At 43.4% G+C, this 72,089-nt stretch overlaps 1 protein-coding gene across 1 annotated transcript; it reads left to right on the top strand.

The window, feature by feature from the left end:
* The first annotated feature begins 29,742 nt into the window (after positions 1–29,742).
* On the top strand, positions 29,743–66,364 carry LOC147882057 (uncharacterized). The gene is made up of 6 exons (XM_087401685.1): positions 29,743–29,934; positions 38,943–39,209; positions 41,458–41,769; positions 41,962–42,123; positions 53,608–53,691; positions 65,906–66,364. Exons 1-6 carry the CDS (start codon positions 29,860–29,862, stop codon positions 66,017–66,019), a joined length of 1,014 nt encoding a protein of 337 aa, XP_087257811.1. The 5' UTR covers positions 29,743–29,859; the 3' UTR covers positions 66,020–66,364.
* Positions 66,365–72,089: the final 5,725 nt, after the last annotated feature.

Here is a 72,089-nt window from a genome sequence, read left to right as displayed (position 1 = left end):
TGTTCTCCAATTGTTATAGTTGCTGCATGTAGGAATGGCTTTGTGTTTAGGGTTGCTTCAATATATGGACCCCATTCTCCACAAGATAGGATCAATTGTTGAGAATCTTGGAGGAATGAATGGTGTATGATCACCGAATAGTCGGGCAGGATTGGAACTTGACCACCAATGAGCTAGATTGGTCTCACCCAGCTCCATCAATCTCAAGTCTAGAAAAGGATGCATGGTAGCATTTGGTGATGAGTAAAGGCTTAGTGTATTGTGCAGAGCTAGATCCTGTGAATTTGAAGGACTTCTCATGGTCGAACCGCAGAAAGGGTGAAGAGTATAGGGCTCCTAAGACTAGTTTGATTCTATGCTTTGGAAGAGGGGTGGTGGCTAAGAGGTCCCATGCATGGTGAAATTGTTCTTGACATGGGTCTATCTAATCATGTGCCCGTGGTCTGGACATTTGGTACCCTGCTGGTGGCAGGGAGATCCTTGGATATCCCCTCCACCTTTAAGAAGCATCTTTTAGAATCCAAAAAATTATGCAGAGAGATTAGGGAGTTATGGGTTGAGCACGTAGCTGCCTTTTCTAAACCGTGTATGAAATGGGACCACACCATCTGCAAAGTAGTTGTTAGAGCTAGGGAGATCGATTGCACGCTACAGGAGTGTCAAAATATTGAGGGGGATCACCATATCAAATGATCCCACATTTTTGTGGGTTTGCACACAAAACACTAACAAGTACTTATCAAATGATGCCCCCTTTGCATTGCACACAAACCTCTAACATGAATCCAGCAAATGATCCAACTCTTTGGTTTGCACACAAACCACTATCATGAACCATGTCATGAATCATTGATGAATAATTAATAAAGAAGACTCAAATTGTTTAATAGGTTCAAGAGACACTATATGATTCTATATATGTATCATATATATCTTTTGTGTATCTCATATATACATATATGGTTGTTTCTATATATGATTCTACATTTGCTCTTCGTTGTAACTCTAAATTTGGGACATATATATATAGCTTATGCACACAACCAACAACCCACTCCATCATCTCTTTTTTATCTATATCCAAGACATAAATAAATGAGCTCTAACATAAGATAAATATTTTTTACCAATAAATATATGAAGTTGATTAAACAAATGTTGTCCAACCTATGACTTCCTATGAGCAACACACATACAACCAATGGCTCTCCTTTGAGCAAAACACATACAACCAATTGGTACCAAAATTTCTAGAGGTCTCAAGTTATGTGGTTTCCATGTCCTTCAAAGTCCCATGTGCATCGAACACTAGATGTGTGGTAGTGAAGGTGAAATGTCCCAAATTCACATGTGCATCATGCCTATGTGAAGGACACAAAATGTGTGGCCATGAAAATGTGTGGTACCCAAATTTGCAATGGTATACGATTGAGTGATTTTCATTTCCTTGCAAAGTTCCATGTGCATCAAAAATATGATGTTTGCATGTGCATCCTGCAAACATGTAAAGGATAAATGCATAAAGGTCACCAACACAAATATGCCCAACTTTCCAAGTGGTATCAAACTTTGCATGGTCTTAAGTGAAATGGTTTCCATGTGCATTAGACACAGTTAATGTAAATTTTAGGATTATGAGGTGTAAGTGCTATGGTGAATTGAAAGTGTTAACCTTAATTAAGTTAAAAAGATTAATATTAAGGTTAATTAAGTATTGAAAGTTAATATTAAGGTAATTAAGTGTTTAAGGTTAATATTAAGGCTAATATTAAGGTTAATTAAGTGTTTAAGTTATAGGGACATTGGTTTTACTATGTTAGTTAGTTAGTATGGAAGGGGAAGGGTTCAAGGGGTAAAGGGCAAAGGGGGGAAGGCACCAAAATGCATTTTGGGGGGAGAAATCCCCCCAAAATTTTTCCTCTGCTACCCTAGCCTCGAACGGCTCTACCTAATGGAACTCTTGACTTGCCTCCAGCTTCTCGATGCTTTCTAGTCTCTGCTCTCGTGCATTAGCTTGCTCACGTTACTTGTCCCATAGCCTAGAACTCGAGTTTCGTAGTGCCCTGCAGCCATTCGTGATAGGATATTGATACATTTCGTGAGATTTTGCAATTCGAACTCGTGCAGACAGCGCCTCGCAGCTTGGGTCGTGTACTTGAAGGTACTGGCGCTTCTGTCGACGTCGTTGTCCTGTGCATTGTCCCGCGGTTCAAGATTCATATATGAAGGTGATCTGCACTAGCTAGATGGTGACGCGCGACCTGGGTCCTGCAGCAGATCAGAGCTTCTGCTGCTGCTTGCAGTACTGCATCCGGCACCGGCTCGACGACGACGACGTACGACGTACATGTATATAGCGCGCGCAATATATTAATTCTGCTGGTAAGTCGATCGTCCCTTTTGATATTCGACTGCTGCTGTACTGCTACTGCACATCCCTAATAATTGGGCCTAGCGTATAGCTACTCGAGCTTGGCAACCTGCATCCCATACGGCCAGCAGCGCACAACTACAGGCTACAGCTACAACTACGACGTCCTCTCTGCTACAGCTAAATCTAATGCAATATACCGTACGTCCCTTTCCGTTAGGCTAATTGCGCCCTTTCCCAGGCAGCTGCTCGAGGCAATACGCGCGGTACCAGACGTTGGAGCTCCCAGCTCGTTGCGCTACTGTACATATCGTTCTAAAACTTTCTATTGCAAGATTGGGAACGTATGCTCGAGGGCCAATAGGATTGCGACGCGCGGCAACAATTTAATTTCCAAATCGAGGTGTTTCTATAACTCTATATGCATTATGCACGTGCTCTCTTTCTCTCTCTCTATTTCAACAATTCTATATGCATTATGCTCTCTCTCTCTCTCTCTCTCTCTCTCTCTCTCTCTCTCTCTCTCTTCCTATATTTGTATAAATGTAAATTCAAAAATTTAGTTTTAAAATGTATATAAATATAAAGCTCGTGTTTATTCCTACGTTTGTTAAAATGCTTTAGTTTTTAAATGTATAATATAAAGCTCATGTTTAAAATCTTTATGCTTCTACTTAATGAATGTATGTCCTTCTATATGCCTATGTTTCTATATGTCTATGTATGCATATCCCTATGTATGCCTATGCCTATGCCTATGTCTATGTACATGCATATCCATATGTATGCCTATATCTTTATGCTTCCATATCTATATGCTTCTATGAGGTAACGTATGCCTATTCTTTAAGTTTAAGTATGCTTATGTCTATGCTTCTATATGCATCTTTAGTCTATTCTTTAAGTTAATGTATGCCTATGCCTTTAGTCTATGCTTCTATATGCAATATGCCTATTCTTTAAGTTTATGGCTAGACTGTTTATGAATGCCTGCTTCTATATGCCTATATGCCTATGTAAATTCATGTGCCTTATTCCAAATGGCAACAGATGATTTCATGTGCCTTATTCCAGATGGCAACAGATGATAGCCTACGGAGAAGTAGATGCAATTATAGGTGTAGGCATTTGCCTCTTGGCTATCAAGATTTGAGCCGGAGGACGTATTATGTGCATTTGCAACAAGACTCCATTGGAAACTTACACGCATCAATTTTGAGGAATGTGAATGAGGAGAACTCTATTGACAATGATACTGTAGTGAATGAAGAACTCATTGAATCATCTAATCGACGGAGGCGGGTATGGTGTAGATGTGAAACTTATTGCCATGGTGGCCGCTTGGTCGCTCCATCAACTTATGCAAGGCATATGCAAGTTGATGAGCGATTTGAAACTATTACAGAAAATCTTGGTTTGCATGCTCCACACTTTAGATCATGTGGACCTGAAGAAGAGGAGAACAATGAGCCTATGCATCAGATGGAAGGGAATGATGAATTTACTGATATGCATGAACAGGATAGGTTGGATGATGAAGAGGATAACATGGATGCTTTAGGAGAGGATAGCCATTTATCTCTCGCTGATAAAATCATACAAAGATTGATTGAGTTGCAAGCTCTTTGGGATGGACATCAAGCTTCAGTGGAGTTTCAAGATAGTATGCTTAAAATTCTATTTGGAGATATGGGTGGTCCTAGGTCTACAACACATGAAGGCGCAAAAAGATCGAGTTTGAGTAAACTATTGGTCCAACTTCCAGAAACATGGGATGGAAGTCTAAATGGAATAACTGTTCCCACATGTTGGGAGCAATTAACTACTATGTTGACAAGGCTTGGAATGGTTGAATCAAAGAGAGAATATGTCAAGGAAAAGAGGATTCCATACATGCTCCAATACTCTATCTACCAAGCAAAGAGGACGCTTATAGTGGTAACACTGTTGAATGCCAATGCAATAGAAATGTCACTGGAAAGAGAAAATTAAAGCGCGATTGTTTAACATGTTGTGAGAAGTGTGAGAAATGTGCAGTGCCTAGAAAGGAAATGTTATGTTTTGACTACATTTCGATCAGTGAACAATTGAAACTACTTACGAAAAGTAGATCTTTATGCCACGAATTATTGGAAATGTGGCAAAATAAAGACAAATGGTTGGTATCGAACAATTCTAATGAAACTATTAGAATTGATGAGTTCTGGGATGGCAGTAAATGTACAAGTGTTAAAGAGTTTTGGGATCCAGAATCGGAGTTTGAGTTGCCATTGGTATGTGAGAAGGGGTATTGCAAACAAGCTTATACAGCATGGCCATCTTCACTTAAATCGGAAGCACTTTTGGAGGGTTGGAAAGAACATGAGAAAATTTACAAATTTGTTTGCAAGGCTTGTCAAGCTTTGATACAAGGTCCACAAAGACTCTGTAAGGTAAATTTTGTACATATATACTATGTGTGGTCTCTAATTAATTTATGTTTGAGAATTCCACGTAATGTTGTACTCTAAATGTGTCTTTGTTTACATATACAGGGAGATCCACACAATTTTGCTCTTCTATTGCATTGGGATGGGTTCCAGACATCAAGAACAACCTAGAAGAATTGTGGCGTCGTCAAGATAAAGGTTCTCAATTGTGGAAAGAAGTCCATAATTGGAGCAATACCAGTCTTGTTCATTCCATTTAGTTGCAAAAAAATTATAGGAAGCTCAAGCAAACTCTTTCATGTTTTTATGAAACCTTTGATAGATGAATTAGAAAGTTTGTTCATAGATGGAATTGATATAGATTTCAATTATCCATTGCCTTTAATTTTTGGGCGTGATAGCTCTTTTTCCCAAACCTTCAAAGCACGTGCTATGCTTATGATGGTGACTGGTGACCATCCAGCTCAATGTAAGATTGGAGCTTTTAAAGATGGTGGCCGAGCTTTTTGTCGTAGAGAAAAACCTATAGCTACTTTAGAATGTGAAGGATCGAGTCGATACCTTTATGACCAAAATAGATTCCAATTTAGATATGCTCCAGCCAAGAGGTCCACAAAAGATATGTTGAGAGACTTGCTTCTTGCAGAGCGAGCAAGCACTCAAGCGCAACGTGAAGACATTCTTAAAGAGGCTGGTCTTTCAGGTAGATCATGTCTATGGAGATTATATGATCTTTATGGGTTCGACTTCTCTCTTGATCTTGTGTACGATTGTATGCACATACTAGCATTGAATATGTTTTCAAAGTACATGAGCTCTTTAATGAGAGATATCGATAATAGAGTGAAGAAAGAAATCGATGAAGCAACTCATAGAATGACATTGGCCACACCTTATTCCATCTGATATGGTCGATGGCCAAGGTTTCCTAGCAAGTATTTTGAGAGTTACAAGGCAGAGGAAACACAAAAGTTCATACAATGGTGTCTTCCTTATGTCCTGAGTGAAGTCCAAGGTATTCCTAAGAAATTCTATGATTTGGGTCTCTTGATCATAGATATTGCTCATGCCTTTTATAACTATACTAGACGTAATGGCTGGTCTCAAGAAGACATAAACACTATGAGGGTATTGCTTGCTTCTTGGAGAGTAAGATCAGAAGAGTGGATTGGAAGAAACTCAGCTCCATTAGAGCATGTTGCAGGTTTTGGAGAATTTCTTGATGATATTTTGTGACATGGCAGCCACGATGGGTTTTGGTGCTACATATATGAGTGTATGGTCTCAACATATGCTAGCATCAAAACAAACAATAAGGACAATGAGATCTCATATGCAAAATATCATCGAAGGAGACTTTTCACATGGGTCTTTCTACATATTCAAGAAGATGCTGATAGGTTGTTTCCTCATCAAAGGATGTTGAAAGAGTTTCATGGAGTTCTTTCAGTCCCAGATGGATATTTAGTGGACAAACATGGATGTTATGACTGTCCTCAATGGCATTCATTAGGATTGATACATGTATCATCCATTGAAAAAGCGAAACATTTATGGAGTTTAGCTACATTGCATGCAAAAGACTATCCTTGCCAAAGAGTCATTGGCCAAAAGGGTATTGTAATAGCAAGAAAGAAGCCAAAAGTTAGATACGCAACAAGTGAGGAAAGAAGGTATGTAGAGCAAAATCTTCAATTCGGGATTGAGAGAGTAACATAATATAAGAAAATTATGTTTAAGGGTGAGGTTTATAAGATTGAAGATAAGGTTATCGTAAAGTCTGAAGAGGATGCAACATTAGTCTCTAGTGTGGGACACCGGAAAGCGTGCATAGCATCGTTTTTTTCCTTTCAGCATAATGGTGACATGCAACTATTCTTTGGAGCACACTACTATAGGCAACACATTGTTGTTGAAAGAGGATATGAAAGATTAGATGTTGATGGCACCACTGGCATGAGTGTCCTACAAAATGCATATTTGCCATACACCTGGAATTGTATAAGGCCAATTAATTCTTTATTCCATAAGTTTATTCCTCTACAGCATGGAGGTGGTATCATTTCATGTGAGACAAAAGATTTAGGATTGAAAACACGTTTAATCTAGCCTGGTTGCATTGGATGTATTCCTCCTTGGCTAGAGGAGAATGATATTGTTTTATTGAAGTCTTGTCTTGCAGATAAAATATGTTCACCAAATGATCTCAAGTATGCCGTTGTCAGAGATGTGGATCACTCGCTAAATCAAGTTAAAGTAGCATGGATAAAGCTAGTTCACGCAGAGGAAAAGAGATGGAAGGTCTCGATGGAAGACAACGAATGGAAGGATTGGTGGTTTTGTGTGTCTGTCAACGAGACGTGGAAAGTTATCAAGACAAAGAACATGGTAGTTCAGGGCAAAGCCAAGATAGTTCCTATCATGTGGCAATCTTAGGCATGTAGCTAGGATACATGAAGTTAACATCATTCAAGGAATTACGTATTTGTATTTGATTTCCTTCTACATCTATTTCTATTTTGTGTGTTTTTATTTCATAATAACAATAACTAAACTCTTTTATGCTGTTGTTATGCATGATCAAGATGGCTAGCAACAACATGGACATGGCAGTGCTACTAAAGAAAATGATGAGTGAAGATGCAAGTTTCCTTGGACTCTTGGATTCCATGGTTAGGTCAATTAAAGGTATGTCATTTTTTTGTTGGATTTATGTTATGCATTTGGAGAAAGAAGGGGTTGAACATATAGAGAAGGTGCTGCGTGGTTGATGAATGCATGGCATGTATTCACTGCATTTAGAGAAAGAACGGGCTGATTTTGTAAGCATGTATGTTATGCATTTGGAGAAAAAAGGTGACTGAATTTATATCATGTATGTCTTTGCCTTTGGATGTAAGGGAAGGGGTTGAATATATGGGAGAAGGGGGCTGAATATATGGGAGAAGGAGGCTGAATTTACAGCATGTATGTTTATGCTTTTGGATGTAAGGGAGGGGGCTGAATTTATGCATTTGGATTTAAGGGAGAAGGTTGAATTTACGCATTTGGCTTTAAGGGAGAAGGCTGAATTTTTGGGTGAAGAGAACTGTTTTATGAATTTATGGGCTGTATTCATTGCATTTACAGAAAGAAAGGGATGATTTGTAAGCATGTATGTTATGCACTTGGAGAATCTAGGTGGCTGAATTTATATCATGTATGTTTTTGCCTTTGGATGTAAGGGAGGGGGTTGAATTTATGGGAGCAAGAGGTTGAATTTATGGCATGTATATTTATGCATTTGGATGTAAGGGAGGGTGCTGAATTTATGGGAGAAGGGGGTTTAATTTATGGCATGTGTGTAGATCCATTTGGAGAATGCATGTGGCTGACTTTATGGCACGTATGTTATCCACTTAGAGAAAGAAGGTGGCTGAATTTCTGGCATGTATGTTTTTTATATAGGGAAAATGCCTATGGGAGATGAATCAAAGGATGTGTCCTTCAAAGAGAACAAGGAGCGTCTCTCTTTGCAAGATAAATCTCAAGTTTCTGTTCCTCCAATCTCAGGGGTAAGTTTTACACCTACATATGATGAGGTGTTTAAACCACCCAAAATGATCTGTAGGGATAAGAACAAGCTATATGGGAAAGAGCTCCTAGAAAAGTGCTTTAGAGACCAGCATTCTCTATTGTTAGAAAACTACCATCATGTACGAAGGTGGTTCGAGGGAATAGAGACTGTTATAGATCTACGGCATAAAAAGGAAGAACAACAGCATATTAAAGGCATCATCCATGAACATCATCATGAGATAGTGCCTCTAAAGTTTAGTGGAGTTGAATATAGCTGGAGAGAGGAAGATATATACAGGTGGTGGATCTCCTCAAAGCAGTCTAGCAGGAAATACTCGAAGAAGAGGACCCTTGTAAATAATGTGAGTTGGCCTTTCAATTATGTGATATTTTATAAAACTGTATATTTGCAATATAGATATGATCTAGTCAATGTATTCTATTGTGTTTGAAAGGACGAAACGAGCAAAGTTCAAAGAAATTTGGAGCTTGAAGCAACTAGTCCTTGTATTGACAAGTCTCCACATAATTCAATTTCAAAGAAGGTATGTTCAATACATTTAATGGTTCTCTAGCGTGAAGTAAAAATTTGTATTTATTTGCATAATTTGTGCCACTTCTTACTTGGATTATTTAACTCTTTAGCAGTCTATTGGAGATTCTATTTCTATTAGAGAGGAATTTCATGGACAAGGATATTCAACATCTCAGGTTGTTGACGCATTTGAAAGATATGTTTTTTCAAGAAAAATTAAGAATATCGTATACTAATTGAACTAAGTTCTCATTCCTTTGGATTTCAAAATGATCTATAAGAGTTTAAGGAGAATTTTGTATGTCTATTTGAAACTTTTTAGAGATATATGGAGCCTCAAGCAACTACTCCTTGTATTGACGTGTCTCCACGTAATCCAATTTCAGAGAAGGTATGCTTATATTAATACCTTGAATGGTTCTCTACTTTTAGTAAAAAATTATACTTTTTCGTGTAATTTATGTGACATCTTACTTGGATTATTTAATTCATTAGTAGTCTATTGGAAATTCAATTTCTATTGGAGGAGAATTTTATGGACAAGGATGTCCAACATCTGAGGTTGTTGAAGCATTTCCAATAAAAGATATGTTTTTATTTTTATAAAGAATATAAAATGTTTTCTTTAATAAAATCATATGTTCTTTTGTGTAGATAGATAAGTTCATAGCGAAGAGATTTGAAGGGTTTGAGTATTATCACTCTGATCAGGTGTGTAAGTTTCAATCATGAGTTGTCTTCTATTTTGAAAAAGTATTATTAACCATTCAGTTATTCACAATTCATCTATCTTGAATATTTTATGTCAGGATTCTTATGGAAGCGAATGCTGATATGAATGAGATGACATTTTCTAAGATGCTTCATGATGACGTCACTACAAATGAAGATAAGGTATGAATTGCCTTTATCTTTTAGATATGCTTATGATTGAAGCTATTTTCTGGCATTCAATTCTGATCAGCATCTTCTTTTTAGACAAGTTTTAATTTAATTTTGTCATATTTTTAGGATCCAATATCAAATGTGATTGATTCTACGAATGAAATGTCTAGAAAAAGTGAACGAAAGAGAAAGGTAAAAGTTTTCATTTATGCAATACCCTTTAAAAGTAAAGCAAGTACTTTGTATGCTTGTATTCTTTACATAATTATTTCCAATGGCATAAACACTAGTTGTTTATCATTCATAGGTGAGTGAAAAAATGAGAGATCACTTAGAACAGAAGACCGTGCAAAGAAGTGATAAATCCCAAGGAAAGAGATGCAAGGTATTCTTATATTTAGAATTTATTTTCTATGATTTAAAGTCTTTATACCTTGATTGTAATCTCAATTTTTTATTTGAATTAGAACTTAAAAGATATTCAAGGTACAGACATGGAGGTGTCTACGATTTCAAGTGAGTATAATAGAGTATGTGAGCCTTTTGCATTAGGCTTCATTATTTAAATCATTTGCTTCGAATTTGTTAATATATTGTCACTTGTTTTGTTATTATGCCCTCAGGTGGATGACATTTCAGAGGAAAATATGGAGACGATACTTTTAAAATACATGGGAGTCCACACAATTCATGATATGTACTTTTCCTTAAAAAGTACATATGTGAAGCTTAAAAAGATGGAGAGTAGCTTCAAACAGTACTCTACAGACATCAATAAACCAGCCAATAACATTATGATAAGGGACATTGTGCATTGGCTTATTGAAAGTCAAAAAGTTAGATTCATGGAAAAATCTGATGTGCTTAGTTTAGAAGATATAGAGATTTTGATATGACATTTAGCTTGATTCAAATAAGTCTTCAAAGATGTTATGTAGAGCTCTTTTAGCTCTCTTTGGTTGTCTTATATTTCTTATAGTAGAAGTTTTTTTCTTTTTCTTTTGAATATTGTAATAACGAATGGACTTTTTACCACCTTATTATTTGTAGAAATATTAAAGAGAACCCCATAATCTTTTTGATGGTTTTGTTGAATCTTAGTGTAGATAATGTGAGTTAATGTAATTATAGTAACAATTGCTTATTGCTCTAGGTACTTTAAAAGTTCAAATTGCTACATATGAAAATGTGAAACATGAGTGCTTCATTTCTTAAATGATATAACTTAGACAAAATCACTTATTTCGCATTCTCCCTATATAGGAAAATAGAAGATTCTCAATATTGTTTACTAGTTCATAACCAAGAAGTTTGCAAACTATGAAAAATGGGGCATTTCCTAGTTTATCTTACAAAGAAAAAGAGCATTGTCGATCAAGCATAAAACACCGTTTTCGTGTTAGTGTCATGCACAACCATCAAAAAACACGGTCCTAGGTGTCTTATTCAAACAAGTACTTATGGGATGGGGGCTCCACTTTGCACACAAGTTTTTTTCAACTATGTTGAGGTGCATGCAAAGTATTGTCACCATCGGATATGATTTGCATGGTCGATCACGCATTATACACCATTTTTTTCCCTAGTGGTATGCACATCCGCAAAAAAACACGCCCTTATGTATGTTATCTGACCAAGTACTTACCGGATGGGTGTGCCTCTTTGAGAAAATGTCAATACCACCTAGGTTGACGTGTACAAAAAGTGTTGTGCCCATCGGATATCCTTTGCATGGTCGATCGAGCATTAAATACTATTTTTGCTCTCTATATCATTTACTAGACTATAACTAGGAAGTGTGCAAACTAGGGAAAATGGAACATTTCCTAGTTAGACTATGTAGGGAATTGCTAATGAATTTCACTATCTAGGAAAATTTTCCTATATGGTGAAATTCTCTAATGATTCCCTGCATTGACTTGCATAGGGAATTTTTTGATTGATTCCCTAGATAAGGTAATTAGGAAGTGTTCCATTTTTACTAGTTTGCACTCTTACTAGTTATGTTCATTTCAAACTAGTAAATGATATAGAGAATCCTCTTTTTTTCCTATACAGAGAACGTCTCAAAGTTCCTTGTGTGCTAAGCCGTCAGCTATTCGTTCGGCTTGTGCTGAATGGCCGTGAGTCGTAGCGCTACAAGAGCGCTGACTTGGTTGGAGTCCATTGGGTCACGAGCATTGAAAGGAGTCGGAAGCTATTAGATGGCGCTATAGAAGCACACGAGTCGTCGGTGGCTTTCGTTGAAGATGGAGGAGCGGAAGCCGTGTTGGAGAGATTGCGGTGCTCGATCGTTGCAACAGTGGTTTGCTGAATGGTGGCATTCGTTTGGAGCAGGTTGCCCATGTGCCTGAGGACGTTGATGACAGATACGGGCTAAGGCTTGCAGGCTAAGGCTTGCATCATCGATATTCTGAAGACTGGCAGAAGCTTCTGGCAAAAGCTTGATATTCCACTTGAGGCTGTTGATGGTCATGTCGAAGGCTCTAGCGGATGAAGCTATGTGGACTTGGAGGAGTCGAAGCAATTGGAGCTCTCCAATTACATGAGAGACTTGGAGTCTCGCAGGATTTGAGCTTCAAACATAACTCTTTCTCTCCTCTCTTTGAAGAGAGATCTCACTGAAGCTTTACTTGTTGTTTGCAGAGATAAGAGTCCCTATCTTTCTCACAAACACTTGAAGAAGATCACTCTCTCTCACTTGGATGGAATTGTATGACGGAAATTCTCTCTATCACTCTACGGAAGTGAACGGAACACTCAATCTCTCTCGATCTCTCAATCTCTCTCACAATGATCTCGATGCCTCAATGGAAGGCAAGGGAGCTCTGATACCATGACAAAATATGAAGAGGGGAGAGGAGAAGAGTGGAGATGAGGAGAGAGGGCACAGCTAGAGAGCACACCACAAATGACTAACTATACACTAGATTTAGTTGAAAAAATAGAATATGAACAAACCCATTTAGGGTTAGGGTTAGGGGATCTAACCCTTTCCTTTATAGCACTCTATAAGGTTAGTGCTATGCACATATGATCATGTGATGGTGCTATGCACACATGATCACATGATGTTGAGCGTGAACTCTCAACAAGTCCCTCTTGAGGGCTTTACCTAGTGGTGGCAACCGTTTTCCAAGTAGTGGCCTATTTCGGCTGCCCATTCCAGAATTATGTCGATGAGGAATAGGGGAGCATCTTGGAGGTCATCCTCGACTTCTCCATTGGGAATCCTTGAGAGGTGGTCGGCTAGGACGTGGGTCTTTCCCTTATGCACTACAACTATGAAGTTGAACTCCAGAAGGATTAGCATCCACCTTGTGATGCATCCTGTCATGCAAGGCTTGATAACCAAATACATTAATGCTTAACAATCCAATAAAAAAGAAGAACTTGTTGGCTAACAAGTAATGCATGAACTTCTTAACCACGTAGACTGCCTTCCCTCTCCATTAATGTGTAATCAACCTCGGCATCGTTTAATTGCCAGCTAGCAAAGTACACCGAGAAGTCCAAGTTGTACTCCCCTAGTTGGGCTAACACACATCGGATAGCAAAGTTTGAGGCATCTATGTGAACGTGGAATATTAGATTCTAGTCTGGGGCCTGTAATACCAGTGTTGTGGCCAGAGCTAGCTTGAGGGTTTCAAAGGATTTCTGACATTCCTTGATCCACTCAAAGACTACTAACAGCTTGGCTATGTCTGCGTAGAGTAGGATGAACCTTTGATAGTAGCTCATATGGCCCATAAACTACTGCACGCCCTTGGCATTTGTGGGGGGAGGTAACTCTAGGATGAGCTTGATCTTGTTGTAATCTGTGGAGATGCCATTGAATGATGGAGGAAGTCACATATCTTTTCCCATGTAGACATGTTGCACTTTTGCGAGCCATCCTTTCTTCCCAAACTTGAACTTCAAGATGCGCCCTTTCCACTCATGCAAGATATCACCTCTCTTGCTCTTGGGAAGCTTATATGGACCTTTGTTTGATCCTTTCATCACACTATCCAGTCATTTAAGCTATAGGTGCAAGGGATCCACTCATCCAATGCATTTCTGGTGTTGTGGAAGACACAAGAGGTCACAACATTGCATGGTCTTGTAGCCTTGCTCCTCACCATTCTTGCAAAGGTTGCAACAGCAAGAATGGGACTCCTACACAGGGCAATGCAGCTCCAACAAAGGCACAAAAGAGGGAGAAGGAGAGGGACAAAGCAGCAGCAAAAGAGGCATAGGAGAGGGAGAAGGAGAAGGACAAAGCAGCTCCAACAGAGACACAAAAGAGGGAGATGGAGAAGGACAGAGCAACATCAACAAAGGCACAAGAGAGAGAGAGGGTAGAGGGAGAGAGAGAGAGAGAGGGGGGTAGGGGGGGGAGGCACACAACAAATGGAAGAGAGAAAGAGAGAGAGAGAGAGAGAGAGAGAGAGAGAGAGAGAGAGAGAGAGAGAGAGAGAGAGAGGAGCTATAGCAAGCAGGCCAGAGTAGGAGGGAGTAGAGAAAGAGGGGGAAGAGGGCAAATGCAAGGGAGGCAATTCAAAAATGGAGGGAATGGTAGGTTGGACCAGATGAGTGGGGGACAGAGGCCCTAGAAAGAGGGAGGGGAGAAGAAAAATCTGCCACAAGGGGCCTACCATCTCATTGAAGGTAGATTTGGGCTCATGTGGGGGAGGTGCACCTAGTAGGAGGGTCAAACATGGGTTAGGCAGGGGGGATGGTTTGGGTGGTCCCTAGTGTAAGGGGAGCAACCAATAGGGGCTCTGTGCAGGCCTGCCCACCCTCCACCTCAACATACCATTGCCCCACACCTTCTAGCACTCTCATTGGTACACCTCAAATCCCTCTCTAATCCCTTGAAATTAGGAAACACTAATTGGAGACCCTTTTGAGACCCCATGTCTCCCGTAATGGTATGCTCTATCTCATAGATGAATCCTGCATCTATGAGTTTTTGGATCTCCTCTCTCACTATGAGCACATATTTATATGATAGGGATGTTGACGCCCTGGCGTGACATCATCTAGCATGGGTATCATGTGTTGCATGACTTCAACTGGCACACCCTTCATATCTGTGTATTTCCAGGCCATGCAATCCTTGTACTCTCGAAGGAGGGCAGTTAAAGAATTCTCCTCATTGGGGGCAAGGTCATCTACTATGAATACTGGTTGTGGGTCCTCCCATTTCGGCATTAGGTTGACCTCCTTAACCTTGGTTGGGCTATCGTATCCTTGGAAGCACCCTTCTTCCTGAGTCTTGGCCTACTGGTATAAGATCTTGCGATCCTCGATTGTGTAGGCCTTGTAATGGGAAGGTACCTATCATAGATCCTCCTTCTCTTTGGCTCCTGCTCCACTCCCCTTGCAATGGTATTCCTCTTGGCCCTAATGAGAGCCTTCGGGCTTTTGGGAGTTGGGAGCTTCGAACCTAAGGAGGGTTTCATCATGGCACTTATGGAGGGAGGTAACCTTGCTCAACCGTGATCCCCAATTGGAGGAGAACTGACGATGAGCAGTCATGGCACCGATTTGACCGTTACTATCCCCTTGCTCACCTCACGGGTTTCGAGCATGTTAAACATCTTGAGGGGAACCACCGTGCTCAACCGTTTGTGCTCGGGGGTTGTTATTTGGAACCCTATTCTTTTTGGGATGTTGATGGTTGCTAGAATATGCATCCAATCTAAGAGAGCTTTGGCTTTGGGAGAGGGGCATACCTAAATTCATCTGCCTCCTTCTCGTCCTCTTCTTTCCCACTAGTTTGGAATGGTTTCAAGGATGTGGTCCTATAGATTGTGTCGGATTCCACGGCAAATAGTTATCCTGACAGTGGGTGGACCTTGTATGTACACAAGGCCACTCATACGATTTGCTCCTCATGCTATAAATAGATGTTATTGGAGAATCATGTATGAGTCTGGACATTCACAAGAAGGGTCTGCCTCGGATGGCTTCATATCCAGACTGCTGGGGTAAAATCCATGACTACAAATCTAATGGGGTGCATGAAGCCGAATACCTTAATGTTAATACCCATGAGGATGCCCAAGGGTTCAATAGTTCTGCCATTGGCTAGCTTCACTACCAATTGATTTTGCTCGAGGGAAGGTTTTCCCCACCTCTCCCATCATTCCTTGGTTAAGACACTCACACCCACTCTCCCATCTAGGATGGTGTGAACCTTTTGGTTCTGGTAGGTTATGGGTATAGATGCATTAGCGTCATCACCTTTGAAGTATTGGCCTGACTTATTGATGGGGACCTTGAGTAGGTTTTGGCTTTCCTCCTGCGGTTGGTTGACTTCGAGGCTTGTAGGTCGACTTCGGGGCTTGTAGGTCTTGGGGGTAGGAATTGCCCATTCATCCAGTTTGAGAGGTCTCGTCAAAGGGTAGGATCCCCTCTTAACAAGGATGCGATTGGCATCTTAACCTCTATGGAGAGGAAGGCTACTACCCTGACACTCTCGCATGGATCCTAAGAGGTCTCCCTACCTATTGATCGAAGATCCTCGTGACCATAGATGTCTCCTTCCTCGCATATGTTCTATAGTACTGGGTCCTCTTAGAACATTTGCTGCATCAAGTCTAGAGCCTCTGTTTATCGGAGCTGGATTGTTCCTCTTCTTCCGCCCTCTCTGGCACCCTAAGTGCCTTTGCCCCTCTATTAGTGGTCAGGTGGTCTAGGTGGATAGTATCTGACCCTCTGTTACCTTGAGCCTATGCTCAAATTTCTCCTGGCATTCCCGTACCAAGTTCTAAGTATCTATTAAGTGTTGTTTTTCCAAGGCTAGGTCTGGATATGTTCCCTTATATGGAGGTGGAGATGTGAGGCCTTAGGCCCGCACTGGCTTTTTTGCATCCGGGTATAGAGGCATACTCAGGTCATCTTGGGAGAAGGTTGGTCCGGAGGTAGAGGAGGTGGCGAGGGTGGCTATCTCGTCATCTGAACCGTCTAAGATGAGCACTTGGTTCATTCCTTTGCCCACTCGGGTGGCCTTCTTGGACCTAGTTTGTGGGGGTTGGGGCACCTTAGGGTTTTGCGGCATGGGAACTTTGTCCTTCCTTGCCTATGGCTCTGGCTTGCATTCTCATGATGAACTTCAAGGGTATTGCCGCTACTTGACTCTATTCAATACTCAGCAAGTTTATGCTAGTACTCTTGGGCGGGGTGGCCGAGTTGCTGGTCTCCTCAGGGGGGAAAACCTTGAATAAATGCTCTACTCCACAATCAACACACAATGGCATAGGGCATGTTGTGGGTAGAATCGCCAGGGTAAGATCACTATAGGGATAATCCTTTAGAAAATGGAGCCCTTGGCATTTGAAGCATGACACAGGAGGGTTCATTGAGCCCTTATATGTGCACTCACTTGCCTTGTGCAGACCTTGGCAAGTATAGCATTGGATTTTGGGCATTTGCATTACGGAGTTCATGCCTCTTGCCATTGCGGCCACGGGAGCTTTCTGGAACATTGGGACATGTTGATCCTCATGTAGAAGCTAGTGACTTATGATGCCACTTCCCTCCTTGCAAGGGTAATAGTCAAGGTGACGGTGGTCCTGTTCCAACTCCTCCCAATCATTGGGTAGTGCCTCCACCAACACTTGATTAACTAGAGCTATATGAGGTGGGGGAGGTTGTGGACCCAGTGTGGGTGGCGGGAGCTTGTTGTGCCTTATATTGCCTTGAATTGGCTAAAGGGGCACCTTTTGCATTCATATGGTTGGGTGGGGCTATTAGGGCTAATGGGGGTCTTGCTTGGTTGATAGATTCGGTTGGGGAAGGACCCTCGAGAATTGGCATTGGGAGGTGTCGTGGTTTCCCCATCTATAGCAGTGTGCACAGTAGAGCGCTTGCCTTGCCCTAAGGCGGGGGCACTCATTGGAGGGGTGATTGACATTGCATACCCCACACCACATGTTGTCTCTCCTAGGAAACAAATGGGTTGGAGGTCCCTAACTTCCACTGTTGGCCTAGCTAATCAGTAAGTTGGAGGCCAACTCGCTCATATCCAAGCCCTTAGGCTCGTTGTTATCCTTCTTGGTAGGCTCTATGCTGGAAGACCTTACCAATTGTGATACCTCTGATGGAGTTGTAGTTTTGTCCTAGACAACCTTATCCATCATATTATCACTTATATGGATAGCTAACTTGCCATAGAGTTTGAAGGAAGCGGGATTCATAACCATTAGCAGCTTTGGGTCTGCCAATCCGATGAGGAAGCATGGTAGCAATCATTTGTCACCCACCCTCTCATATGGTTCGCAACGGGAATTGAGGTGTTTGATCCTAGCAATGTAATCTCAGAAGGATTCCTTGTCATTCTGTTTCACCTCATATAACTAACTAATCGGGCTCCACTTATGACCATTGGGGGAGAACCCTACAATGAATGCTTTCCATAGTGCCTCCTAGTCAATTTTCTCTTTCGGGTTGAGGGCCCTATACCATTGGTCGGCCTTGCCATCCAAATAGAGGCCAAACACATTAATGATTTCTAGATCTCTGATGTCAAGCCATTTTTTCTGCATTGCCTTCTTTACACAAAGGCAATACACTACACACAATCTTGTCTCATCTAGCTGTTCAAGATCGATTAAGCACTTAGCCAAAGCATGTTTGGTGAGCCTTTCCTTGACTATGATGCAAAGGTTGGGCACTCCATACTCCACTCATACTCCATCAACATAAGTGCCTCCACCCCGAAGGCTAAGCTGAAGGGGGTGCAATTCATTGCCTCTTCATAAGACATTTGGTAGGCCGATAGTGCGACAATGAGCTTGTGCTCCTAGTTGGTATGATTGGCTTTAACTGTACAACTTATAATCGTGCAACACGCTTTGTTCGAGCTTTTGACTTTGCCATTTGCTCTGGGATAATACGGTGTAGATTTCATATGTATGATCATGAATTCGCTAGTCAGGATTGCTATTGTTTCATTGAGGAAATGAGTTCCTTGATTGCTGACTAGTTCCAAGGGACACCCAAACCGTGTGATTACTTGTTCATATAAAAACTTAGCTATGGACCGCGCATCATCAGCTTTCCTTGCAGCTCATCCCTCCACCCATTTGGTGAAATAATCTGGAGTCAGGATGATGTATCTGGACCCCGTTCCTTTAGCTTGCTGGGCTTATAGCACCAATAAAATCTATGCCCCATTTCTCAATATGTTGATTAGTTAATATTCCCATTAGGGGTATCATATCTTATTTATATGGAATTTTCACTCTTTGGCAGGGATTATATCACTTGATAAACTCGATTGCATCTCCGAAGAGGGTTGGCCACAAGAGACCTACCTCTAACACCTTACATGTCGTAATGTCAACAACAAAGTGACCTGCTTGCAGCTATTTCGAAATGTGCTTCCTTGAGCACGTCCACATACTTGTGTATGCACATGCACCTGCACATAATGCCATGTTTGCCCATGTGATAGAGTTGGCCTACAATTACTTGGTATGGCATTGTGTCTTTAATGAGTTTGTAGCTTTGTCCTTCTTGAGGACTTTATACATAGGCAACCCATTTGCCAGGTATTGGCCTATTTCAGCTGCCCATTCTGGAATTATGTCAATGAGAAATAAGGGAGCATATGGGAAGTCATCCTTGACTCCTGTTGGGGATTCTCCATTGGGAATCCTCAAGAGGTGGTTAGTTAGGATGTGGGTCTTCCTTTACGCACCGTGACTATGAAGTCAAACTCCAGGAGGATTCGCGTCCACCTTGTTATGCATCTCAGCGTGCAGGGCTTGTTAATCAGATATAGTAGTGCCTAATGATCAACAAAAAAGACAAACTTGTTGGCTAGCAAGTAATGCCTAAACTTCTTAATTGCATAAACCATGGCTAGACCTTCCCTCTCTATTATAGTGTAATTAAACTTAGCATCGTTTAATTGCCAACTGGCAACCAAGTTGTACTTCCCTAGTTGGGCTAACATGCATCCGATGGCAAAGTTTGAGACATTTATGTGGATGTGGAATATTATATTCTAGTCTAGGTCCCACAATACCAATACTATATCTAGAGATAGCTTGAGGGCCGGATGGCAAAGGTTGAGGCATCTATGTGGACGTTGAATATTAGATTCTAGTCCGGGTCCCACAATATCGGTGCTATAGCCAGAGCTAGCTTGAGGGCTTTGAAGGATCATTTAATTGCCGGTTGGCAACCAAGTTGTACTCCTCTAGTTGGGCTAACACACATCCGATGGCAAAGTTTGAGCATCTATGTAGACATGGAATATTAGATTCTAGTCTAGGTCCTGCAATACCGGTGTTGTAGCCAGAGTTAGCTTGAGGGATTCAAAGGATCTCTGACACTCTTCGGTCCACTCAAAAACTACTAACAACTTGTACAATGGCCAGGCTATGTTTGTGTAAAATAGGATGAATCTTTGATAGTAACCTGCATGGCTTGTAAACCGCAACACTCCCTTGGCATTCGTGGGGGGGGTAGTTGTAGAATGAGCTTGATCTTATTGTAATCCATGGAGATCCCATTCTTGGACACTATGTAACCGAGAATCACTTTGTGCTTGACCCAAAATTGACACTTGAGAGGATTTAGGGATATTTGCTACAACCTACACCTCTCAAGGGTAAGCTTCAGACATTTCAGATGATCATTTCATGCACAAGTCGTTTAAGAAGACTTCCTTAGATACTCCTTGAAGGCGGTAATCATCAACCATTGAAATGTGGTGGGCATGTTGGTGAGTCCAAATATCATCACCTTGGCCACATACACACCCCATTTGGCTGCAAAGGCTCGTCTAGTCTTTCTAGAACATGTGTAGCCTTGTGGTGGCATTGACCTTTTTCAAGTCCACACATACTCGATTTTTTCCATTCTTCTTTAGGACTATCACAATGGGTGACACCCAGTCTATGTGCTCTATCTCATAGATGAATCCTGCATCTATGAGTTTTTGGATCTCCTTCCTCACTATGAGCGCATATTTGGGATTCATAGGATAGGGACACAATTGCACTAGCCTGATGTCATCTATCATGGTGGGTATAGTGTGCTGCACGACTTTAGCGGGGACACCCTTTATGTCTATATACTTTTAGGCCATGCAGTCCTTGTATTCTCAAAGGAGGGCAATTAAGGCATGCTCCTCGTTGGGGGTGAGGTCATCTACTATGTATATCGGTTGTGGCTCTACCCCTTTCGATGCCAGGTTCACGTCCTTAACTTTGGCTGGGCCATCATATCCTTGGAAGCAACCTTCTTCCTGGATTCTCTTGGCCTGCTGGTATAAGATTTTGCTATCTTCTATCGTGTAGGCCTTATAATGAGAAGGAACCTGCTGTCCCAGGTCCTCCTTCTCTTCATCCTCCTCCTCCTCCACTTTTTGGGTGGCTTCTCCCTTGCCTTTGGTGGAAGCCTTTGGGCTTTTGGAACCTTGAAGCTTTGGGCTTGAAGGGGATCTTCCATGGCACTCATGGAGCCAATTGGAGAGGTAACTCTACTCAATCGAGATCCCCAATTGGAGGAAAACTCATGGTGAGCAATAGTGTCCCCCACATATGTCAGCCAAAGGAGATCCAATTTGAGCCTCACTTCCCCCTTGCTCAACTCATGGGGTTTGAGCATGTTAAACATTCGGGGGGCACCAACGTATTCAACTCTTCACACTTAGGGGTTGTTATTTGGAACCCTATTCTTTCTAGGACGTCAATATTTGCCAAAATGTGCATCCAATTTTGGGAGAAATCTAGCTCGAGGAGAGAGGCATACCAAAACTCATCTGCCTCCTCCTCGTCACATTCTCTCTCACAAGTTTGGAACAGTTTTAGAGATGTGATCCTATTCGTCGTGCCAGATTCTGCGACAAATAGGTGTCCTAACAATGGTCAGGCCTTGTATGTGCACAAGTCCACTCGCATGATTTGCTCCTCATGGCATAAATAGATGTTGTCCGTGTGCCAAAATCATGTACAAGTCTGGACATTTGCAGGAAGGGCCTACCTAGGATGGCTTCATATTCAAGCTATTGGATGAGGCCCATAACCACAAATCAAATGGGGTACGTGAAGCCAAACACCTTAATGTTAATACCTGTGAGAAATCCCAAGGGTGCAGTAGGTCGTTTGTTGGCTAGCTTCACTACTAGATGGGTTTGAGGGAGGGTTTTCCCCACGTTTCCCAACATTCTTTGGTGTAGACACTCACACCTGCTCGCCCATCTAGGATGGTGTCAACCTTTTGGTTCTGGTAGGTTATGGGGATAGCTACATTAGTGTCATCACCTTCAAAATATTACCCTAATTTATGGATGGGAACCTTAGGTAGGTTCCAGCCCTCCTCCTATGGTTGGTTGTCTTTGGGGTTGGTAGGACCTTGCACCAAGATTTGCACATTCATCTAGCTTCAAAGGTCTCGCTCGAGGGTAGGATTCCCCCTTAACAAGGATGCAATTGGCATCTTGACCTTTGTGATGTGAGGCCTTGGGCCTGCTTTTGGCTTGCTTACATGCGGATATGGGGGCATACTAGGATTATCCACAGAAGGGGCTGGTCCTAATGTAGAGGAGGTGAGGTGGTTGTCTCCTCATCTAAACCATCTTAGATAAGCACTTGATTCATTCCTTTGCCCACCCTAGTGACCTTCTTGTGGTCTCTGGGGGTTGGTGTGCCTCGGAAAATTGAGATGTGGGAGTCCTATCCTTCCTTGCCGGATGCTTCATTTCTTTGCCTAGGGCCTTTGCTTGCATCCTTGTGATGACCTTCAAGGGCACCGCTGTTACTTGACCTTGTTCAATGCTTAGTAAATTGAAGATAGTGCTCTTGAGTAGGGTGGTCAAAGTCGCTGGCCTCCTTAGAATAAATGATGCATGCCGCATCTAGCACACAAGGGCGTGGGACCTATTATGGGCAAGACCACAGAGGTGAGATCCCTGTATGGACAGTCTTTAGAAAAGCGTGACCAATGGCATTTAAAGCATGATACAAGAGGGTTTGATGCACCCTTGTATGGGCATTTGCATTATGGAGGTGAGATCCTTGTATGGACAGTCTTTTAAAAAGTGTGGCCCTTGGCATTTAAAGCAAGATACAGGAGAGTTTGATGCACCCTTATATGGGCATTCACTTGCTTATGTGGACCTTGACATGTATAGCATTAGATCGGGAGCCTTCATGCCAAGGAATTCATGTCTCTTGCCCTTAAGGCCATGGGCATTGTTTGATATACTGGGACATGGTCATCCTCATGTAAAAGGTAGTGACTTATGATGCCACTTCCTTCCTCATAAGGATGATAGTCAGGATTTTTGTGATCATGCTCAGGCTCTTCCCAATCATTATGTAGTCCTTTCACCAATATTTGGTTGACTAGAGTTATATGAGGTGGGGGCAGTTGTGGACCTAGTATGGGGTGTGCACAATAGAGGGCTTTCCTTGCTTTGAGGTGGGGGCACTCATTTGAGGGGTGATTGTTGTTGCATACCCCACACCAAACATTGTCTTCTTGGGAATAAGTGGGGTTTACTTGGTGTTTCCTTGGAGGTTCCTGCCTTCCACTGCTGGCCCAGCTGATTCAATAGACTAGAGGCCAAATCACCCATATCTAAACCCTTATACTCTTTATCCTCCTTCTTGGTAGGCTCCGTATTAGAAGACCTTACCGATTGTGATACCTCGAATGGAGTTGTAGTTTTGTCATTGACGTCCTTATCCATCATATTATCAGTTATATAGATGGCAACCTTGCTGCAGAGTTTGAAAGAAGTGGGGTTCATAACCATTAAATGGTCATGTAAATTTAGGGTCCGACAATCCGATGAGGAAGCGTGGCAATAGTCGCTCATCGCTCATCCTCTCATGTGGTTTGCAGTGGGAATTGAGGTGTTTGATCCTAGTGATGTAGTCTCAAAGAGATTCATTCTCATTCTATTCCACCTAATACAACTGATTAATTAGGCTCCACTTGTGACCATTGGGGGCAAACCCTAAAATCAAGGCTTTTCGCAACACCTCCCAGTTGACTTTCTCCTTAGGGCCCTATACCATTGGCCTACCTTGCCATCTAGGCTAAGGCCAAATGCGTTAACCATTTCTAGATCTCCGAGAGCACTAAATGCTTCACATATTTAGTCAAATCGCTCCACGTGGGAGGTCGGATCTCCTTCCCCAAGAAATTTAGTTATTAGCTTGGAGATGGCTATGGGTCGACTCCTAGAGGGATTGGTGTTCCCTATTAGAAATACGGGTATAGCCAAGGATGGAGCACTCCCCCTTTCTAGTGCATCCACCAAGATGCGCATCACCTCATCCGATGGGAAGCTTGAGGAGGCGGCATTGTTGTGGGCCTAATAGGACATAGACATACTTTGCCCTGGTAGTGGGGTTCATTGGTTTGTCAGTGCCAACATTAGGGCTGTAAGGCCTACTCCCCCAAACAACGGGGTTGTAACTATGGGAGTAAATGGTCGGACTCCATGAGGGAGTAGGTTACTTGCCAGGGCACATAGTCAGTGGCTTGTGACCTAAGGACGGCGAATCTTGGGGGTACCTGGAAGGTTAAAGGTTCATAAGGGTTTCCCCCTTGGAAGTCTCATGAGGTTCCAAGGCCAAGGTTTTGTCTTGCAAAGTCCCTCATTCATAAGTCTTCGTCTTCCCTGTGCTCAAGGTAAGGGTGCCCAGTGAAGATTGGGGATCTTGAGTCCACAAAAAGGGCCTCAGTCATCACTGGATGTGGCTCAAGGATTGGTTGTCGTTGGCCTCCCTTTTTCGTGGAGGATTACCAAAAAGAGAGCGAACCAAAAAAAGCGAGCGATAAAAAACAATAAAAGAGTTATAAATCCCCCATTTTAGTGGCAAAAAATAATAACTTATTCAAAAGTCCATATGTTTCCTCAATGCTAGAAGGTTAAACATACATATAACTTTAAAGCCACTAACATTAATTTCACATCATCCATGAGACAATTTGTATGCTTAATTTCCAAGTCATTGTTTGTATCAAAGATAAACCCTACTGCAATCAAGTTCTCTCTTTCCATTAGAGTAATTGAGATCATCAATGCAACCTTCCACACAAGTGGGGTGTTTCCAAGGATTCCTTGCATGGATTAGTCTAGATTCCATGCATATGTAAATGCTTAGCTTTTTAAACTTTGTTCACTCTTGGAAAAAAACCCATGTTTCTTTGTTACTACAAAAATATCCTTCCCTGATGATTTATTCTTACCTCCCACTAATCTTACCGATGCAACAAATTGACCACAAATTCATATTTTGGTGCATGAAATTTTACTAGATGGTTCACAAAGACATGATAATCATCTAAAGTATGCCTTGCCATTTGATTTGATATGTAACATGACCCCATTTGAACTTGTAAATCAAAAGATACAGGGATGTGAAAATGTCACCTTTTGGTCCAAAACAAGGAGCGCCTTAATGCGCTCCCTGTTTGGCCCAAAAGAGGACGTTTTCACATCCCTCTATTTTTGCAAGATGTCAACATTTGATTGTTTTGGCCCAAAAGATGAGTTTTTAACATCCTTGCATCTTTTGATTGTCAAATATAAATGGCATAATGTTACATATAAAATCAAATGACAAGGCATGATTTAGATGAATATCATGCCTTTTTGCACCATCTTAAAAATTTGTGTGCATCAAAATATGAATTTTGTGACACATAACCACTCTTTTGAATACTTTGTACTTCAAGCACTTATTTTATTAAAAAATTTGATTGTTTCTTTGCTTGCTTGATTTTCCAACCACTTCAATTGGTACTCGCTTTTTTGGGCTCGCTTGTTCTATTGAGTGCCTCTTTTTTGTGGGCATACTGGCAAAGGTTTCGGTTGAATCCGTTCGGTCTAACCATCCGAACATGTTGGATATAGCCACCCTTAATCTAGAGGCTATGGAAGGAGCAGGAAAATGAGGTGGAGCTATGATGTTTTAGGGGGATTCGGAGGCCCCCGGGCTAATGGGTTCTTGCATTTCCTTGTTCAAGTGTCTAAACTAGAGGGATCACTACCTCGAGGCCTAACACTGAGTGAGAGGTGGGAATTGAACTCCCTATTGGAGCGGAACCAAAAACTGGGACGAAAGGTGGGCTGCATGTAGTTCAAATGCTGTCCTCGAGCCCACGCTCCTTGGACAAAATTCTCTCGAACCTCAAGTGCATGTATGAGATCCTTGCAAAGGTACACCCTTCTTCAAATTTAGTTTTGTATTTTCTGTCAGAGATTTTTTCCCCAGAGCTATCCCGCTGTTCGAAGGGTTAGCTGTATGCCACCGGGTTAGAGGGTTAGCCTTAAGGCGACGGTCGGCAGGATAGAAGATGACATGTGTCGGTCGGTTGGGTTGGAGTTGGTATGCCACCGAGTTGACAAGTTAATGTTAAAGCAACGAGCGGTAACATAACTCAAGTTGGCGAGATGGAAAGATGGCAACAGTTTTAGGGTTAACCACTGGTGGGATAGCTTGCCTCGCAGAATAGCATTGGTCAAAGGGATCATGGTAAAGGCATCGGGTTGATGCTTATCAGGCTAGTGGGATAGCAAACCTTGGCACATCATAATTAAGGTGGCGGGTTAGGTGACTAACATGTGTCAGGTCGGTGAGATAGAAACTAAGGTGACGGGTCATCGAGATAGGAATTGTCTAGAAACACGTAGTGTCGCTCACTCTCTTCTAATGATTCTCGATAACTTATCCAAGCAATAAAGAAGTTATAGCAATGCATCACAATCGTAGTTATAGTAATGCGCCGCAATACTAAGAGAATTCAAGTATTAATATCAATTTAAAACATGTATGTTAACCTGAGATTAACAAGCAACCTAGGCTAGGTTCAAGCTCAAGTTGTGACTTGGGATAGGGAAGCTCAAGTCAAGACCTTATAGAGAATCAAACGATGGATTAGGCTAACACCAACACTTAAGCAGTGCAAAGAATTAGAAGATGGATTAGGCTGACTGCAATACTCAAGCAGTGCAGCTCCAAGAGTCACAGAGGGATGCAAGGAATCAGTAGGATGGTGTGTTGAGAGATTATTCAAAGTTAAGTCTTGGTGAGTCGTAGAGACTAGGGTGAGCTACTACCTAATAGAGTTCCTCCAATTTGAGGAGCACAAAGAGAGTCTGTCATAGGTGTGCATCCACAGGCTATTTTGATTCACAGTTTGGACTACCAATTAATCATAATTACTTATTATTCATGGATATTGTATTCTTGTTCCTCATTTTGCATAAGTGAGTATTACCTGTCTGCATACAATTTACCTATACAGAACATCACCATGTTTGTTAGAATTAGAAGTATGGCATCTATTTCAAATCACCTCATTCAAAGTCGAAAACCTTGCAAAGAAACATGGGGGTTACAAGAGAGGTCATCTTATATAAATTGTGCACACACCTACATCAAGCTAGGCATAGGAATAGTTAGTCAACTCGGGGTAACTAGAAAAATACCATCCATATTTGGCAATCTTGCTGGGGAACGGTCCGTGCTAGAAGTGTCGGGTAGGAAATTGAGTGGATTGAGAATAGGATTCCATAGGACTGAGTGAAGAGACTCTCAAAATAGTAGCTTATGCTAACCTAAGTGGAGCTACATCAGGTACTCAGATTAGGGTGCTGCAAAATTATGCCATGATGATGTATTTATAGCCATTGTCCAAAATTTAAAATGATCTTTAAGCCATGTAAAGGGAGCTCATACTGGAGATCAGTTGGATGCAAAGGGGTCAATATGTCAAATGATTACAACTACTTAGGTACAACAATAGAGTTAACATATAACAATTCAAAAATTTCTAAGTCCATAGGCATCCACTCTCGCAACTTGAAAAAGCATAGAGTGGACATACTTGATGAACAAAATTTTTAGTCTTTTGGAGGAAATGCAGACATAATTGCTTGAGTCCTACGGTTGTGCACTGTGTAGCCAATTTCTAAAATCAGAGACTTGTGTCTTTCTAAAAAAGAAGGACATATACCGAAAGAGGATCGAAGTACACAAATATGAAAAGCATCCCCTACATTTGTTGGAGGTGGCTGAGGTATTTCATTCTTTTTCATTTCTTGGCTGAGGTATCATGTACTAATATTACTACCAAATAGTACTATATCTTATTGGATTCCATTGTACTATGATATGTACATACTATGCACTGTACATAGTGCTTACTCAACAGTACTATTGCTCTAAGAACAAGTGCACATGCTCCAAATGAGCATGGATGGCTACACACAAATTTGGGGCACGTGCAAAAATTGGATGGGAGCTTCGATGCACCATTAGTGTGCCAAAATGCAACCTCCATTTTGGAGGTTGAAGAGGAACACTAGAACTAAGGGCCTTAGCACATGGATGGCACTAGCATGGGTTTAGGATGGGAATAGCCACTTTTTCTCCCATCTTGGGCCCTGGCCTCAAGCCAGATTGGGATCCCCATTTTCAAGGTTTGGAAAGTATGACCTCCTAACTAATCCTTATGATGAATGTCGTTCTTTAAAAAAAGAATATGGAGTTTTATTGTACGAAGGTTGATGGAGTGTTTCATAGGGGGTTGGAAGATCTTGGAGCATCTGTTGGGGTTCTTATTAGTGGATGTCGAAGCAAGATTTCTGGTGTAGGTTCTGCTATTACGAGTGATCATGGAGGTGTTTCCTTTGGCATCCCTACTTCTGTTTCTGGTGGTGGTGGAGGGAGTATTTTTGCAATTCAGTTGGTGTTTCCTTGAGTACTGCTTCTCCTGGTTTGGCTCCTGCAGTAAGCGGTTGGTGTTTTTGTGAGCGGTTCTTGTACCAGCTCGATTGCTACTATTTCAGTACTTGGTGGTGCTTCTGGTGAAGGTTCTACTGCTATTGGCGGCTCTCTTTCGGGTTTTGTTGTTGGTGCTCTTGGTGGCGGCATTTCTATTGGCGGTGGTGCTTTTTTGGTTGGTTCTACTCAAGGATTTTGTGATATGATGGGAGGAGTTTATGAAGATGCTCTTGTGAGGTTGAGTGATGTGAAGTGGATGGAAGAGCATTACAGTGTTGTTCGTGGCAGTGGCGGCGTTGGTTTTGATCTCCGGTGGTGTTTTCAAAGATTGCGTGTTTAATTTTAAGGTAGATCTTTTGTGGTGAAGAAGGATTGATTGGGTTGTATCTTCATGAAGAATTGATCGGGTTGCCATTTTAAAATTTTCAAAAATCTCCAATGATTTTACGATCCACTTGCTATTCTTCCCTCTCCACATGCTATTTTTCCCTCTAAAAATCCTCCACATTTTTAGGCCCCCCCCCTACCCCTCTCTCTCTCTCTCTCTCTCTCTCTCTCTCTCTCTTTCAATTCATCATCTCCGTCCTCTTTTCTGCACTGCACATCTTCCTTGCTATTTTGAATCTAGGGCAGGCCTTTGAATGATTTATAATCATTCACCTTGTTCCTTTTTCAACTCTTATAGCACATGAAGAGCATAGATATAATTTCGAATATGGATGCTAACACTTTTTCCCATCTCCTCACATGTGATAAGACCTCTTGACTATTGTGGAGAAGAGCTGTTGAACAATCAAGCTGTTGTTTGTGATATTCAGAGACTCTTCACTGTTTGCAAAGATTAATCCATCGCGGTGAAGCTGATGAGATGCGTGTAATCTCGAGGCAGCTGGACAAATCGGTGAAATTGGTTTAATCTCGATTCCCAATTGACTCAGTCTCCTGCGGATCGCAAGCACCAGCGCAACAGATCGCAGAAAATTCTGGTGATAAGCTTAGAAAACATGTGATAAGCTTAGAAAACTACCTCACATGTGATAAGCTTAGAAAACACGAGCGCTCTTGACTAGTCAATGTATGTAGAGGTCAAAAAAACACGTGGAATGTGAGTATTGACACAAATGAGAGAGTATTGCAAGAAAACACGAGCGCTCTTGACTAGTCAATGTATGTAGAGGTCAAAAAAACACGTGGAATGTGAGTATTGACACAAATGAGAGAGTATTGCAAGAGTATTGACACAACTGAGAGAGTATTGCAAGATTCCAACAATTCCATCAACAAGTGAGCATCACTTTAATTGAATTCCAACACTTCCATCGAGCTCCAACAATGGGTCCTTCCAAAATCTTGTTTCCCGTCTGTGATCTCTCTTCCTCGTCCGGCAAAGTCATCAATTACGCCGTGGTATGCTACGCTTCTTGCAGTTTTGAACATTTTTCATTCAAATCATTCAGCCTTTATGCAATGTGACAAAGACGAATCGTGCATCGTCTTTGGAGTCCGCGTTTTAGCTCCGTAGTTTGAAAGAGCGCCTGCGCGAATGTAGAGAAGTAATGAATCAGGCTGAATGACATAAATCATCGAAGAAGCTCGATTTGAATTTAGTACCACAGCCCACTTTTCTCTCCCGAACCCGACGATCATTATGCGATTCATAGTAGTAGAAGTGGTTGGTGTACGTTTAGATGTCATTGGAGGTTCTTAGACGTGGGAGACTCGGAGAGATTACGCCAGCAGCAAAGGTCTTAGCGACGGCGGCGTTGAAGGAGAGAAATCCTTCCTTGAATTTAGATATGGTATTGGTAGTGTTTCCATGGGTATTCTTATTTCCTCGAGTTTGGCTCGCGTCACTTTGCACGTCCCACAGGATGTGCATTTATCATTTCAGCGTGCATGATGTATGTACATACATGCGTTTGGCATTGAAGTTAACATTTCGTTCCTTTTGCGAAAAGTAATATATTCTCTTTCTTCTGAGGCAAGGAAAATGCAAATTATACTCCTTTCAAATATTGGTCCTGATTTTGACTCTTGTCTTGATTTTTGTTGCAAAGCACGTGAACAAACTCATGTATCACATTGTTAGCACTGCCCTTGATGCCGTGTAATGGAAACGTTTTGAGTTTATCTAAGGTCTTTCTTAAGGATTGGAGTCGGTTATTTTTGGTTGCTTTTTGTGTTGGTTTCCTATAGGCTCAAAAACTATAATAGATTCATAAGACATGTATATGTACTACGTATACAATTGAGAGCTTATATATATCACATATGATATGACTCATCACCTAAATTGAGAATTGGGGCGTGGATGAGCACGAGGGGCTGAACATGGATGAGCATTAATTATGAGATCATAGCCTTGAGCAACGGAGAGACCTTGCAATGGTGGAGATGCCATGGAGGGGGATGGTAGAGATAGAGAAACTACGAGCATAAGCATATCAATGTAGGGGTATTGTGCATATTTAAAAAGATTGAAAATTTTGACTATGCAAGGTATGCAATGCTTTGACATGTGTTCTTATAACTTGTAAATACAACTTACCAACATTAATATTCTAAATTCCACCAACCTAGCCCCCCACTCCCCCCGAAACAAAACTGAACATCAAAATTATTATTATTATTATTTGCAGCTCACACTCTCGTGACCCAAGAAGCCCCTCATGTGCCAAAAGAACTAGAACCCTGTCAAATTAATAAGCTAGCAAGAATGGGCATTAATAAATAGTGTTGGGTTCCTGGGATTGGTGTGACTACAGAGGAGCCCTCATCCCTCGTTGTTGGTCAAGAACAAATGGAACTATTCCTGGAAATGCCTTTCATGCCATTCATAATAATATGTACGAAGTTAAAAGCCCTAAGACAACAAGTGCAATGGCGGATTAAAAAGGACGCTCATTTGATTTGGGGTTTGATCAGTACCTTTGGTGTGACATTCCCCACAAGTACAACTGTACAAAAGTCCCCATACAATGGCATTCTCTCTTTTATGTTTCAGCACCATGTTCCTCCCAAGCTGCCCATGGTACTTGTTCCCTCATATATCTTTCTTTGATGAGCTCTTACTCGTCAATAAGCAATTCAGGGACAAATTTCCTTCCCTGAATTACGATGTAATGAAACATTTTGGTCCTATAGCAAACTCCAGAGGACCTACATTTGTGCTTGTGGAGAGGTCTAATGGCTAAATATGTTAGGTTTGCCATGTCGTATGTAAACAATGATGCCACCTTGACAGCTTCCCTGAATGGCTATGCCTCATTCAATATGGTCAGCCATGCCGCCAACAATTGATCTTTCTACAAAGCTGAAATTCATTAATGGCTTAAAAGTAATCTAGTTGTGACAGAATTCAGGAGTCCATGCAAAGAGGAAGCAATCAATACCAAGGCTAGTTCACACACATGAAGGGAGGATGAAGATTAACCAAGGAAGATCTCAATAGATGGTGCCCAATCAGACTGAATGAAGCTCTACCTATAACAAGATAGTCACGCTCTCCTCTAGTGGATGCCACTGGCCAGTAGCCTCCAATGCTCCTTAAGATGGGAAAGGAGATGGACAAATTGATGCCTAACAAAGGGTCACTATGCTTGAAGTCTCACTCAAATGATGGTTTATAAAAATTGTGGAGAGTAGAGTGAAATCCCGCCATTTAGGCTGACCAACCCTAGGCATCAATGGATGACTGCCATGTATCCGACCTAACATGTAATCTGGGTGATTTGCCACATCACCCAACTGAAGCCATGTTAGTAGTTGACTGCTACATCATCACGTGCTGCTGAAACTATTAGACATCGACATCTCTTTAAGTACGTGAAGAACAATCGTAGCAAAAACCTCAAGGATACAATTTGGTATGTAAAGATTTACGATGACACTAAGGCCAAAGGAAGTTCTTCATACAAACCGCAAAAGAATTTTAGACAGAAAAGATGATCCCATCCCACTAAGACTGATATAGACTCAAGTCCCAAGTTCTTCACAGACTCACAGTGAAGTGACTGGAAAGCGCATTAAGAAAACGGAGCAAACCGAGATTCCCATTGGCATACATACTCACATGGATAATCTAGACTTTATGCTAATGAATCTAGATCAAATTGGGGAGAATGGTTCCATAAACAAAATGTACAAACTGATTAGTAGGGTCTCATTAAAGAGGGTGTACCACCATGTATTACAAGGTGATTTTGATATTCCATCTTGTACTCTTGTAAACTCGTTGGAAGTTGCAAATTGTGAGTATGAAGTGTATCAAATCTGATTGGGTATATAAATTTTCATCTGAAGTTAATAGTATGTCTGAGCCTTCTAAATTAGATGCATGGGAAACACGAGCACTTACAAAAATAAAAACAACTTCCTTTTGAGTTAGTGCATGGTTTACTACCAGATAGGTCGCCGGTAGATCATAAGATATAATTACTTCCAGGGGTTCAACCTGCAAACATGACACCTTATAGGATGAGTCAAATGGAAGATGACGTATCTCAACTGCTATCGGAATACCTACAAACGGGGCAAATAAGAAGTAAATCCCCATGGGGTTCATTGGTGCTACAAAAGCTCAAGAACGATGAAAGTCGAAGGATGTGCATAAATGATAAGAAATCGAATAAGGTTTGAATCAAGGATTGGTATACAAGGAGTTTCCTATTTACAAAGATTGATCTTAGTACTAGTTATCACTAGATATGAATAGCTGAGGAAGGCATCTTTAAGATGGATTCTGAATGGATATGGCCATTATGAGTTCCTTGTACTTTCTTTTGGACTCACGAATGCTCCTATGACATTTCAATAGATGATAAATGATATTTTTGAGATTGTCTAGGAAAATTTGTGGTTATTTTCTTAGATGATATTATGCTATAGACTAGTACTCTTGACGAGCATATCAGGCATCCCCATCTTGTATTTGAGATACTAAAACGTGAGAAATTGTATGCAAAGGAAGAGTGAGTGCTCTTGTATCTTGGATACAAGATTTCCTGAGAGGGCATGAGCATTGATCATGAGAGGATCCAAATGGTTTTGGATCGGCCTGTTCCTCAAACAGTAAGGCAACTTCAAGCATTCTAGGATCCAATGTCTTTGTAAAGAAGTGAGTGACTATTTGAAGCTAACCGTTCATTTAAACGAACCTCCTTAAAGGATGTGGACCTTAGTTTTATACCCTAGGATGAAAACCTTGATGAGGCTTTTCAGATTCTCAAGATTGAGGTGAGAGAGTCACCTATATTGGCTTTGTTGAATCCTAGATGACCATTCGTGGTCGAGGCTGATGCTAGTATTTTGTGGCACCTGCAGCTTTATCCAAGAGGATCGACTTGTAGCTTTTTACTCATGGAGAGGAATTATATGCAGTTATTCATGCATTGAAAACTTGGAGACAGTATCTTTATGGATCCAAGTTTGTTGTATTGAGAGACCATGAGTCTATCAAAACATCTGTAATAGGCCTGAGTTGAGAGACCATGAGATTATCAAAACATCTATAATAGGCTTGAGTTGAGAAGAAGGCAGGCACAGTGGGCTAAATTAATGCAAGATTTTGACATGGAGATCAGGTACTGGAAGGGTACCTTAAATGGGATTGCCTATGCTTTGAGTCGCAGTGGTGAGGTACACTCTTGAGCTTTAACTAGCCTCTATGATTCCCTGATAGGGCTATGTAGAACCGGCAGTCATTTTGGTCGATATTGGTAGCAAGTCCATACAAGGAGCTCCATACAAGTTCTACATTCGGAATGGGTTATTGTTTTGCATTCTTCATGACGCCGAGATTAGGAGGAGGATCCTATATGAATGTTATGGCACTCTGACTGAAGGTCATCGAATAATTCAGCTTAACTTATGATTGAATAAATTACAAATTTTACTAGCCTAAGATAAAGGCCCAGATAATCTGAACAGCTGCTCGAAAAACTTGTGAGCCAGTTTAGTAGCCTTCACAGTTGTCTTGGTAGGTAAAAATATTGCCATCTTTGTCTACCTTTACCACTACCCAATAAGTTCCCTCAATCAGTTCGGCGTAACCCCAACTTGAAGTCCATGGAAATACTCTCCCATTTACTTCCAAGGATATCTAGAGGATGCAACAACCTTCTACCCTTTAGGCGTTCTGCTTTATTTACCTGACACTACTGGCATTTTACCACATAGTCGCCCATCTGAGGCACCATCATTGTAGCATCTCGGCATCAGGTTGCCTCATGCCAAGGTCCTAGCCGGCAAAGCTTCACTCAGTCATGCCCTTGACATGATACAGGACACATGACAGGATATGACAGAGCTCCTCCGGACACATGGAGTGTCTTTCTTGCAGTTCATATTTTCATTAATACATCTTTCTTAGAGGTCTGATAGCTTCCAAGGTCTGTTTCAATTTGTCTTCACTTTGGCTATATCCACAACTGAGTCATTCACTTGAACAATGAGATGCCAAGTGTCCTTCTAGAATTCCTGGACCATGAGCTCCAGATGAGCTCTGCACATCTGCAGTGTCCCTGCATCCATCTAACTTTGATCCTTGAGGTCCTCTCAAAGACACCTCAAAGACACCTCCCTCATGCAAGTGATATCAGTGTACAAAAGGTGTGCACAGTGTGCTACCATCTAGCCTCAGCCTGCGTTCTCTCCTAGAGCTTCATTGGGCCGCATAGTGATGCCCCGCAAAGACACCTTGTTGCCAGTGGTTGCTCCGTGATCCTTGACGTGCTTGCTGCTTCCATTTGCAGCCAATGATGAGGCACAAGTCTCTCTTGATGCCTGTCCTTCCTAGTGCTGCATAGGCATCCTGGTATTAGAACCTTCTGTGGGTGTTTAGGACGTTCCTACTGTTGGGCAAGGCGCCTAGAACCCTGGAGAGTGAATAAGGAATATCCCCCCAGGGGCCCTTTATATAGGGCTTGGAATCCCCTGAAACATGCCTGACCAGTCTGCAGATTGGCCCAGCCCAGTCTTGCAGACATGTGTCCATCCAAACACTGCGACCTGCTTCCAAGGGGCAGCACTCCATGCTGCGCCTGTCTGCTGCACATTTCCAGCCTGCCCTTACCTGTCTAACTGCTTTAGATTACACCTGTTTTTGCTGCACAGGTCTGCAGATCTGTTTGCAGCCTCTTGGCCATGACAGCCCATTTTGGCTGCCCTTGCAAGGTGTCCTTTGCTCTAGGCTTGTGCTGCCTTAGTCGCTGTCTTCTGACAGATTTTCTTGTAGTCCATGCTGCCTACATGGCACCTTGCATGCTACCCATGTGGCAGCCCTTCCTTGCATCCCAAACATGTAGCTCGCATACCCTGATGGTACACCTCCCCGCGTCCTCCTTAGTGGGGGCTCACAGGTGGGGAGGTGACCCAAATAAATCCAATGACATCAGCTTTGTTCCCAGAACAATTTGAGCAAAAATTGTTCTCCTTCACCTCCAAAGGTCTCTGGTCCCTCTGGCTCTTCAGACCATCTCATCAGTACCCCACGACCTCCAACAGCCCCCGTGGGCTGTCCTGATCTGTCCTGCCCCATCGCGATCTGCATCAAGGGTGCCCGCACCCTTGCGACCTGGGACCAGACCCGCTATAAGCCCTCTCCCCCTCCTTGAATTTCAGCCCAAAAACTCACAGCATCATTTGAGAAAGCGGTAGAGTTTACAGCATCCTTGCCATCAGGACCCCCTCTCAGCCCAACCCGCTATCCCATCACCGCACATACACAGTTTGCCTCTTTCCTGTCACCCCTACCCCTCACTCAGCCATCCTTCCCCCTCTCAGTAGGTCCTTCCACTCCCACACTCCAGGTGTCCCCTCACCATGCCTCACTTCAGCCCCCCTTCACACCACACCCATACACACTCCACAGCCACACGATCCCGTCAGATTCCTGGGACCATGTTCCCTTGGAGATACATTGCCTCTGTACACGAGAGGCAGAGCAGGAACGTCTCATCCACAGCCTGAGCCAGGAGATAGCACAACTCTGGAGGCAGATGGCAACCGCAATGACAACTCCACACAGTGGACCAGCAGAGGACGCTGTTGAGGCACAGATAGCCGCTAAGAAGTCAGCCATTGCAAAGACCTCTAGGTGGGTGAATGTAGCGGAACCTGGAAGGCCACCGTTTCAGCCACCATTTTGGAGCAGCTTTCCACGAGGACAAGATGGTGATTCTGTAGAGTTGCATTGCGATCTCCAAGAACTAGTGTTTCGTGTTTTTATGCAACACATCGAGAGTTGTCATGGCCATCCCTCAGCGAGTGGCCATTTGTGTAGGCGTAGGGCAGCCACGAGGGCTGTGAGACCCCCAGGAGGAAGGCACAGAACAACACGATGCAGACCAGGGTAGCAGGAAGTGAGTAGAATGCGTGGACAGCCATGCCATATCAGCACCCGCATCACAAAGGACACGTGGCCAGCCACCCAAGATACCACATTAGCATCCACACAACAAAGTCCACTGAGACTGCCATGTAAGCAATCTACTTCTAGCAGTGTAGGCTGTAGCAGGGCCAACAATTGGCATTCATCCCGATAGACCAATCGAACCTTCTCCTCTAGTTGGCTTAGAGCTAGGGGTTTTAAATGAAGCAACCACATAGGCTTACTTTATGCATGTGCATAGCCATAGGATGGATATACACTCAAAGGGTTTTACAGCCTATCCACCAGGGCAATAAGGATCAGCAGAGATTGTCATGTTCGAGAAACATGTCAGGCAAGTGGATATTGAAGCCCTAAGAGACCAACCAGCATTGATGGATATTAACCATGAGGATGATGTGGAGAAGAATGAAGTCAAGGAGGGAAAGTCCGTGCAACTGTAAGAGCAACTACCATGGTCATCTCATGCAAAGGACTGAGTTCCTTGATGGTGCATGAAGACTCCGATACATTGGTTGATGATACAGGCGGATGAGTGCAAATTGCGATTCAAGAAACCAAGTCAACTTGGTTGGTCATGCCTTGATTGACATTCAAGAATCAAAAGCTTTGGAAGACGCAAAGGGAAACTCACAATGGGGGATATCCATGAGGATTGAGATGCATTTAATACTTCGCAACATCACTTTGGACTTAGTGTCTAGGCTGGCACGATGCAGAGTCATTGGAATTACTTGTTTTTTCAAAGTCAAAATGATGCGGGGACATCGGGCTCCGCCGTCAGCCACTCTGGTCGCTATTTGGCAGGATATCAACTATACGCTGCGCGCCACCTGGGAGTATAGGGCATCGGCAACCGCTGAAAGGCGGGAGCGGTTCTGCAAGGCATGGCCTGCAGGAGTTTTCTACATCATCACGCCGCGAGGGATTTGCTGGTTGTATTAGTCCCCCCACCCTCCCCCCCCGGTTGTTAACCCCTGTTCTTGAGACACCATAGGCAGTGAGCTGGATTCTCGGGAGGCAGGCTGGCTTGTCAGGCAGAGGGGTTTCTTTTCTGGTTGGCGCCTTTGGGACAGCCGACTTGTATTGTTTCAGTGTTTCCAAGCATTAATAGAAAGTTTCTTTTTTTGTATTAAAAAGATTTGTCACTTAAAGTCGTGCTCTCTAATCCTTTTTAAGGATTCAGTTTTTTTAAAAATTTGAACCATCATTTGAAGTAAATACCCTCCACTCAAGCATCCAGAACAACGTAGTGTGGTAGGTTATCAGATATGCAGAGGAGGATTTCTGGGACAGTTCCCTCCCTGTAGTACCATGCAGTGTAGCAACTATTGTGTTATGGTTTAAACGAGGGCAAATAAGGGATAATGGGCAAAAGGTGCTGTTGATATAAGGAAAAATACTCAAATTTTGTTTTAGTGAAGTAACATAAAGTAGACAGTTCCCTCCCTGTAGTACCATGCAGTGTAACAACTATTAGATAAGCAGAGTAGGATTTCTGGAATAGTTCACTCCCTGTAGTACCATGCAGTGTAACAACTATTAGATATGCAGAGTAGGATTTCTGGGACAGTTCACTCCCTATAGTACCATGCAGTGTAACAACTATTCTAATACGTTTTAAACGAGGGAAAATAACAGATAATGGAGAAAAGGTGCTGTTGATATAAGGAAAAATACTCAAATTTAGTGAAGGAATAAGGGACAGTTCCTTCCATGTAGTACCATGCAGTGTAACAACTATTCTGTTATGGTTTAAATGAGGGCAAATAAGGGATAATGTATAAAAGGTGCTTTGATATGAGGAAAAATACTCAATTTTTGTTTTAGTGAAGTAACATAAAATAGAAAGAAATCTCAGTAGCTACTGTTTGCTTCGTGATGCTTCCATTTATAGATGCTGTGAAGAGGGAGGAGGAAATTGTGGGGCTGGCAATTGCAAACTTAAGTTGGTCCATACGTTACTTAAATAGAGAGTAATTGTTTCTTCCCCATATTTGTCAAGCTTCCTAATTTCTTATTGCAGGTGGATGCTTTCACAGGGACACCTTTCAAAGGCAATCCTGCCGCTATATGCTTGCTTCCTGCTTGGCAGGAAAGTCATTGGATGCAGCAGGTGGCATCAGAATTCAATCTTTCTCAAACAGCATTCCTAGTAAGAAGGTCTGCAGCGTCAAGTGAATCATATGATGGTGGAAGTGAAGGGACACAGTGTGAGCAGAGGACGAAATGCATATTACCTGATGACACAGACCATGATTTTGATATCAGATGGTTCACTCCCAATTCAGAGGTATATTTCCATTCTTATTGCTCTACTGTAGACATGGTACAACTGCCATCTAAATTTTTTGTCTTCAAGGTCCTCCCCACTGCAAGCTGTTTTCTTTCCTCATTATGGCTATGTTGGGATTATCTAATATCTCCACAAATTTGATAGGATTTACCGGAGTATAAATGAAAGCTATTTGGGTGTGCACATCAACGTTCATCTCAGACAGCAACTTCACCTTGTTTCCATGCCTCCCCATTGCTCTCATTTGGCATTGTCTTCACAACAGTCTTGGCATTCTCTTTCAGCACCTTATCATCACATTGGCAAGCACTACACACCTCCTCAAAGTTGGCAGGATAAGTTGCACTGCTCGTTGTGAGATCTGGGCATTTGTCGGGATTCAGACTCGTCTGCTTTTGTCCTACCACACAACCACACGTGACATTTGCAAGCCATTAGTGTGGCTCATCTATTTGGAACTCAGTTCATCCACCCAAGGAACCCGTGCAAACTCATTCTAGGAGTAGAACAGAAAAACATGTGATGTAGATTACTCCAAAGATGAACAAAACCTTTCCAAAGCTACTGAAATCTTTCGAAACCCAGATGGCAGCTTATACTTGGGTACTGAATAGATCATAAGTGTAGCTTTGCTTACTAAGTTATTTTTATTTTTATTTTTCTCATTTACCAATAATTTTGTCTAAAGTCACAGACTCCCTTCTTTCCTTAGGTCTTTTACTTGTTTTATGAAAAATTTAATTTGTAATTGGATATATTCTAGTCTTATGAACTTTGAAGGTATATAAATGGACACAACCTAATACAAAAGCATGCTCAATGTGTCACCATCTAGTAGTCACTGTACTGCCTAAATGTGAACATTTGGGATCTTATAAAGCTGTCCTCTAGTCTGCGTGCTCACCAAGAGCTTCAGTGGGCTGGCTGTTGTAATACCTTTCTGGGCACTCCTTGAATACTGAGCCCTGGCCTCCCTGCTGCTCTAGATGCAGCCAATATTGAGGCACAAGATGGATACTGGATCCCCAAAAGTAGGGCCCTTTTATAGAGCAAATGCCCTCAAGATCTGGCTGACTCAAATTATAGTTCAGGCAACCAGATCTACAGACTGGGCTGGCTCAGTCAGCAATTGCCGATTGGAGTGCCATGTGGCAGGCCCCTACTGGTCCACCACCTGTTGTACTAGTGTCTGTTGCACAGAGCTGGCCTTGTCTCAGTGGCCTACAAATAGGGCCTGTACGAGTGACCCTACCTGCTACAGACTGCCAACAATTCCTGCTCATTTACCGTCTTGTTGCAGGCACGCACATGGGCCCTCAGCAGACTCGAACATAATACAAATGCTGATCCACATGCTTTTGCAGGTGCTTGCTTTTTTGCCCTCTTTCAGGGTCTGTGTAGCAGTCCCATATGCTGCTCAAATGGCAGCCTCTCTCTCTCTCTCTCTCTCTCTCTCTCTCTCTCTCTCTGTTCAACCCCCGTTGCTTCCTCTTTCTCAGCCCACGTGGCTTCCCTCAAATCCCGTAACCTAGGGCAGGTCATCCTGCCCCATGTCCTCATCATTTGGGGGCTCCTAGGTGGGGAGGTGACTACTATATTCCAACATCCCCTCTCACCGACCCACTGTGGGCCTATTCCCACTCATTGATGTAGATGCTCCATCAGCTTACATGGATAAGTTCTCAAGAACAAGGTGGAGACGTCCTTCATCTTAGTCCTTGAACCTGCAACCCCTTTTCCTGTAATCTACCTCCACCAAGGTAAACTATCTTGGAACACAGGTACAATTCAGGTAGCACCAACTGTACATGGTATCACTCTCCTCATCACAAACACGCCAGCGTCCTCGAGCAATCCTTTCACCACCCTCGCGGTCATCATCGGTCCCTCTCAAAATCCAAGGACAGCCTAATTGCTGTACTTTGGCACCATCCGTAACCACGTAACACACTCGAGCAATGAATCAGTAGAGACCTTGTGATATGGGTGCTATTGGGATTATTTGATCCAGGGCGAACACATAGTAAGTGGAATTCTTACTTGGGAGGGCATTTCAGCTATGCTCTTAAGGACCAAAACATATCTCGAAGATGAGCTCACATTCCCTTCTGGGGAAACACTAATGGAATGGCATGATTGAGGTCAAGGAATCTAGGAAAGCATGCAAGTGTAATATAACGTAATGGCAAAGTGATGATAGTATGTAAGATTGTGACAAGGAAGTATGCTTTATTATTTTGGACAGGTTGATCTCTGTGGGCATGCGACTTTGGCATCTGCCTACCTGCTTTTTGCGTCCAGGGTTGTGGATGGAAAATTGATTCACTTTCATACTCAAAGAAGAGGAGTCTTGATTGCATGCAGAGTTGAAACATTTGCAAATGAAGGTGACGGTAATGTTACAGATGGGTTATACCCTCCTGATAAGTTTTTGGTGGAATTAAATTTTCCTATCTTACCATCCACTGAGTGCAACTCTGAGCTGGCAATTTTATCAAACACCTTCAAAGATGTTACCCCTGTGTCTTTTAGGAAGACTATTGCTAATGATCTCCTGGTAGGAATCTTTTCTCTTGTAATATTTTTAAGCTACGATCAAGGCATTAGCTCGTTTAGGCTCTATTATCTCTCATGGACCTTTTGGTCTTGCGTAGACATTAATAAACTTTCTTTCTTTCTCTTGCTGAAATTTGTGAATAAAATAGCGGTACTGATATGTACATATGAGCTGACCTAAATTTTCTTTAAGGTGGAGCTTTCCTCAGGAAAGGAAGTAGAGGCTCTCACACCTTGTTTTGATGAAATGAGAAAGAGCTCGGCTAGAGGGATCATAGTGACAGGACCAGCACCCAATCATGTGGGCTATGATTTTAACTCTCGGTTCTTTGCCCCAAAAGTTGGTATAGATGAGGTAAGGTTATGTTTGAAGGGCGTTTTTTGGATTTTGTTTTGCATGTACTTTCCTTATGAATATTTTTTGTTGACTTTGAGATTTTTAGTATCATAGTTGATTAGGGCATGAATAATTCTAATGTAATGAGACATAAATATCTTTCGCTAAAACCACACTTTTGAATGCCACGCAGATGGTGTGCACACATGCGTTGACAGTAACTCTTGTAACAATTGGATAAAACTCTTGAAGAGATGTAGAATATCTAAGAAATTGAGTTATGGCAATAGGACAATTTCTGGAAGTGGTGCACTTTTAAGAAATTTGAAACAAGAAAATCAGAATAATTGTGTTGGCTAATAGCTTGTTTTCCTTCTGTTTATGTACTGTATATGATCTTAGTGACATCTTGGTAGTCTGGTAGTCCTGTGCAGTAATTTTGGTAGGCTAGTTGCCATCTTTACAAAACTCCTGCAATTTCTGTTTTTAACCTGATGAGGAATGCACTCTTTCTATTTATTTTGCTTTAGTGCTTACCAGAAAACATACCTGTCAAATAGGCATTGAGAGGTTCCTTTCTGTGACATGTAATTAGTTTAAATAAGCATGTGCTGGCAAAACAGTTATACTTGTCAAAGTTAGAACTGGGTGTAGTAAGCTTAGTTTGCAAGCTAGATGTAGTGCATGGTTTGCTACAGAGATAATGCAGAACTGGTAGTTCACACTGATTACAATTATGTGCAATAGTTTGAGACTAATAGAGCTTATGACACGGACAATCTGATTCATGTGTAACCGTAGCAATAGCTAATCACTTCAGCATGATGCTATAGCACTTTTTTTTTTCAGAGATGCTATAGCACTTTTAGGTAGCTACACAATACAATTTTCATCTCTTGTCTTTGGCTGATGCTACACAGCTCATAGGTTGACATATGAGTTTATTCTATGAAGAACGGTCTGTCAATTTGATCCTCTCTAGTTAAAATTTAATGCTTGTTTGTGCCATGCAGTCTTTATTGATTTTGCGGACCTCAATAGAGTGTACTCTGAGGACTCTCTATCGCACATGTGGTCTCTGCGTCCCTATCTCGGTGGTACCATGTGGGCTGCTGATCCAGACTGCTCTCATGTCGGCTAGCTCCTCCTCCACTCCACTGTGTCCTGGGGCTGACTCACATGTATAGAAGTTAGTGACGCGTCGCTGTGCCCCCTGTGGCCCCATCCACTCATCCATCATGCGTGAAAACTGATCTCCCATAATAGCATCAAACACCATTGGGGACCACTTCTCCAACCCTATGGAGGTGAACTGGAATCTCCAAATTGGGTGTGTCTGGGAGCCCACTACGCTGATCGAACCCCCTTTCTAGGGTTGCAAGACCACAAGCGTTACCTCCGGGGGTAGAGGGTAAGAGTCTTGAATCTCCAGATAATTCCAGGGTCCGAATCTCCAAAAGTCCCGCGGTAAGGGTCGCCCAAGCTGGAAATTGGGAGCTGCTAGCCGGAAGGACGAGCTCCTTCCCTCTGGCTCCCCTCCCGAATGGAGAAAGGGGATAGGATGCTGTGGTGAGAAAGTGGAAGGGGACGTCGTCTTACCCTTGCCTGCTGGTAGGGGTGTCGAGGTACGGGAGGGGAGGGAGGCTGAAGAACCTGCTAAGGAGGTGGAGAGGGGGGCAGAGGGGGAAAGGGAGGGGGGGAGGCGGAGGGAGGGGGGGGGGGAGGAGGAGGCAAGGGGAATCCAGGAGAGAGGGGGGGGAGTGGAGAGGGAGAGGGATCTGGAGGGGGAAGGGGGCGGGGGGGAGGAGGGGCGACCACCGGTACCCTCTGTTGATTAGGCTCGTCGGGGCTCTGGATCTGATCTGCCTCAGCTACTGTCGGGCTAACGTCCGCAGCTTCCGCCATCGCAACATCAGGAGCTCCTGGGGCTCGCTGCTGATCCAAGGGTGAATGTAGACGTTGAACCTCCATCACTGGAGGATCACCTAGCTGGGAGTGGCCCCTGTCGCTTTGGGGAGGGGGGGGGTCTCCACGTATGGGTCGACCCTCTGTCTGAGCTGTCGGGTCACGGGCTCTGGGTCCCGGTCATGTCCAGGCCTCATCTCGTTGGGGTCCATGTGATCTAGCTGAAAGAACTCCGTGATAGAGCTCTGAGAGGGATCAACCGAGGAAGAAGTCTACTCCTGTCTCTGTGCTCAGAGTATCCTCTCGGGGTGTCTAAGTGCCTCATGAATGAAACCTGCCAAACACCGCTGGTCTGGGTAGGAGAGGAAATGGGCTAAAATCCCATAACTATCTCTGAAGAGGCAGTGGAAACGTCCTCGGATCTCATAGTACACAGGATACCTGAAGATGAAATGCTCCTCTGTCTCAACCTCCTGTATGTCACATAGTGTGCATATGCGCCGCTCCCTAGGTAGTCGCTTTGCTCTGCCGCTCTCGATGCGAAGTCTGTGTGAAGAGACCCGAAACTGCCCAAGAGACATCCTCATTGAGTGGGGTAGGTGAATCTATGTGTATCCTGGTGGGTCAATGAAACCCTCCGTTGTGATATGTAAGAAGTGATCTCTGTAGAAGCTAAGCTTCACTGGGAGTTCACTCGGTTCCAACCAGGTCCGAAAAGTGTGTAGCTGTAGTAGATCCTCACGGATAACCTGGTTGACCTCGTGTGATAAGAGGGGAGAGAACGAAGCATCCATGCTATACTGGAAGGAAGGTAGTCTATCCATGTGGAGCCCCAGTCGCTCAAACCATCTCTCTGTATATGCATACCAGCACCTCTGATCTCCTCCTGCTGCAAGTGCCATAGAAGAGGATAGAGCTATCCATGGTAGCCTGCTACGCCCTGAGGTATAATCCCCATATTCCTTACCTCGATACAGATATGTGATTACATGAAATGCAGCATCTAGTTGTAAAGGGGGTGACCCAAACTCAGCCTGAATGATCTGGTGAGGAACGGATGACTTATCATGAATCATCTGTGATAGCAGGAGAACCTGTAGCCGCTCCACACAGGCCCACTCTGTATCCGACAAGTCTGGCCCCCAACAAGGGCTGCCGTACATCCCCGCTGGGTGAGCCAAGGAGTCAAAAAGCAACCCCTTGGTGCGTGGATCTTGAAAGTGTGAGCGGAAGCACTGCCTCTCTACCCTGGCCAATGAGGCATACCCTCTACTCAAGCATGCCCGCATCGCGGGTCTCATAGTGAAGCTCGGTCCGGAGAAGATAATCCCAAGATAAGTGTATGATGAAACTATCTCAAGAGATGACCCCGCAAATGTGAACTGCTCCTGACGCATGATGGCTTGAGATGTATTGAAGATCATGACCTTGGTTTTACCTAGGTTGACCTTCGAATCATGAGACTCACAAAAGGACTGTAGTGCGTCTAGGTGTCTCTGAAGCCCCTCTAATGAGGAAGACAAGAGAGCCACGTCATCTGCATAGAGCAAAATTTGGATTAGCGTGCCCGCAAGAGAGCAACCTACACCCCCCTGTGTCTGCATCACTGTCTCAAGCTCGTCAATGTAGAGGCCAAACAAGGTAGGCGACAAAGGACACCCTTATTTGATCCCGATGCTACTCATGATCTCGTCCGTCTACTCGGATCCTGCCCGAACTCTGCCGGAAACTGTCTCGTAAAGTGCCATGACAGCCCAAATGATCTCCTGGTCATAACCCAAGTCCTGTAGGCGTCGTATGAGGTGGGCTCTCGGGACCGTGTCAAATGCCTTGTGAAAATCCACAAAGCAACAATAAACCCTCTGCTTCCGTGACCTCGCCTCAATGATACATCTGAGCGTCAGAATGTGGTCCATGGTTCCATGATCACGTCGGAATCGGGCCTGTCATGCTGCTCTGAGTCCTCGACACTCTGCAAGTCTGCTAACCTCGTAGTCAAGTACTGATGCATAAATCTTGGACATGACATGTCCAATCATAATGGTCTTGTAGTTCTCCGAGCTCATGGGATCCCCTGCCTTGTGGATGGGTGAGATAGTGTTAATGGTCCAAGTGTGTGGACATCCCAAACAAACCGCTTCATTAAAAAGCTTTGCTAAGATCGGGGCTGGGAGGTTAATCCCATATGCAATGAACTCAGTGCATAGTCCCTCATGATCCTTCGCTCGGCCATTATGAAGTTTCATTACAGCATCCTTTACCCCTCCTCTAGTGAAGAGGGTGCAGGATGTGGGATGAGGATGTGTGAGAGACTAGGGACTGGCTGATTTGGGATGTCATAAAGTGTGCATGCATAATCAAACCAGATCTGGGTGTCCGTGAGTGGCGGAGGGGACCGTCCTTCTAGAAATCTCCGCCGAAGTCCTTAGAGTTGTTACTAAACAAAATGTTCAGTAGCTCCTCCTCGTTTCGATGAACGAAGTCTAGTTTCTTCCTCCGTACCAGTCTACGGTATTCACGCAGCGTATCTGGTGCGCTCGGAAGACTGTTTTTGGTTTCGAATCTGAGTTGACGACGTAAGGCCTTACACTCATCATCATACCAACTATTACAGGGTACGGTTCCAGGGGGTGGTGGACGGGTGGAGCGGGTGGTGTGGGGAAAAGTGTGAATGGCAGCCTCGTGTAGTGAGCGGGTGACAAGGGCAGCACAAGCCTCTAAAAGGAGTATGAAGTCAATATAAGCGACAAGTATGTACAGACGGCCAGAGTAAGAAGGTGAGTGATCCCGATGAAAGCGTATATCGTGGTAGGTGGAGTAAGCACTGAGTGGGGTGGAAGGTGCTATGCGAAGGGAGGTGGAGATGCGAAAGAAAAGGTATGTATGATCAGCCCCTGGGGGGAGAGGTGCTACAGTGAAGTCAGTAATGCGAGATGTGAAGACAGGGGATCCCATGATGTAATCAACAACACTGGCGCCCCCCCCATGTGGAAAGCATGTGAAACCACATGAAGAGGGCCATATGTCAAGACCATTATAGATAATGAGATCATGTATCCTGCCTAGGTCTAATAGGGCCTGCCCATAGGATGAGAATGGACCTCACCTATCAGCCGAAACCCGTAGCATACCTGCCTCCTTAAGGTCAACATCTGCCAGTAGAGTGGAATCATCTCTGAACTCAAGAAGTGGTACCTGACGGGCCCTTGTCCTCGCGTTGAAGTCCCCCACTAGAAGGACTTCTTCGCGGCTAGAAAAGTCAACGATGGACTGATAAAGGGCAGCAAATGGGGATGTCTCATCATCACCTCGAATATCTCTGGCAAAGTGGGAGGTCTCCGGGGGGAAGTAGCAAACTGCGACAAACAGATCTTGGCTGTCCATGTGTTGTATCCGGATCCAAAGAAATCTGGAATGTGTATCTCTCTGCTCTACTAAAATGATCCCCCGAAGTGTGGATCTAAAAAGAGGAGAAGAAGAGACGGAGAGGAGGAGGAGATGTGGCAAGGGGGGACGGAGAAGGCGGGGGGGAAGGGGGCGGAGAAGGGAGGCAGGAAAGGAGCGGGAACAAGCGGGGTGGAGAAAGCAGCAAGGTAGAGGCACAGAGAGGGCGGGAAGGAGGCAGAGGGGGAGGCGGGGGAGGAGGAGATGGAGGCGGGGGTGGAGACGGAGATGGAGACAGGGAGGGAGGTGAATGCGGGAGGAGGCGGAATGGCGGTGAAGTGGAGGCAGGGAGGGAGAAGGAGGTGGAGGTGGGATGCTGGTGGGGGAGAAGGCGGAGGCGAGGGATGGCAAAAGGGCAGAGAGGTGGAGAGGAGTAGGGGTAGAGGAAGAGGCGGAAGGGCGGAGGGAAAAGGCGGGCAGGACAGACAGCGAGAGCAGCCAGGAGCGGGAGCAACAGTTCCTCCCAGCACCCAAGAGGCAGTGGTGTCGTAGATTGAAATCTGTACATAAGCATAAAAGGTTTGAAACCTGTACTTGAATGCTTTGCACTATTATAAGCAAATTCAATCATGGGTAAGTATTCTTCCCATGAAGACTGCCTCTTGGAAACATGTGCATGAAGCATATCTTCCAAAACTTGGTTTACTACTTTTGCCTGGCCATCATACTGTGCATTTTCAAAGGAACCAAACTAAGAGTGGTATCTAACTTTTCAAACACAATGGAATGGTTGATTGAGTAGGTAAGAATCAAGCCATCTTTGTCATTGATCTTTTGCCGCCTATATCTTAGGTGGTACAATCCTTGAGTCTTGGTCAACCATGGACCTCTACCATCCTGGACCTTTTGCCAATAAGGACTGAAATGACTATTAGTCACGCAAAGCCAAGGATTGAAATAGATCAAAGGATATCTCTATAAATGGCATAGCATTTACCATCTTAATTCGATTGAGAGCATCTGCTGTGCTATTTAAGGAACCCTTCCGAAACTGGATTTCAAAATCAAAACCTTGCATGAACTCTACCCATCTAGCCTTTCTTCCCCTCAAATCCGTCCCATACACACATACTTGATTGACTGATGATCAGTCAATGTGGAACTATACAGATAGTGTCTCCAAACCTTAAGAACATACACCACTACATAAAGTTCCTTTTCCAATGTCGGACAACAATATTAGGTGTCATCTAGCTCTTTTACTCTCAAAAGCAACTAGTCTACCCTCTTGGAATAATGCATCCCCAATCGCATAATCACTCACATGGGCCTCCAATACATAAGGCTGGGTAGGATCGGGTAGCGCTAGAAGAGGAGCTTCCTTGACACAAACTTTCAATGTGTCAAAAGCCTTGTTCAACTCTTCATTCCAAGTGATAGGCTGGCTCGATCGACATCCACAACCTTTCAATATGTTGGTCAATGGTACCTTGATTTAGAATAATCATGTACGATTTCCTTAAAAAACATAGTAAACCCTAGGATAGAACGAAGTTGTTTCACAGTCTAAGGTATTGGCCAATCCAAACCTTTTGAATAAGATCTAGATCAATGCTAACACCTTCCCTAGAAATCCTGTGTGCTAAGTAAATAATCTCTTTCATTACGAAGTCACATTTACTCATCCTGGCATACAATTGATTCTGTCTAAGTAAAACTAAGACAATCCAAAGATCGCTAAGGTGATCCTCTAATGTAAACCAAGATATCATCCAAGAACACAATGACAAACTTGCCCAAATAATCTCGGAACAAGTCATTCATCATTTGTTGGAAGGTCACGGGAGCATTGGTTAAACCAAAAGGTAATATGAGAAACTCGTAATGACCATAAGGCTGTCCTTTCTTGATAACGAGTACGCAAACCAATCTTAATGAAATACTTGGCTCCTACCAATTTGTTGGTTAAGTCATCAGATCTAGGGTGAGAATACTTATTCTAAATTGTCACTTTATTCAATCATTTATAACCAACACACATTCTCCATGTATTATCTTTTTTCTTTCTTAATAAGACATGGGCACGGTAAGGTGATTTACTTGGGCGCATATAACCCATCTTCAAATAGTCCTGCAGCTGTCTAGGTAACTCAGCCTCCTCTAATTGGCTTATCTTATCAAGCGGAATACCTATAACTGAAGACGAGGGACTTAAGTCTATGCAATGGTCTACCGCCCTTTCTAATGGTAAATCTTCCGGTAGCTGGGCTGGAAATAGATCATTAAATTCAGTCAACAACTTTAATTCCGTTTGTTCAAACACTTTTCATTCATTCTTGTTGTGAACCGAAACAACAAATGAAGAAGGTGGAATCCAGACACACTTGAACACGTCATATGGAGTTGTTTTCAATATATTTGGTAGTTGCATCGCTAATACAAAGGGTCCTTGGGAGGGATGAACATCATCACACTAGAAAGATACACATGTACCTCTATGTAAAAAAAAGGGAGTATGATCTTTCCAACCAATCTGGATAGTGTGGGTTTTAAACCACTCTATCCCCAAGAGTAAGTCTACACGATCTAAGTGCATAACATAGCACATCAAAACATCATCATAGGCGGGAATGTTGATTAGAAGGTTCTCAACTTTGCGATCCCAAAACTGCTTTTCGGCTAGAAGATGCACCGCGTGGGTGTAATCACTAGGTGCGTGGGCAGCCCCAACTTCTGCACAAGTTTGTAGTTCACAAAATTGTGGGAGTTGCCCGGATCAAAGAGAATGTGTACTTGTTGATCCCTCAATTCTCATAGCCTCAGAAAAGATCATGGGGCCAAACAATTTATGATTAAAAGTGCAATTACAAAGAATAGGGCAAGTAATGAGATTTACTCAAATACTTGTCAAAGAAGTCAGATTAGCAGCTTTAGACTTCCCACCCTGACCCGGTTTCGGTTTTGGTCCTGGTCCCTGCGGAGAACCCTTCTTTTTCGGATAGTCCGACTTGCTATGACCCCGTTCCTCACAGAGAAAATAGCGTCCCTCTTCCTTGAGACGTACAATGCGTAGAAATCGGTCTCGATTGCCCTTTGTTGAATTCAACTTCTTCTTGAAAGGGCTATCCTCAAACTTGTCCTCCCCAGTGCCAGAAGAGGGCTAGAAGAACTTGCATCTGTATCTGAAGTGGTTGGCCGCTTTGATGAGGTCATAGTATCATCATAGATGCGCACATATCCTATGCCCTCTTGCAAAGTGCTCTTATTATTCTTGACCTGAAGCTTATAGGAATCAGGTAATCCGTCGACAAAGAATCCCAACATATGAACAAAGTGACGGGATCCATCTTGGTTGCAACCTGTAGGTCTTGAATTTCTGTAGATAATTCTAAAAAAGTAAGCTTTTGCAGAAAAGTTGTTAAAGGAGCTCTAGAAGTCCCACAGGAATAGAAAAATCACTCGCTTTTTCTAGCTTTTTATTCATGGTGGGATTGCAGTGAACCTATGGAGATCCAGATTCAGGGCTGATCGTACTTGCCTTTGTTGTCATGCTGATGTGGAGACTATTCAGCATCGTTTATGGGATTGTAGACAGGCAGGGGTTATATGGAAGGGGGTTGCCAGGATTTTTAGTTCTTTTGCACATTCTCCGTTCTTCATGGCTTGGGGCTCAGTTGCTTGGCTTTCCCTTTCGGGGCCTCAAGTCTTCCTTGAGAGGCATGACTCATCATGGGCTATAGCTATCAGACGAACACTTGATTGACCCATGTTCCCTAGACGATGTTCTTGCCTTATCCTTTAGGGTTGTGCATACCTCGGTGGACTTTTCTTGGGAGATACTAGCGAGTATATCAGCGTGGCATATATGGAGAGCCAAGTGCACACAGGCATTGGATGGATCCCAGGTTTACCCCTCATACTATGGCCAGTATATGGACATACACTATACAGACATTGATGGCCTTCTGGACCAGCATTCAGGGGTCTTCTCGAGCAGCTTCTGCCAGGAGGGCTGCTTAGGGAATGGAGGGACCCCCCCCTTCTTCTCCGATTCTTCCACAGGGTTGAGATGGCATTTTCAGCCTCAACCTTGAGGAGTTTTTTTTCATGCATGCCATGATGTATTACTACGAGACTTGCTCTGGTGGGGTCCTCAAAAGCCACTTTTTTTTCCTAAAGCTTTCCCAAAAAGCTACTGCTTTCCTTTCCAAAAAACACTAGTTTTCTTCCAAAGCCAATTGCTTTTTGGAAAACTCAGCTTTTTGGAGGCAGTCCCCTAAAGCTGTGAAAAGTTTTTGCTTTTTTCAAGGACTCTCAGCCAGATTTGGCCCAAAAAGCAGGGATTATTCTGCAATTCAGTCTGCTCCCCCAATTCGCATCCGTAACTCAGTTTACACTCACTTCCCAGGGTGAATCGAAGCACTACCACTCCATGTGTGGCAAATGAACCTCAAGTCGCCTTCCAAAAGCTGGAATTCACACGCCTACAACAATTCACCTTCCCTCTAGCAGCCTTGGATCAGATTTCCTAAATGATTTCAAGCTCCTGTACTCCTTTCCTACGTTTCTTTGCAGATTTCAACTCAAAAATGAAATTTCCACCTTTCTACTGAAAAAACGAAATTTCCACCTTCCCTGTTCGTGGTGATCTTGCATTGAATCCACCTTCTCTACTCAAAAATAAAAATTCCCCTCGATTCTAATAGACAAATTTAGTGTGCTTATGGAAGGATGAGTTTGGGAATGTTCCTGGATTCATCTAGGTATATGCTTGTGGAAGGGTGAGCAAGATGCGAATTTCCTGCATACCTGGAGGAGACCCTGGCCCACGATTCCTTCTCTACAGAAACTCGACTTTCCGGAGTGGCTCTGATACCAACTGACATGATCCCAAGGCTCTTGAAAACCTGGAGCTGCAAAACAAGCACAGAGTCTACGAGGAAAAGACTCGAGAAACTGGGATGTCCCCTTCGAGCTACGAGCTGAGCTATTGGCACATCTCCCAACCAGATTCCAACTAGCCTGGCATCCCATACCACCAGATGGCGGCCATGGGCCTTGGATCAGCTGTTGGGTATTGGGCTATGCTAGGAAGCAGGTGCGCATCTGCAACATGATCCAGGATCTAGACAGGAGGCAAGGAAGAGTTGTGCTTGCTCTAACTTGCGCCATTGAAAAGTGAACCCCTGGGATCCTTATATAGGCTCGAGCCCAGTGCACTAAAAATAGCAAAAACCCTAATTCGAACCCTAATCTATGTGTGCCTTTCCAAGTCAACCTGAGAATCGCCTGCCTAGCCCCAAGCCTCCCTAGGCTTCTTGAGCTAGTCTTGTTCACCTAAAACACCTGTCAGATATGGTCCATGCACATGACACCGGAACTCTCACCTGTATGGGTTTCCCTCTGTGGATCGTGTGCGTGCAGACACACACATTCATGAAAGACTGAGCAAGAGGATGGGTTAGAGGAGGTACAAAATATTGTTCCTCCAAGGTTCAAATATGTTGTTACAACCAGGGGCATTCTGTAACCAGGCATTCCGTAACCAGGGGCATTCACATTGCATAGCTGCCCTAAAACAGCCCCAAATCCCGTTTTGCACTGATGTATGTAACATACACCCAGCTAGAATATTGTTACCACCAATTTTAGAACCAACGATAACAGAACACAATTGGAAATTCGTAACAAGAGAGCGTGGAAGTGTTCAATACATTAGTTATCATCCCATGTATTACAATGTTGTCAATATGTACACCAATAGTCTTTCTAGAAGACAAATTTGGTAGGTCCAGTTTGTATGAGCTTGAGTAAAATAGTATGAAAATCAAGGAGGGATGCCAGAAATTAGTCAGTTAGATTCTTTAAAAATAATTCTAAGATATTGTTGCCCTTTTTTGTCTTTCTGCAATGAAATATAAAGCACGTTTCAAACCCATGTTCATGTAAGCTTTATGGAAGCAATTGTTTAGTCCACTCACATTCAAGGCCTTAATCAATTTTGCTTGGATGGCTGCTTTTGCTAATATTCATGCAGTATAAAACAATAATACTGTTATGTAGGTATTTTTCCATTTTCCGGCTTTCTTTATTTTACAACACATACTATTATTACTCTCATATCTTTTAATTTTCATTGAGGTAAATCCCTCCCCCTCTCCTGAAAAATGATTGGGAGATTATTCTTTCAACTAAATCGTTTTGTGTTGGCAGGATCCAGTTTGTGGACAGGCACATTGCGCACTGGCTGCTTTCTGGGGGAAGAAGCTTAAGAAGGAGAGTTTGACAGCTTATCAAGTGAGTCATATTTTCATTTGTTTCTGCATTCAAATATTTATCTGGAGGTATATAACTCTTTATAGAGGTCTGCATGCATGTTTGAGTAAACATGAAACCCAGAGGTTGTGCGATAAGTGGCTTGCACTTGCTGAATTTTGCTACAACAGCACCCATACACCGCCTCAAAAGGGCTCATGCCAAATTCAAAAGGGCTTTTGAGGCAATGTATGGGTGCAAAGTCGGAATGCCTTCCTCAATCGCAAACGTGGCTGTGACAAAGCAGCAAGCACGATATGACTTCGAGAGGATGGAAGCTCTTCTAAAATTGGTTAAAGAGATTATTCAAGATGCCCAAGCCAAGCAAACAAATTGTGGATGAACGTAGGAGATACTTGGTTTTTGAGGAAGGAAATTATGTGCATTTACGTCTCCACAAGAATGGTTATGCTTCATTGAAGGGTAATACCAACACAAAGCTTGCTCATCGGTATTATGGCCCTTACAAGATCATCCTCAAGATAGGGGAGGTAACATATCAATTTGGAGCTACCGAGCACCTCCAAGATCCACAATGTGTTCATGTGTCTTTGCTGAAACCACACGTGGGCCGGCTTGTGCACATACTTCCAGAGCTACCACATATGAATGAGGAGGGTCATATCCTTTATGTCCCCGAGCGCATTGTGCGGTTCAGAGATCGCGTACTCCGCAACAAGGCATACATGAGTATCTCCTCAGATGGAAAGTACCTCATCTTTATTAGAATTGACTTCGGACAAAGAATGGTGAAGTTAGTTAACCAGGAATAAGTTTTATTGTTTTACTTTTGCCCTAGATTGGTAAAAAGAGAACTGTGAGGATGCCCACAAGGGACTAGAAATAGTCCAAGAACTAGGAATGCATGCATTTCGCTAACCTGTAATGGGCAGGTAGCCAATTTCAATACTATATTTTTTCCACTAGAGTCTCCTAAGAAAATAAAGAGTAATCTTTATTAGAATTGACTTCGGACAAAGAATGGTGAAGTTTGTTAACCAAGAATAAGTTTTATTGTTTTACTTTTGCCCTACATTGGTAAAAAGAGAACTGTGAGGATGCCCACAAGGGACTAGAAATAGTCCAAGAACTAGGAATGCATGCATTTCGCTAACCTGTAATGGGCAGGTAGCCAATTTCAATACTATATTTTTTCCACTAGAGTCTCTTATTGCCTGTTCACCATTTGGGAGTTCTTCCAAGAAAATAAAGAGTAATCTTTATTAGAATTGACTTCGGTCAAAGAATGGTGAAGTTGGTTAACCAGGAATAAGTTTTATTGTTTCACTTTTGCTCTGCATTGGTAAAAAGAGAACTGTGGGGACGTCCACAAGGAACTAGAAATAGTCCAAGAATTAGGAATGCATGCATTTCGCTAACCTCTAATGGATTAAAGGCCTCTGGCCTCCCAGATGTATTCAAAATTGTACTCAGTTCTATGCTCTTTCAAGAGCCAATTGTACAAAGATTATTCTATTGCAATAAAGACCTTTGGGGGGGTCCAGTCCTTATTTCTCGGCCCTAGTGTTGTGTTTTGCTCCTCACCCTTCTCTCCCAGCACTCTATCTAATTGGCGAATTCAACTTCCACAGCTCCAACACGTACCATATGGCAAGTAATTCCATTGAGCGCAATCTAACTTTTTGTTTTTAAAAGCTATTGGTCGACCCTTTTGTAATGTACACCTTGAACAACAAAATTATTGACATTTGTTTCAACCACGAATGGTTCATTTCCAGTACCTTTAAGACAGGAGGTGCAGCTATAGCTACTTTTAACTTTTCAAAACTCTTCCTTCATCTCATATGAAGATGCTTCCCTTCCCCTTAAGCTGAACCATCATCGGAACAACTATCTTACTAGATTGTTGGATGAATCTCATCTAAAATCTAGACAAACCTACGATATCGGCCGCTTCCTTTTTAGGATCCATGCAAATCTATAGGATATAATATGTCCCAAGTAGTGTAGTTCTTTTACATAGAATTCACACTTGGATTCTTTAGCAAAAAGAGAGTTGTTTCTAAGCGATTGGAACACTTTTCTTAAATGTTATAAATGTTTTTTTAAAAAAACTATAGATAAGGATATACTACATCAAATTTTTCTAAATATGTGTTACCACCCAAAACCTGCATACCAAAATTGAAATCTGACTTGGAATCACGGGTGCTGGCACAGTTATGTTCCACCCAGCCAATTCCCTACTGTAGCAAGCTCAAAAGATACGTAAGACGAAGTTTTCGCATGCTACACACAGAGCCCACATATCCCTAAATGGATCTAGTCCGCCACATGTCATCATTTGAGGGCATCATCTAAATGCATCATTTTACCTCTCTCTTGGGATATCATTTAATTCACTCGTCCCTTGGCACATTTAATGCATTTAGGCCCCTTAGAATTAGATCCACCAAGTCTTGTGTCATGTCACCCTCACCAAGGACCTTGACATTGAGTCTTTTAACCATTTTCATTCACCACAATAAATATGTTAGAATGCTTTCTATCATTGTAGGCAAACTCTAACAATGGCAACCACTTGTTCCATGTATGCTGCTTCAATGACACATATGCTCTTAGCATATCTTCTAAACTTTAGTTGACTCTCTCTGTCTGACCATTCGTCTCGGGATGATCCCCACTACTCATTCCTAACTCAGTCCGTAATGCATCAAATACCGCGGTCCAAGGAACTTTCTAGTCAGAATAAAGTGAGCCATCTTGGTTAGACGGTCAACCACCACAAGGATAGAATCATATCCACCTTGTGTCATAGGCCGATCAACAATAAAATCCATGGAAATGCTCTCCCATTTGCTTGATGGTATTTCCAATGGCTGCAACAAGCCAGGTGGCTTCACTTGCTCTACTTTGCTTACCTGACACGAGAAACGCCGTGTCACATATTCATGAATATGTTCTTTTATTTTTTGCCAAAAGAAATCTTGCTTCACGAGATCATACGTTTTCTTGACTCTTGGATGTCCCGCGCATGGGCTATCATGGCATTGTTAAATGACTCTCTGCCTGAGATCATTCTGATTAGGTACTACTACCTTGCTATTTCTTTTCTCCATACCATCTCTTATGGTATATCTTGCATAAGTTTGGCCTTTTTTGGATGCCAAGTCACCCTTTTCCTCGGGTTTAAATACATGAGCCTTAGGCCAAAGGCTCTGGACGAACTCGTCGATCTTTTGAGTTTCTCTAATCTCAGTCATTAGAGCACTCTCTAATACCGTGAAACTCATATTATGCATAATGCGTGACAACGCATCAGCAACTTTATTATCCTTCCCTCTTTGGTACTGAATTTCCATATTAAACTCCTACATGAGTTCTGCCCACCTAGCTTGGCGGCCACTCAAGTCAGGTTGTTTATAAAATTACTTCAGAGTATGGTGATCGATGTCCACATAAAACTCTGAACCATACAAATAGTGTCTCCATGCTTTCAAAACATGAATTACAACGTACAACTCCTTATCATGAGTTGGCCAATTATGCTGAGAGGGAGAAAACTTCTTGCTTTCAAAGGCTACTGGCCTTCCCTCTTGAAGAAGAATTGCTCCTACTGCTATGCCGCTTGCATTGATTTCTAGGAAAAACGGTTTCTGGGGATCAACCGCAACACTGGCCCTGTGCCCACCGCTTTCTTTACGGTATGGAAACTTTCCAGTTGATTCTCTCCCCATACGAACTGTACCTTTTTTGAGGTCAACTCAGTCAAAGGCGCTACTATCTCGGAATATCCTATGATATGCCGTGGATAGAACTGAACAAACCCCAAGAATGATCACAACGCGGTCACATTTTGAGAAACTGGCAATGCAAGAATCACTGCCACTTTTTTTGGATCCATTTTCACCCCATCAAGTGTAATAATGAACTCTAAATATTCAAGCTTTCCTACACATAAATGAGTTTTCTTATTATTATATAGGATAGCTTTTCTCACTGCAGTGAACACCTCTGTTAGATGTTCATCATGCTCAGCAATACTCTTGATGTACACCAAGATATCGTCAATAAAATGTACTATGAACTTCCTAATAAACAAGCGTAGCGTATCGTTCATAAGCATGACGAATGTCGTTGGAGCATTAGTAAGCCCAAATGGCATTACTACAAACTCGTAATGACCAAACCTACTTCAGAAAGCAGTCTTATGCACGTCCTCGGCTCTTATTCGGATCTGACGGTAGCCACTCTTAAGATCGATCTTGCTAAACACTTTGGCTCCATGTAACGCATCGAGTAGATCGTCAATCCGAGCCATCGGATACCTGTACTTAATAGTAATTGCATGTCTGCCTTATCTAGCCCCAATAAATCTATGCTGTCATATTATCGTTCCAATTCCCATTCTGTGACCCATAACGCTCTGATACCAAATGTTACGACCCAAAACCTGCGTACCAAAACTGAAATCTGATTGGAATCACGGGTGCTAGCACAGTTATGTTCCACTCAGCCAATTCCCTACTGTAGCAAGCTCAAAAGATACGTAAGAAGAAGTTCCTGCATGCTACACATAGAGCCCACATATCCCTAGATGGATCTAGTCCGCCTCATGTCATCATTTGAGAGCATCACCTAAATGCATCATTTTATCCCTCTCTTGGGATATCATTTAATTCACTTGCCCCTTGGCATATTTAATGCATTTAGGTTCTTTAGCCTTAGATCCACCTAGTCTTGTGCCATGTCACCCTCACCAAGGACCTTGACATTGATTCCTTTAACCATTTTCATTCAGCACAATAAATATATGAGATAGGCCGACGGACCTTGATCGTGCGTACTCTGGGCTCTCTCCGTGTCGCACGTGGAGGTGTCCCTTGTCTGACCGCATCATGGTGGACAACCCTACTATTGATCCATGATGCTCTCATCTCATCGAGCTCGTCTCCCTCAGCTACACTGGCAGCTGACTCCGCTACATAGAAGTCCGTGATCTGTCGATGGTAACCTGTGGCATCAATGTCTCTGTCGGCGCATCTCAAGCAAGTAGGCCTAACACAGACCTGATCGTGAAAGTGTATCAACCGTGTGAGTGGACCAAAGCCATGTCCCTTTTGAAAGAGGCAGTGATATCGTCCTCGAATCTCATAGTAGACTGGGCAGACACATAGAAAATGCTCCTCCGTCTCGATCTCTGCCATCTGGCACAGTGTGCAAGTCCTCTACTCTTTGGGTATGCCCGCAGCTCTCCCTGCCTCAATTTGCAGCTGATGTGATGAGACTCATAACTGACCAGTGGCAATCCTCGGTGCATGTGACTCTCATGTCCTCAAGATACTGGGGTCTGATGACAAGACCATGCTCTGAGATCCTGAGGAAGTGATCATGGTAGAACTGGATCTTGGTGGAGAGCTTCTCTCCCCCTCAAGCCCTAGATGTATGGAGTTGGAGGAGGTTCAACTATATGATACGGTTGATCTCATCTCGTGGGATCATCTCGAGTGGTACATCCAGACTATACTAAACGGAGGGAAGTTTGTCCATCTGAATGCCGTGACTACCAAACCATGTGGATATCCATGCGTACCATGCCGTATCAACATGCGTACCATGCCGTATCAACACCGCTCTCTGCTAGTCGCCTAGAGGACTAAAGGGCAAACCTCGATAGTCTCCCCTGGGGTAAGGCCCAAACTCTGTGGAGGATTGTCACTGTCTAAAAGATGGCATCAACCTGGAGAGGGGTCATGGCGAACTCTGCCAGTTCAATCTGATGGGGGATTGAGGGTTTACTCCGAATCATTCTAGATCCCATGATCACCTATAGTCTCTCAAATCTCTTCCACTCCGTTGTTGAAATGTCACTCCTCTTGAAAGGTGCTGCGTACATGGTAGTCGGTCTCACCAGCGTATTAAAGAGCCAGCCCTTCATCGAGGATCCTGGAAGTGTGCTTGGAAGCATCGCCTCTGTAGTCGGGCCAGAGCACCCCATCCTCATGTGAGCCGTGCCGTACCCGCATAGATCATCGTGAAACCTAGTCTAATAAACACTATCCCCAAATATGTGTAGGACTGCACTATCTCCAGAGGCTCACTACAGTGTGTGAAACTATGGTGACGGGACACTGCTCACGAGGTGTTGAAGATTATAGCCTTGGTCTTCCCAAAGTTAACTGTCAAGGCCTCTAGATGTTCTGCAATCCCCCTGCTGAGGATGATATGAGGACTATGTCATCGGCATACAATAATATCTGCACCATCAAGTTAGCCAGGAGCGAACCCTCTCCGCCTAGTCAATCGACAAAAGAAGTGATCTTGTCAATATAGAGCCCGAAGAGAGTTGGTGATAGCGGACAACCTTGCTTAACTTCGATGGTGCTCTCAATCCAGTCTGATAAGCCTCCTGGGGCACGTATCCTCCCTCTGACAGACTCATGACCCCGCAAATAATAATATCTGGGAGTTGTAACTCCTATTACCTCCTGATCAGGTGAGAGCGTGGGACAGTGTCAAATGCCTTACGAAAATGTACGAAGCAAGTGTAGACATGCTGACGCCTCAACTTCGCCTCCTCAATAATAGCCCTTAGGGTGAAAATGTGATCTAGGGTGGAGTGTTGTCTCCGAAATCCTGCCTGTCCAAGTGCCCGTTGTCCGTGACCCTCTGTGTGACTGCTAATCTCCCTCTCTAGGACCGACTCATATCTTCGCCAAAGTGTGGCCAATCATAAGAGTACGATAGTTCCCAGTGTCCATGGGATCACCTATCTTGTGTATCGGTACTATGGTAGTGGTGCTCCAGGTAGGTGGGAAGCCATGGCATACGACATGATTGAACAGTTGTGCTAATATCGAGGTCAGGATCTCTTGCCCATGCGCAAAATGCTTAGTGCATAATCCCTCTCATGATCTGGTGATCGTCGGTTATGAAGCCAAAGGATAGCTCGTACATTCTGCGAAGTAAACAAATGACATGTAATGGGTTTGGGCATAGAGGACATATCAGGTGGTGCTTGACCTAGGACATCATATAGAGAGCAAGCATATGTGTGCTAGACTGCGGTATCTGTGATGGGAATGGGTGATTTCCCTTCTTATAAGAGTCCCCATCCCGTAATAGGATCTCCTCCGCGAAAGGAATTGATCACCTCATCCATCCTATGCATGAGGAAAGCCCGCTTCTTACGTTGTGTCACTCGACGTCAGATCCAGTGTGTCCCTGTCCCAGTGCTATCTCACGTGTAAGGTGGGCTCTCATCTCTCTGCACTCATCATCAAACCATGGATTTTGGAGCATCTTCCCATCTGAAACACGTGCAGATCGTGTCATGGGAAAGGATCTGGTGACAACATCCTGTATCACCGATATAGGAGTCTCTGATGCCTGTGCGAGGTCCATCCCATCACTAAGTAGTACTGGAAGCTCAGAAGTCAGGTGGCTCACGTACACCGGGTCAAGAGCACGATCAAAATGGATCTAAACATGAGTGGGTGGTGGGGGGGTCCTCCTAATGGCTAGCATGGCGATCGATATACAGAAAGTGAGATACGAGTGGTCGGCTCCGAGTGGAGGCAGTGGCACAATAAAATCATGTATCCGTGGGACTAGTGCCAGTGGACCGAGCAGGTAGTCTACCGTACTACCCCCTCCATGTGGGAAACAGGTGAGTCCGCCAGATGATGGTCATCTTCGGAGACCGTTGTATATGATCAGATCATGTATAGCACTCAGCTCGAGTGGTACTATGAGGGAATCCTCGTTGAAATCTAGCAGGCCCACTTGCTTGTTCCCAGTACGTGCATTGACGCCATCCTCAATTTGTTTTGCATACTCGTCCCATCGTTCAGACACCGTCATGTGCTGTCTCCCTCTCCTGCTGCATCTCATACTTCTTTTTCTATCCTCTCTCGAATGTTCACCCTATCATCTCTATAAACTGCCCATTTCCCCTCTTGTCCTGCAGCCATCACCTGTACCATTCCTTCTGTGTTCCTATTGTAGGAGTGTGAGATCTTCATCTAGAAAGATCTTGGTCCCCTTCAGTGCTGTCCGTGTACTCATAAGGGTGGATCTATCTATGTCTGTTCGCAGCTTTACAACCAAAGGCCTCGTTGGTGCATATGTTTTACCCACTCTCTAGGCTGATTCACAGGTGAGGTTTACTCCCATCTTGTCAAAGATAATTTTGGCATTTGACATGGGACTATCACCTAATGTTAGGCCTCTGACCAGCACATTCAAACTCTTGCTATCCCGTCATTTCTCTTCCTCAATTGTTTCAAAAATGAGCTCCCTTTTCTTTGATGTTGTGTCTTTCTTTAGTACATCTTTCCATGCAAGCATATCAGCTTTCCCTTTCGTGATTTGTTATGTGAACTCAGTGTAAGAAAATAATACGTCTGTGCTCAACAGATAACAAGATCCTGTACGCAAGAGAGAAAACAAGATAGTATGGAGATTAAAAAATTTGATTACTGTAGAACTGATACAATAGATGGCGCTGCCTCCCAACCGTGCGCTCCTGTGAAAGAAGCTTCGATGGCATGCTGGAAACAGTAGAAGACGGAGGCTGGATGCTAAGGAATCAAGGTTGCTGTAGCCAATGATAAAATGGGCTTCACGGGCTTGCTCTTATATAGCCACCAGTCGTAGTCGGTTAGGCTCAATTGGGTGACCGACCCAGTCCGCCCAAAACAGTCGACTGGGGATCGGTCCCGAAATAGGCCACTGACCATACGAAAGAACCGGTGCGCAAATCAGAGCAACTAACCTACGGTATCCATTCGGCCCAGAGCCATCCGGGATCATCTGAGGCTCCAAATGAGCCCCACAACCCGAGAGTGGGCTGTCCCGAAAAATGCTCCGTCTACCCTCAGTGCGGTTAGTCAAGGGATGCCTTCCCGCACTCGCATGTAGCCTAGTTGGCGGTGTGCCAACTCTATCTGAAGCCGTCTAGCCATCAGGCCACACATGGCCCCCATGTGGTGTCCAAACTAGGACCTACCGGATAACCGAGCTACTCAAATGCCTTCTCCTCATATGGGGGGCTTACAAGTAGAGTTAGCTGGTTCCCGCGTAGTTGCCCGAGAGTGGAGCATTGATATCTAACACTCAGCATGTTTTCCTTGTACCGTTGTTTGCAAAGCTTTTTGAGTTGTTCATTCTCTGATTTCAGCATATCAATGATCTTGTATCCTTCCTCTGACAACCCCTTCGCATTCTTGAGTTGCTGCATTTGCTCTTTAATGGTGTTTAGATCCTCGTTAAAAGGTAGCTGAAACTCCTCTTCTTCCCAATGAGCACTTGCCTTCAGTTTGTCATTCTCACTTTGGAGGGCATCAACATGGGCTACCAATGTCTCAAATTTTTAGGTCAAATTACTGTTTTTTTCATCTAGGGCACGAGTCATGTCATGCATCATTTTACCTTTCTCACATGTCCATTTGTTTTGCATCTCCTCTTGCCATTTCTTCATTTCATCTTGCATTTGGGCTCGAAGGTTTGAGAGCTCATCTTCTCTAGTCTCTCTCAGCTTCTTGCGTAGGCCTTCAATTTCTGTGTCTTGCATCTTACATATTTCCTTGAGTTTTGATATGCAAGCCTTGGCGCTCGGGTCTTCTATTTTCTCCGCCTTCGTCCAGATGAGGCTATACTTCCATCCTTATCACCCCTTGTTTTCTGGTCGGGTGAGCTCTCCTTTGTCCCCATAGTGGCAGCCTTTCTTGATCTGATAGTCATCAAAAAGTCTCCTTGGTGTAGATTGCGAGGGCTGAGGGGGGGGCTGGCTACCAAGCTCAGCCTTGGTGTTTTTCGCAGCCCAAGGCTGCTTCACAAGCAGCAAGCAGCTGCTTATGGGCCTCCGTGGCGGGCAATTGCGTAGCAATGGCGCAGCAGCAAGGGCGGGCAATGGCGCAGCAGCAATGGCGGGGCAGAGGTGCAGCAATGGAGCAAGCAGCAGCAGCACGGGGGAAGGGAGCCGCAGCAATGGAGGCATAGACAGGGCAGAGGCGCAAGCGGGCAGGCTGGCTGGGCGAACAGGCCCAAACCAGGTAAGCCTAGCATAGTGGGGAGCTGAGGCATGGCGGGGAGTTGGAGCAAGGCGGGGAGCTGGAGCGTGGTGTGGCGGAGCAGCCTTGCGAGGTAAGGCGTGGTGAGGAGGAGCAGCGAGGCAAGGAGGAGCAGCAAGGTGGGGAGGAGCAGCGAGGCGGGGAGAGAGAGAGAGAAAGAAAGAAAGAAAGAAAGTTTATTAAAGTCTTCGGGAGACCATGAAGGTCTATGAGACTAAAGATAACTGATACAATGAGCATAACGGTGGCGGTCTCAAAATGGGCCAGCCAACCGTTTCTACAAAAAAGAGGTTATGAAGGATGGTGTGTCTAGTCCTGATACAAAAAATATGTGTCTACCTCCAGATGATACAAAAAAGAAGGGGGGGGCACTAAAAAAGGGGCAGAGGGGGGAGATACAATATATATATGTGCAGGTGGTGATTGTCAGAGACCAATCATAGAGAAATGTTGAAGGCAATGGAATGAATGAAAGCTTCTTTGTATTACTTAGGAAAAAACTCTACGAAGAGGCAATACAACCTGGTCACTAGCCGAACTCAACACACCTACTAGTTAGAATAGCAATTGGAGGACCCTATCTATATCTAATCCATTCTCTTATATACAACTCCCTCTGACAAGGCATGGCATGTACCACTTGGTCCGTATTTACATTCGGCCGCACCTACCGTCAACGAGGTAGGTGCTTGTCCTACACCCTAGGCTAAGGCAACCTAACATCACTAATGACAGAAAGAAGAGAATGCAACTAATGAAACGAGAATAGGCTCAAATGAAGATCTCCCTTCTCCACAATACAAATCTCCTTCAAATACAAGTATGGCCCCTTCCCCAAGACCTCTCCACAACCCATCATATGTGGGATAACTCCTTCTAGGCCACATGGCACTCTCCTACTTAAACCCCATTTAGGCATTTCCTACTCCATTCTCCATAAGGCCTACAACAGTTTCCCCTGGCACTAAATCATTTACTGTTCCTCGTGAATGCACAACAATAGATGAGGGAACATGCCTCTGTCTCTATGGCATAAATACATGAAGTGCTGGGACAAGCCCCCAAGCTAGCATCATCAGAAAATAAATATAACCAATTGAATCTTTTCCATGCTGCAAGTTTCAAATGATCGTGCATACACCTGCATCCATGATGCACTAGCCATCAATGAACCAATACTATCTCATACTGCTGCATGACCTCTGGAAGCTAAAGAGCTTGGGTTTCTGCCACAGGCATTGGAACCAGGCTTATATGGTCGTGCAGGCTTTAAAGAAGGTCCCTTTCCACAAAAAGGAATTCTTAGTATAAGTTGATAGAAGGATTAATTCAAAAGTATAAGCAGCGAGCAGTGTGGTAAAGGAGCTACTACCATGCAAAGTCTCAGACCCCTTTCAATAGCTACGTTCTTTAATGTAGCCAGTAGGACTTAGCAGGCGGGAGGCATGTATCTAAGGAAGTGAGCAATCATGCAAAGTAAGCAGCAGCATGGAAGGCAAGCATCAGTGATTCACTGTAACTTAATGAAACTAAATTTGTCGGGATGGGAACAATGAACTTCCTGAGCAGAGCTTCTCAAACAATGGTGCTGTAATGCGGCCAGTATCAACAGTACTATTGAGTTAAGTCATTGGCATGGGCGCAAGTTCAAAGTTTGAAACTGCTGGACGCATGACAAGAAAAGGAGACATGGAGTTTTATGAAATCTTTTCCAAAGAAAGAAGCATGATTTGAATATTTAACACAAAACACAATAGACAAAGTGACTGTTTTCACTCGCTTACGAGATAAAAATCATTGCACAAGAAATAATTTTCCATTCACATTCATTATAATGTATGGCTGATTTCAAGCGTGCTGTACTAAAGATAGGATCTTCATCTATGCATCACAAGATATAAAAATGCATCACATGCTTACAAGATATTAAAATGATTACACAAGAAATAATTTTCCATTCACATTGGTTATAATGTATATCTGATTTCAAACGTGCTGTACTAAAGATAGGATCTTCAGTGTCGGTCACAATTTTGCGTGCAGTGCCCATGAATAAAAGGCTTGATATTCCTGATTTGCAAAAAAGTAAGAAACTGTCCTTGGAACTATCTAAAACTTTGTAATGAAAGATTATTTATACATATTTCTCTTTCATGAGCCAGGCATCCAGGCGAGGTGGAACAGTACATCTCAGAGTGGACTTTGAAGAAGGTCGTGTATATTTGCAAGGGGAGGCAGTCCTTGTGATGTCTGGTGTTTTGCTGAACAATTTGTGAGAGCTTTATGCACACTTAAAATATCCGATAAACTGCTACTTTGCTCTCCACCACACCATCCTGCTCTTTGTGCAGGTCTTCATGGTCTGGCATGTCAATGGAGATAATGTGAGGATGCCCTTTCTTGGAAAATGATTCTGACATCTGGTCTAATTGTAGTGTCTTGAGGTATACGAGCATACCATTTCCTGCATATGTGCTGTGGGATATGTTCTTGGGGACCCTCATGTTTGAATAAAAGGGTGCTCAGATCAAAGTGGTTTTTGAAGTTTCGATTTGAATTAGACCAAAGTAATGCATGGTGATACATCAAAGGTATTAATAGAGCATAGAAATTGCTACTTTTTGTCTCCAATTATTGTATCACCATGTGGTTCTAAAAGCTTCAGCTATTGTGTTAATCAGAATAGTGTTCTAAAGTCTCAAGACAGAAGGACATAGCAGCTAGGATGGAGTTGATGGTTTTCAACATTTTAGGGGACTATTGTGTATGATGTAAACTGCATGGTCTGCTATTTATTGCTGGATGAGTTTGGAGACCACACACGTGCACATGTGCGCTCTAGCATCTAGATGCATTAAACCTAACACCAGTTGCTTTTCTTGTGAGAAGCTCATTTTTTTTGGTAGTTGAATCCATTGTAACATGCTTCAGGCTTATGACTACTTTTTCCAATGCATGCTTGTGTCGTAACTGCTATTGGTAGAGGAAGGCTTCCCTACATGTTCGCATAACTGAACAAGAGACCATCGAACATGAAAGAGATCACACATGATTGCACTGTGTCCTGCTCTCCCAAGAGTATTTTTTGGCATTGCATAATTGATGCCTCTCAATGGCTATATCGTGTGGGCTGAGAACGCCTGCATGAATCCTTGCTCAAAGCTAAGCACTATGCTACCCATCAACACCCATGAGGAGGACTACTCTTGACTGGATGCTGCTCAATGGTGATTCTTGCTTGCCTTTTTAGGTGATGAAGAGATGGATGTGGTACTGTAATTAAGCGTGCTCTTTATTAATATGCCCTCAAGGTAGGCTACACAGTGTCCACAATGGAATAAGATGGCTGGTGGCTTACCTCTCCATAGTGGTGCAATTCAAACCTTCAGCAACAGTTTATTGCACGAAGTATTTCACCAGGTGAAATTGGATGAACTTCAAATTAGAAATAGATATTGATTGTGACACCGTCATAGGAGAGCATAACAAGTACAAGAACATTGCAACACTAAAGCGATGGGAGCTGTCATATTTTCTTGCTAAATGAGATTATATATAAGGGTAAACAATAAATCACAATTCAGGGATGGCTTCGGTGACCTCATTAGTGCACTAACAAAGGGGGATAACTTTGCATTCCTCATTGCCTCACAGGAGACAAGGAAGATGGTCCACATTTTGTGTCGTAGTTGACCAAACCAAAACGTAAGGCTAAGGAAACATTTCAGGACCATTAGGAATAGGAACCAACTTGAAAGAAATGGGATGTAGTAGCTGCAGGTATCTAATACCAAAAACATCAAAGAAAGGTTGCACTTGTTTAACTAGTGTTGACACTCATAACCGCATCATGGAATGCCTGAGTCATTGAGAAGAATTAAGCTAATTCTTAGTAATGTCCTAGCCTATAAAATTGAGCTTTTGGGCCATCTAGAATAATCTAGCTAGCTTCTGAAATTAAATAACAACTAATTTACGCGAAACATATCAGCAATATTCTCTTTATGAGAATTTGTAGAACCAGGCCACTACTGTATTATTGAGCATTGCATAGAAAAATTTAGCAACATAGTTGCTAATCCCTGTGTCTCTTTCATAGTAAGGTCCTAGCCTATAAAATTGAGCTTTTGGGCCAACTAGAATAATATAGCTAGCTTCTGAAACTAAATAACAACTAATTTATGCATATATATTTTACACCCTGAAACATATCAGCAATAATCTCTTTATGAGAATTTGTAAAACCAAGCCACTGCTGTATTATTGAGCATTGCATATAAAAATTTAGCAACATAGTTGCTAATCCATGTGTCTCTTTCAAAATGAACCAAAAGCTTTCAAAATGTAGAACCTACTATAGGCATCCCATCCTTGGAACAGGATCTAATCACCCATCCTAGCTTCCCTTGCATAAAGAATCCCATTTTTAGGATGATGGACAGATGTCTCATCGACCTCCAAGCTAGCTAATTGAAAATCAACTATCAAACTAATACATATAAGTAGTTTAAATGAATTATATAATATGATTTTTTAAATTTCATTCATTCTTTTTTTCCCCAAAGAAAGATTATTAATGCATGAGAGAAAATCAACCATACAAATCAACTATTTGTGTGGCGTTGATCGTGGAAGAAAGTACAAGGAAAGAGCCTAGTATTTTGCTTATTGCTTAGTATCCTCTAAGTTTCATCCACAATCCACAAGTCTCCCTACCAGGTCCTTTGTGTTGCAAAGTAGCTCCATAGACAATGTGGTGTTGCCTTGAGCTACACAATGATGGCACCTCCCATCTACTCCAACCATAGGCCAATGGGCAATTCCTCGTGGGCCACTATCTTCTATGGATAGACACTGGTCCACAGGCTGGACCAAAATTTGATAATGACCTCTTGTGACACTTGCTATCCAATACCGCTCTCTCAAAGGGCTCGAGTCTGTTGCATCTAGTTGTAGATGTCGGCCGATGCATGTAGTATATGAGAAGAAGGGCACCTCTGTAATTCTCTCCGAGTGGCTTGCTCTAGAATGTGAAAACCACTCACTGGATTCCCACTATACCTCTTATAGGGTACATTCCTCCCCACAACTAAAGCTGCCACCGGGAGTAGTCTTATACAAAGGTGGTTGGTAGTTGGTCGATGGTCCATCCCCTACCAAAAGTTAGCCCACAACCCTGATCCACTTGCCCATTCAAGCATATCCAGGGCCCCATCCAATGCTGGGTCTCCCTCTACCTCTCACTAAAGTAAACTCCTTGCCCCACTTGTAGTGTAAGGGGGGGAGGGGGCACGGGGATCAAGGGCTTGATGCATGAAAGGGATCCTCAAAGGCACCCCTTTCCTAGAGAACTATCCATACCAACTTGGGGGATCTGATGACGAGTTCAAGCCCGACATCCCCAAGCCTTTAGCCAAGAGACTTCAGCCAGTCTGCTGTCTCTAGCAAAACAAACCTCCCAAATTGTACTGATTGGGAGACCTTGCTAAGCAAGTCTTAAGAAACATAAATTCTATCTAGTCTAGCCTGTCTTCTATTTAGCCCAGTTTGACTGTTGCACCAAGTGAACACACCTTCTTTACCAGTGTCAACCAAATATAGCTGCTCTTTGGCATTCTCCCATGGATCCCGTTCTGAGCCTTTGACAATTGAGCCTTTTTGGAGCCATCTGTCCTTGCATGTTTCAACCATGTTAAAATTCCCCAACAGGAAACCACTTTCACTTATGAGTCAAGTGAATCCCAAGCATTCTTCCTATCTCTGTAACTATTTGGGGCATAGAGAGAAGTAACAGTGAAGCGCTGCCTTTCATCAGACGTGTAATGGAGACCCATATGTTATGCCTGTCTACAAGGTCCTACAAGACACAACCCCCAAAATAAGAGAGGACCCCTAGGGTTGTTCCCCCTTAACCAACATACCAAATTCTTCTTTTATCGATTTTTTTAAGTCTATTATCAAGGAGACCACCTGTGCCTTTGACCTCCTGAAGGGCTAAAAAATGAGGGAAGAGCGGGTTGGGTCTCAGCCAATAAGCAAGCTCCTCACTTCTTCCGGGGTCAATTACTCCCCTAACATTAAAGGTAAGGAAAGAGACCGTTTTACTTACCATTCTTTTTGGTTCCCTTTTAGCCCTGGGATTCGGGCTATCAATCTGGGGACTGGCTATTTTGGACTGTCTTCTCTTATTTTGGACAACAGTCAAAGCTTTACCTTGTTGAGAGGTTTCCTTCTTCTCTTGAGTGGACTTGGGTAACTCCTCTTCAGAGTCAAACCAACCATGTTTTCAGTGACCATCTCGTCATTTCTGTTAATGTCCTCTTCAAAATCTTCGGACCATCCAGGGTCAAAGTCATCTTCTTGCATTTTGTCTTGATTTTCTTTGATCCACTCTTCTGTCTCATCCTCAGCTAGGCTTCAAGAGAGTTCTTCGTGAAGGGCTGGGCACTTCCTGTTTTGGAAGAGGATTAGGACTAGAGGGAGATCCCACTTTTTTTAAGCCACTCCATAGACTCAAGAAGGAGTGCATAGCAATGACATGCGTACCTGAATCAGCAGGCGACGCTGCTAGACCAGGTTGAGCGTTCTCTTCCGGAAGTGTGCATGGTCCTTTCTGATGGCTTCCTCCCACTCCAGTTGCTGAGGGGTGAGTCTGTGAGGTATGTGAGCCTTTTGTTTCTTCCGGGACTTTAGTTGCTTCGTCAGTCTCCCCCTCATCTGCTGCTCTCTGAAGCGCTTCTCTTGTTCTTGGTGAACGTTCTCTTCCGGTGTGTTGCTCGCTACTTTTGTCGGCGGCATTGTTGCTGGATCGCCTAGGCTGCCTTCTCCACTATGGGGAGGGATATTCTTGTTTCTTCGGCTTCTCTTCTTGCGCAAGTGAAGCCGGCGTTCTCTTCTGTGAAGGGAGTGCGAAGCAGGAAGGAAAAAGAACCCTCCTTCTAGCAGTCTGAGCTGCTGCCACGTACGAAGCCTTGGCGCCACCTCTCCCGCCTCTGCCTGCTTGCCAGCCTCTAGCCTCTGTCGGTGGAGGGATTTTGGTCTTCTCTGTCGTATTCCACGTGCGTCCCTTTCACCTCTCGCACCACTACCACCTCCACGTCCTCCTCTTCTTGCATGGGGACGGACTATATCCGCCTCTACTGATGGAGGGGGAGCGACCAGCGCTGGCGAAGAAGAGTTTTTTGCCATGTTCGATCACGAAAGTAACTTCAGATGTTTGCAAACCGCCATTAAAAAGAGCTAGTAAATTCCCACAGCTTGGCAGCTGTCGTTTAAGTCTTAGATCCCGTACAAGTTTCATATGTAGCTCGCCATCACCGTCCTCCATTTCCTCCTTTCCATTGTTACGATTTTGTTAATCGCTTTTTAATTCCTTGTCAGCTGCACATATTGCAGCATCAGAGGAGTCAAACTCTAAGGAAGAGTTCGTTGATAATGCCTTTGGGCATCCTTATATATGACATCGGGAAGAGATAGATGATGATGGATGTAGGATCCACAAATGTGAAAGGTGTCAAAAGGTCTCATACAGAGTAATAGCACCAACGAAGGGGTGCGCGCAATTGTAAATGTGATGGGTAGTAACCATCGCACATGTTGAAGAGGTCATGTTTGTATATAAAGTCTTGATGTCGTAGGAGTTAAGAGTTAAGGTCGTTCTTCCTACCAAGGCAACATGGGTCTGCGTAGAGTGCAGCCTTTAAGCTAGTTGTATGTGATTGTTGATTTTGGCTAAGTAATAGAAGAAAGTGATTTCCCATAATGAAGGGAACAAGGGGGATGAGGACAGGAGACTAGGCGGGAGAACTCGGTCCAAATTTACATACGCGAGGAGATGGGGAAGGGGAATGGTGACAAGGGGAAAACACAAAAGCAACTCAATCTCGAGGACTTCAACAAACACAGCAATCGGAGCGGTTTGATAGTGGACAGCACCGCGGCCCAGAAGAAAGGGGCCCACCCAAAGCCCATGCCATTCACCACATCCTCGACCGCTATGGTTACCACCACTATTTCACCACCATCATCCGTCTCATCATCTACGCCACCTCTCTCCTCCCCCTCTCCTGCATCATCATCACAGATCTCCTCTCCAGTAGCCTCACCACTAGCCCCACCGACCACGGCTCCATAGTACTTTCCCCTCGTATCACCTCTACCTCTCAGTCAGACAACCCTTCATCACCTCGTCCGGCCTCACTACTCCTACATACCACTCCCCCGCCCAGATCACAACGTCCCCACCCTCAGTACAACCTCAGCAGCCCACCTTCATTCCAACCCCTCTCGAGATCCAGTTCCCACCTGGTCCAAGACATCTTAGGTCCCCACTAGATGCTTGGGACT

Source organism: Dipteris shenzhenensis, chromosome 30 (genome assembly GCF_047967505.1).
Source record: "Dipteris shenzhenensis isolate YYH24624 ecotype China chromosome 30, Dip_SZ_1.0, whole genome shotgun sequence".
NCBI classification, from domain to species: Eukaryota; Viridiplantae; Streptophyta; class Polypodiopsida; order Gleicheniales; family Dipteridaceae; genus Dipteris; species Dipteris shenzhenensis.
Note: the sequence above shows the minus strand (reverse complement) of the source record. Positions and strands in the feature narration are given on the sequence as shown.

Coding starts and splice junctions, on each gene's coding strand:
- LOC147882057 (XM_087401685.1), top strand. CDS start 29,860: ATGGGTCCTTCCAAAATCTTGTTTCCCGTCTGTGATCTCTCTTCCTCG. Junction 41,770..41,961: donor CTATTGCTAATGATCTCCTG/GTAGGAATCTTT, acceptor ATTTTCTTTAAG/GTGGAGCTTTCCTCAGGAAA. Junction 42,124..53,607: donor CAAAAGTTGGTATAGATGAG/GTAAGGTTATGT, acceptor TTGTGTTGGCAG/GATCCAGTTTGTGGACAGGC.